Source organism: Protomyctophum parallelum (genome assembly GCF_964188405.1).
Source record: "Protomyctophum parallelum genome assembly, chromosome: 17".
NCBI lineage: Eukaryota > Metazoa > Chordata > Actinopteri > Myctophiformes > Myctophidae > Protomyctophum > Protomyctophum parallelum.
In genome coordinates this window covers 35,536,343-35,608,431 of record NC_139719.1, presented here as the reverse complement: position 1 = coordinate 35,608,431, position 72,089 = coordinate 35,536,343, and the positions used below count along the sequence as shown (strand labels likewise).

Sequence of the window (72,089 nt, the reverse complement as noted above, 5' to 3'; positions counted from 1 at the left end):
TGCAAGGACCATCTGCCAAGCCATGACAAAGCCTGTGTCAAATATTAAGGACGTTTTTAGTGTCCTCCTCATCTCACCTTCAGAATAGTTCTGTTTCTTAATTATTGTTTTATATTATATATTTTATATTTGTGTGGAAATTGACTAATTCAAGCAATGTTTTCCTTTGTGTTCAGCCAACCTTTTCCTACTTATCTCTTCCATCATGGGCTCCAAGATGGCTGGACCTCACACCCAGTTTGTACAGAGTTTTATGGAGGAGTGTGTTGAATGTCTGGAGCAAGGCAGCCGTGGAAATATCCTGCAGTTCATGCCCTTTACCATGGTGAGATTGTTTGATTAATTCTGTGTGTTTGTGTGCTGTGTCCAGACTGTCCACTGGGCCACCAATGGCCTAGTGGTTAAGGTGCATACCACATTACCACATACAGTGCCTTCGGAAAGTATTCACACCCCTTCACTTTTACCACATTTTGTTTTGTTACAGCCTCAATTCAAAATGGAGTGAAAAAGTGTGAAAGTGAAAAAAGTTCTCTCAAATATTTTGTTAATTTATAAGAAATAAGAAACTGGAAAAACGCATGTACATAAGTATTCACACTCTTGACTTAGTACCAAGTTGAGGCACCTTTGACAGCAATTAATACTTAATACTTTTTGGGAATGATCCTACAAGCTTGGCACACTTGATTTTGGGGTATTTTCCCCCTTTTTCTCTGCAGATCCTCTCAAGCTCTGTCAGGTTAGACGGGGAGCGTCGCTACACAGCTATTTTCAGGTCCTTCCAGAGATGCTCAATGGGGTTCAAGTCTTGGCTCTGGCTGTGCCACTCAAGGACTTCCACAGAGTTGTCCTAAAACCAATCCTTCGTTATCTTAGCTGTGTGCTTGGGGTCGTTGTCCTGTTGGAAGGTGAATCGTTGACCAAGTCGGACGTCCTGAGCGCTTTGGAGCAGGTTTTCATCCAGAATGTCTGTACACTGCTCCATTTATCTTTCCCTTTATCCTGACAAGTCTCCCAGTTCCTGCCGTTGAAAAACATCCCCACAGCATGATGCTGCCACCACCATGCTTCACCGTAGGGATGGTATTTGCCAGGTGATGAGCGGTGCCTGGTTTCCTCCAGACCGAAGCCTCTCCTCAATAAAAGGCACATGACAGCCGGGCGTCACAGCACGCTTGGAGTTTGCCAAAAGGCACCTAAACGACTCTCAGACCATTATTAACAAGATTCTCTTGTCTGATAAAACCAAAATAGAGCTTTTTGGCCTGAATGCCAAGCATTACGTCTGGAGGAAACCAGGCACCGCTCATCACCTGGCAAATACCATCCCTACGGTGAAGCATGGTGGTGGCAGCATCATGCTGTGGGGAGAACAAGTCTCCCAGGAACTGGGAGACTTGTGAGGATAGAGGGAAAGATGAACGGAGCAGTGTACAGAGACATCCTGGATGAAAACCTGCTCCAGAGCGCTCAGGACCTCCGACTTTGTCAACGATTCACCTTCCAACAGGACAACGACCCCAAGCACACAGCTAAAATAACGATGGATTGGTTTTAGGACAACTCTGTGAAAGTCCTTGAGTGGCCCAGCCAGAGCCCAGACTTGAACTCCATTGAGCATCTCTGGAAGGACCTGAAAATAGCTGTGTAGCGACGCTCCCCGTCTAACCTGACAGAGCTTGAGAGGATCTGCAGAGAAAAAGGGGGAAAATACCCCAAATTCAAGTGTGCCAAGCTTGTAGCATCATTCCCAAAAAGTCTTAAGGCTGTAATTGCTTCCAAAGGTGCCTCAACTTAGTAATAAGTCAAGAATGTGAATACTTATGTACATGTTATTTTTTATAAATTAACAAAATATTTGAGAAAACTTTTTTCACTTCATCATTATGGGGTATTGTGTGTAGATTGATGAGGAAAAAAACAAATTTAATCCATTTTGAAATGAGGCTGTAACAAAACAAAATGTGGTAAAAGTGAAGGGGTGTGAATACTTTCCGAAGGCACTGTATACTAATGCAGCCTGATGGATAGTCACAAGTTTGATTCCCGCCTTTGCTGCATGTCTCTCTCTCCACTATGCTATCAAAAAACACATCTTTTAAAAAACAACAAAAGGCATGTATGTGTGCTTTCAAATTATCGGATATGGAAGGGTGGTCCCTAAATCGGATCAAACTGGTTCATTAGCGCAAGACCCACGAGTTTGTTTGAGAGATGAAAACACTCCTTGGGCTAAAAATGGCCATAGCCGTAATCCATTTGCAATGGATTCAGAATCATGAAAACCCCCTAGTTTGACCCTTCACATGTTACTTGAAGCAGAATGAAAGCAGAATCCTACATCCAGAATACATCCTTGTATTGTGCTGCTGCTTGCACAAGGCTAATACAAGTTGTTGTCTTTGTGAACCAGGTCTCGGAGCTTGTGAAGCTGCCTACCCTGGCCAGACCCAAGGTGGTCCTAGCCATCACCGACCTAACCCTGCCTCTAGGAAGGAGAGTAGCTGCCAAAGCCATTTCCACCCTATAGATACGCAGAGTTACACAGTCCAGTCCAGCGTCTCATGATTATGGCACATGGGTTTTGGGTTTCACTACCCAAGTGGAGTTTTTTGCATATTAAAAGAAAAATGTACATACTGACTTTTATAATAAACTCAAGAGAAACTTGCGTTTTGTGTCACCCTGACATTTCTTCATGCTGAAGTGTTTTATTTAATTGAAACCCATTTAGGATTGAGGCCGATTCTAAATATGCCTTCTAAATCCTCACCTAAATTTTCTGAGAAATTTCAAATAGTTATTCAAAAATTACAAAAAAATATTGCTATATAGTATACTGTACATAGCAACAAGAACCCCAAAAGGGGTTCCTGTTGGGGCGCCCGCTGGCCTAGTGGTCCAGGCGCATGCCACATATAGGCTCTGGCCTGACAGCGTGTTGCATGTTCGAGTCCCTTGCTGCATGTCTCTCCCCTTCTCTCTCTCTCTCTCTCTCTCTCCCTCTTTCCTGTTAATCTCCACTTGAAACTATCAATAAAAAGGCAGAAAATCGTATGTCTTGAAAGGTAAAAAGTGATTCCTGTCCTAAATGGGTTCATGACTAAATCGACACTTGTGGTACATTCCTATTCAATTGTATACTTGTCATGAGCCATGTCACCTGCCTCTCAGTAATCACATGATACATTATGGTTCTATACTATTTTGGGCTATGGGTCACTGTGATGTAATCACTGGCAGGTCAAATATGCTGTTTTGTTTTGGCAAAATGACCCATTAACACTGAAAATAAGATCAGTGACTATAATGGCACACTATCATCTGACTGATCACATGTTTGTGACACACCACCACCTAATCCCTAGCTGGGACTTTGGAGAATCCTTCATCTGTGCAGTAAGTCCTTATGTGAATTGGAGTTGCAACACTTCAGGAAATCACTGTCTGGTGATGTGGTGTCTGGTGATGGTAAAATATGCGCCTGATTATGATGCAAAAGCCGATATTTTCCTTTTGTCTTCCATTGTCTGTGTATGTATTGTATTGCATGCATGTATTCTCAGGCCTTTTTTGTTTTACATTTAGACAAGTACGTTTGATGGAGAAACTGAGTGCAGAGACAGGAAGACTGATCTCCAACCACAATAGAAAATCACACATTTTGTATAAAAAAATATTAACCACTTAATTTTTGTGATAAAAATATATTTATTCAAACGTTAAAGATTTCACACAATTATAAAAAACAATGTAGTTCTTTCACTTTCAATTACTCTTGATTGATTCAATCATTACAATTTCTATACAGTAAATAAATAAATACAATGAAAATGTGACATTCATATTCATTATTAGTTTTTTTTTTCCATGAATCAGTCATGATGACTCGATGACTAAACAATTATACACTACTGTGATGGATTTAACCCAATTTGGGCGGGAACCCCTTTTGGTGTTTTAAACATGTTATACGGTAATTTTGCTATTGAAAAATAGCAGATCTACAAGCTCATGAACTTGTAGGTCTGCTATTTTTGAAAAATCGTTAAAATGTGCCTCAAATCTTTCAGAAAATTGTCATGATTTTTTTAAATTTCGACGTTGGGCCTGAATGGGTTAACCTGTTACACGGTTAAATTGGCAAGCAATCCTAATGCTAGCCTATACTATTAATGCTTCTAAAGGACATCACTTTGCCTGTAATTCCAGCTTTAGTATCGTTCTAATAAATAAGCATCTTGAAAATAAATACATTAGCTAAAATAATAAATAGGATTTCATGTTTTCAATGTTACATGTTTTCAATAAATAAATGCCATGCTAAAATATGGCGAAATGTGACACATTTTGGACATGAGCCAAAAGCACTTGTGGGCTTTATTGAGCCTTTCACTAACAGTCCATGTCCTCGTCAGCGGTGATATGGCGCAGGATGCGCAGCATATCGCACCCAAAGGACCGAAGCTGCACCAGGGTGAGGTGTGTGGCCACCTGAACCTCGTATCCTCCAGGGTCCGGGAGATTTAACTTCAGAGTGGGCTGAACATGGGGCTTCACCATCTGCCAGACACACACACACACAATAGCATATCACCAAAGTGCTCCCTCGAAACCAAGTTTGGCTTGGTTTTATATCATTCAGCAGTTTTTCTTTTAATAAAATAACATTATGAAAAACAATAAATATCTGTTACCGTGTGGATCTGAGTGAGAAGGTCTCTGATGTCAGACAATAGGCCATCCATTCGCTCTTTGCTGTTCAGCCGAGGAAAGACTTCATTCAGTAATGCTTGGTGCAGCTGAAGACCCTCAGACATCCTTTTCAGACTCGTCTCCTAAAAAGAGCCATTTGCATTCATTATTTTGTTATACATTTTCATGGGAGCCAGAATAAGACAAAATTAAACTGAAAACATGTTTTCTTACTTTGGAGTAAATAAAAAATGTCTTACCAAAGTAAAGTCCTGTGTTAGGGCTTTGAGTACAGGAGGGGGTGGGATTCCAATAGTTACTGCCATAACCTCCAAATTCCCATTTTCAGTTGAGTTGAGGTTAAAAGTCTGTATTAGATGGAATTGGAATTCAATATGTAAATGATAGGCCATATAGTTACAGTAATCTGTAGCCTACAACACGACCAGTAAAGTATCTCCATATATGATGGGTCTTCAATGTTTTTCAGGTCAAGGACCCTCTAGTCTAGGCTAGCTGAGAGAGATGAAGCAGGGACCCCACTACATATTGTATAAAATTGTGTTTCAGATTTCCCCTTTTCATATAGATTGAAAACACCTGTCCTTGGTTGAACCAAGGACCAAGTTGGTTCTGAGTCTTCTGACTGATATTGTCCTACCAAGGACGGGTGTTTTCAATATAATGTAACATGGTTAAAATGAAGTTTAAAGTTAGGGGTTTGTATAGGAAGGGGGCGTGCCCGATAAACTGAATATCAAATATTTAAATACTGAATCAATCAACTTAAAATTGTTAGGGGTGCTCACAAAAGCCTAGTAGACAATGGAATTATACAAGTTTTTTTAAAGTGAAATATCCCTTTAAACCATCAATACTTTTTATTTTTGATAATAAGCTAATTATAGCCTATAGGCTACACAGAGGATATAGGCTACCACTGCAGAGATAACAGTGATCACAGGGTGTGATAATATTATATTTATATTATTGTAGTCTAGGCTAATACAGAAGTGTATATTTGTACGTCTCTAAATGTTATGATGAATTGAAAATGGTGGACCCTCTAAACAAGTGTAATAGGCCTATACTTTATGGTGTCGTCCACTCACAGTTGACAGTTTATCTATTGAGTTGTACTTTAAATGTAGGCTACTGTAATTCTGCAAACTGTTAATAAATACTTCAATCAATCAAAAAAATCTATCAATATGTAGTTCCAAAACATATATTGCTGAAGAATGGGCTACAATATAGCCTAGGGCTAGGCTACAACATGAACGCTTGTGTGTTATACAGTTACATAATAAGCATCGCACGCAATTATCTGCGCGGAGATTTTAGATCACGGCCACGGGAGCTTCTCTCTTAGCTTCGGTACCCAGGCTTTTATTTTCGTTCGCATTCTACTCATCTCTTGATGCTGAGAATGGACAGGTCAGTCTAAAATCTCCAAATTACTCTAAAAAGATAAATAAAACATATAGGCTAGGCCTACATCTGAGACTGAGATAGATAGCCAGGCCTATACAACCAGGTTAACTTAAACAATACAAGAAGAGGAGGAAAAATGAATTTTGTTGCTTACATCCGGTTGAGTTATGCAGGACTTGTACGTCTCGGGAATCTCTTCCAAGATCTTGCGTATTAACTGCAGTGCTTGCTCCGCAGCACGTGTTGTATGATCGTCTTTCAGCTCCAGTACAGGTGCACTCTTGGCGAAGGTGGCCATGTTGCACGTAATAACAATAACTGCAAGAGAGACAAGAAATCTTTGTCAGTCACAGACTCAGTACCGACCATGCGTGCAGCGAGACACCCGTCTAGTCGCCAGGCACAGCGGTATGAATCGAAGACAGCGCTCATTGGCTGGCAGAAGATGAAAGTCTCCCTCGAAGGAACAATGCGAGCAGTCTCATCAGCAGTCACGACTCACAACGCTAGTGCTGCTGACCTCAGTAACCTAGGCTTGCCCCCCGTAGGCTAAAATAGATTCATGGGCGTCCTCCAAGTAGACTATATAGACCTAGTTGAGAATAGTTGCAGTAACATGAAACGTCCTGGTTAAACATAGCAAAATTACTAAAAAAGTTTGTCTCTACTTTAGGCCTACTCATAAATTAGACTCACAGTCACAATCTAAACTTAATACAAGTCAAGACTCAGCATCATTAGCCATGATAAATAGCTTGAATATATAAACTAGGCCTACTGATGTTCTCTAAGTTAAAATAACCTAAATAAATTCAGTAAATCACCTACCAAACGTTGATATGAACTGATCAGAGTAGGCTAGAATAAATGCACATGGTCCTACCTCCCCCTTCAGGCTCTCCTCCGGTAGTGTGTTACTATAGCTAGTGGTAGTGGGCCACTGAAGGGAGTTCTAGGCTTGCACAGGCAACAGTTTACTATTACTCCAACTCCACTTACCAATCAGGATGTTCATTGTAGTAAGCCACTCCTCAAGGAAAGTATTTCAAAAATGTACCTCAACTCAAGTGAACAGTGTCTATGAATTAAGGCTTACATTTTTAGGCATATATATAGGCCTAGTCCACGTCCATGAAGATATTTTGGGATTTCCGATCATTGTCATACAGTCAATAGAAGTGTGTCAATAACCTCATGTCCTTTACCCTAGCTCTCACGTTGAGTTTTACTCATCTTTAGCCTATGGCCAGTTGTGCTTGTGCATTTGCTTATGGCCCGATAGGTAGGCCAACGCAAAGATTCACAAAAGAAAATTTGTATTTTATGTAAATGTGAACTGTTGTTTTTATCTCTTATTTTGTCAATTCATTGGCAATGTAACTCTTAGGCGGTACCAAATTTGTGTTCTGTTTCATTTAATACCAAAAATGAAATTCCTGTATTGAATGCTGTGAATACAAGAACGCTCGTCCCAGGTCAAATCCGGCGACCTCGGAGCGGTCGCCACTTGCCACCAGGTATTCCTAAATGTAACGTCAGTAAAACTATGCCTAAGCTTAACTTTATTCCTTGACCTCAGTAAAACAATACAAGAACCACTGAGGCGAGTGTATTTTGAGCGAATCTTCCAGTTCCTTGTGAATTTTGCAACATATCATTTTTTTTATTTGAATCGCTAACGAAGAACCAATTACACAGAAATGATGTGCAGGGGCTTTATGCAAATTCTGGGGGATAGGCTATAAGGGAAACAGGATGCATGTACTGTATGTCATATTTAAGGAAGGAAGGACACGCAATATGCATGTAGGTCTTTCCCCAGAAAAAAGGGGGAGGTGACTCATGATAACAATGTCTGCTGACATATGCACGACATTTGACACCTCAACAATTCCTTGCATCATTCCTGAGTAGGCCGTTGGGTCTATATAAATCTCTAGATCTATTCTGTACCATAATACAGTATATGTTTTTATTAATATTATTATTATTTAAGAAATCACACCCGTGTGAACTGAGTGGTGCAACTCTGTGTGGGGGTCCCCGGAACTTCCAGACCCACAGGAACACGCCCAGGGTGCCGGCCCGGTACTGGAGAGCCGCCCCGCGTCCGAAACGGTCGAAGAATGACAGAGTTAAGGTCCCTGCACACAGAGCGCGTTTTTCAGATTTTTAGCAGTGTTTCTCCATCGGTTTTTCTGAAAAACGCGTCCAGTGTGCAACCACCTTTACTGTGTGGGGGAAATGGGGAATTAGCAGACAACTCTCTCTCTTTCTCTCTCTCCCCCCTCCTCCATCTCTCTCGCTTCACATTGTAATTAGCAGGCAAAAGTGCAACACTATCTCTATCTATCTATCTATCTTTCTAGCACAACAGCGCCACTTTTGCCCCTATTGATACCCTAAATATAGGGACATACGTCATACGGACATAGGGATGGATGGACATAGGGACATTGCTGTTCTTTGGAGTGGCTGCACCACTCAAAAAATCCACATACAGGGAGAGCGACAGAGGGTGACGGCTCGCTGCCAGGCTGCATTAGTATGAGCCTCGTCCATTCGGCGCCCCAGCTGTCTATGTACCTTTTATGCCCAAATATATACGTCAATATGACGACTGACCTTATAGACTGGTTCCAAAGGGCATCTGTCTAGTAGTTAGTATGTATAAAATGGCCTAAAAATTATTCTTGGATATGAAGTGTTAAATTAAGACCAACCCTCATTTTAAACTGGAACTGAAAGGAGTTGATATTTGTGCAGATGATTTCATCAGTGACGCATCCAGTTCAGTGATTGTGCACTGATGAATTTCAGCTATCTATATACAATTACATCACTGGCTTAAACCAAACTCTCATACAGTATGAATCTTTGGTGCAAATATTAGATATAACAGTATGGGTGTCAAGTCACAGGTTCATAGAAAAAATTAAAAGTCAGATTTTGTATCAGTGACTGAGGTAAACAAACGTATCACAGCGATCACGGGCAGACATAATGAAAAGACTATGTTATTGTGCAAAACATGCCCCTTCAAGTCCCAATTTAGTAAAGCCAATTCCCAATTCCCCAGCCTCTCTACAAGTAGCCATGCATCTTTATAGCCGCCACCTTATCACCAACATCTTTTTTGTCCTCTTCCGTCCTTGACCCCACGCTGATTCCACCCTGGCCACACCCTGTGACTATGAATGACTGGATCCATGCTTTGGAAAATGGTCAGCAGTGATGTCAAGTATTCTGTGAGTCATAGACAATGGGCTAATCATGACAGACCCCATGGTCATTTGAGATATAATCATGGCAATAGTCATGGCAAGTTGGCAACGCACTGATTTTGGTTGATATGCAGTGTTCTATCTGATTGTTCAATGTCTATGCAGGAATCATACTGCTACTGCTATGTTTCTGTTTAGAATTTCAAAAACTGAACAGTTGTCTTGCTAGTGAAGTAAAGAGACTATGCAGGGTTAGGGATAGCAGTAGCACTGACTTGCATAATAATGCCATCTTGTGGCCCCCTGAAATGGAACACAGGTCTTGCAAACTAAACAACACCTCTGCACTCAGGTAAAGAAAATCTTCTTTCTCTGTCACAATATATTTATGAACTTCTATATTTACTAAATAAATGTCCACCCAGCTCCTCAACCTCAAAGTTAAATGGATACATGGAATTATGTCAAAGGCTCAAAGGATGATTTTAGTTTGATCACTGGACTGGTGCTTCAATCAACTGGATTACTTTGATAGCACAAATTCTACAAACATGTTACAATAGCGAGCAAACCAGCGCCAATAGTCTCTGGTGTCTGTGTCTTTAAGGAAATTAGAGAACTATGAGCCTATTCCCCTTATTCCCCAAATGTCCTAGTCACTAGAGCGTCACTAGTCACTGGTCTCTTATCAGTCTTATGTGATCGAGTTTCTGAAAGGTAACAAAATATTTCCTACATATGCATATTCAGTATCCATCCACTCCATCTCAATGTGTCAGTTGAATCCTCACCTCAAATGTATATTTCTGAAAAAGAAATATTGCAGTGAGATTTAAAGGGAAAGATAAACCTCCAAAGCAGATGATTTAATACTCTTTAATGATTTAATACTCTTTAGACTAGCTAGTATTTTATTTAAAAAAAAATCAAGTACATACAAAATCATAACAATATAATTTGGCATCCATTCGTTTGTCTGACTCATTTAGTTTGTCTGAAATTGCCAAATTCCCCATAAACAATACTATTAATTTAAAGTGTACAGCATCAGGGAGCAAATCCTGCAACCTGCCTGACTATTGTAGCAGATCAGTTCCTCTCTATGCTCTGACACCAGGCCTCAGTCAGTCATTGTAAATTTGTCACATCTGGCTATGCTTGGTAGGCTGTGAAGTGAAGGCACCAAATGTGATCCCTGAAATCCACACTGGTCTAATCTCCAATCAAACAAGGACATGAAAGGAGGTCATTATGCACTGCTGAGGCCCCACTCTGTGGCCCTGCCGCTGACCCGCTTTGAAACACGGTTTGGCTGCACTGTGTTGTTAGCTCACTCAGAACAATGGCTCGGCATGAGGATGAGATTAAACATATGTTGTTGGCATTTGTTGTCTTTAAGATGAGTTGTGTAGACATGCAAGGAGATAAAAGTACTTATTACTAATGTAGCAGCCGCAGGGCCTGTCCGTTGTCAGGCATCAGACAGTAAACTGTCCCTGAAGGCCTGCAGGCCACCACAGATTGGTAGAACATTAGATCTGAGCCTCCGGGGGAAATGGAGCCATCTCTGTCCCTTCCTGTAGTTGTAGAGAGCATCAGTGTCCAGTGTCCAGTCCAGTCCAGATATAAACCCAGACACTAGTCATTCTGAACAATCTCGGCACCCCTTCAATTGAGGCCGGCAGCAGGGGAGGCCTGGACTAAGAAAAGTTCACCACATTCGGTCATGGAAATGCTCGGTTCTTGCATCAACCTTCGACCAGACCTCTGTACTACTTTTTCTGTCCACACATGATACAAACCCCTATAGAGGTAGTTAGAGGTAGTAGTCATGAATTGAACACCATTTTTGTCAAAGTCTTGGTCTAGTGCAGTGGGTCTCTGGGCCGTAGGGAAAACGTAACACATTGAAATGATAAACAGCAGTAGCAGCATATTTCCTGCATAGACATGAACAATCAGACAATCAGAACACTGTGAATCAACCACGGTCATTACGTTGCCATGACTATTGCATGAAATTTTCCAAAGCATAGATGCAGGCATAAATATTTGAGGGTGTGGTCAGGATGGCCGCACACACACACAACCACGCACTTGCACACAAACACACACACACACACACACACACACAGACACACACACACACACACACACACACACACACACACACACACACAGACACACACACACACACACACACACACACACACACACACACACACACACACACACAGACACACACACACACACACACACACACACACACACACACACACACACACACACACACACACACACACACACGTATTTATTTTTGTTATTATTCCTCCTCTGCTTCCTCGGTTGCTCTCGTAGCCATACTAATATCACTGCGTGGATATTAGTCTCGGCTTCTCTGCACTCTCAGTGTTCGATTTTGGTTTTTTGGTTATAGCCTGGTTCCAGACGAATCTGGTTGGCCGTCACCATTTCGGCCGTGAAGTCCTTCCAAAATTGAGAGGGGCCAGACTTAATCTGCCTGGGGCAATATGCATTGCAAAGGCAGATGAAGGCTGGCTACGCGAGGCTAGGTCCGCAACCCCCGCTTTAAAAACATGTGCTGTTGTATGGGATTCCCAAGCTGGGCAGGACCGGCCTTGAGCATTTTCGGGCACACCTTATCTGGGCTAGCAGCCTTGCTTGAGGCTCCAATACAGTCTGTATCTCAATAGAGAACTAGAAAAAGTGCTCCTCGGAACATAGGGCTCCATCAGGGTAGGTAGGTTATTGTTGGCCAGCAATGTTCAGAATTTGCCAATCAGGATGGAATATGAAAAATCTGACAGGTCTTGATTATTTGACTATAGAGATAATGTGTACCGAAAAAATTCGTTTAATAACTCAAGCGGAGCCTGCGGCACCACCAAGGGCAAGGTGGAGCCTGCGGAACCATTGCGGCTCGAGAATCCACCATTCCTAAATAAAGTGCCTGGTGCTGGGAGTCTGGTACAACGCACAGGGGCTGGACCTGTTGAGAGGAGGAGTGGACCTGGTGAGACGTAGGAGGGGCCCGGACAGGAGTCAACCCACAGAGCCTAGTCCTTCCTCTCCTTCCACGCGCCAGAATGGTACCTCCCATTCCCGGCAGAGTAGTTCAGGAGGAACGGATTGTGTGGTCCTGGTTTTTCCCTAATGGGACTGATCGAGGGTAGCTACTGCCTACTGGGACGTAAGTCGAGACTTGATCACCCCGGCTGGGTCACCTGAGTGAGGGGTATGATGTTGGAGACCCAAAACCCCAATGACCTTGGGATACATCACTGAGGATACGTCCCAGGTGCATCCATGCGATGTATTTTTTTTAGAGATACTGTGTGCCTCAAATTCAGCAACTTATGAAATGTTTTAAGTTGAAATTGGATTTTTTTCTTTCTTTTCCTCCAAGGTCAAATGGCGACTTGTTGCTGCCACCTTTATGTCTGTGCTGGACTCTGGTGATGTTATAAATATAAACTGTACATGCATGCATCTTCACAAGGCCTACATGTGCTGAATAGGCTAGCTACTCTCTACCATGGAGCATTGAGACCAAATTGACCAACTTTACTTACCATACCTCTTTGTATGCTCGGGTGGATGGTCTGCCTTGTCTAGCCATAGACTTAACAATTAGCGTATTGTTATTATCTTTACCTATGAAGCTACATCCTTCAAAAACAAACAAACAAACAAACAAACACAAAGTATGGAAAGTTATTATCCTTGCTCCCAGGACATAATCCTACTATCTGTCCTGGCTTAAAGCATGTTCTAAATTGGTGTAACCGGGTGGAGTTTTAATGTGTTTTTTAAGCAACAAATGACCTCTTATTATGCATTTTAACAGTGAATACAATGCATTATAAGGGTGATTATAAGGCATTATAAAATGATTATATCTTACAACTTAGATAATTAACATGGGAATTGTCATTATTAAATTGGAGCAATTCCAACTGGGTGTTCTTCTGCTTAGAATCTGTTGCAAAGGTCTCACTGCATGGAAGTAATTTTAAATAACTACTTATATCCCTAATGTAATGAATGACGCATGTTATACTATAATACTTTCCTTTTAAATTATTATGTTGGTTTTATGTCCACAACTTTGTTAATTGTGCGCTTTTGAAAAATAGAGAGTCCTCCTGGTTAAATAATGGTTAGCTAAGAAAAAAAGAAAGAAAATGTCCTGTCTCTTGCAGTACCTCCCAGTCGGTAATTCTGTCTATTATGCTGAGCTTATCCAAAGAACCTCCCTTCTTGTGAAATCTGACTGCATGACAAGGAAATTTCTACATTTGTGGAATGTTATGTGGGAGGAGGTGTATAGCATTGTGCAGATACAGTGTGGAGGAGCTCAGATCTCTGACTCTAGGGGAGTAAGAGAATCCTGGAAATTACAGAGATGATGTTCAGAGCAGGAAAAGGATTGTAGCACTCTGAAATAGGAAGCAGGAAGCCAAAACAACGGAATTAATACATTTCATATATTGATTGGTGTTTAAAGAGAGGAAATAAAACCTCTTCCATAGCCTAATGGTCTGTCTCTTTGGTCAAATACCAGTAATATAATGTGACTGCCAGTGTCTGTATGTCTGTATGGATATTCTAATGGACGGTCCAAGTGCGGGCCAAGCAAGGGCCCTAAATCTGCGGTTGGTTTTCGACATCCTATTCTTAATCGCTGTACTTTACTTCCCATTTAACACATTCCAACCTCTCTGAAAGAGGTGGCCGCCAATAAGACCAATAATGTCCGTATGCCTGGCCCTGCGCCTACATGTCCTATCTATCGGAAGATTTCAGCAATGCATGGTGTTTCATCCCTGCAGCAATGTAAAGCAGCTATGTGACATAATTGATAACCGAAGCCTAAAATGTATAATATAATACTGTATATAATATTATATAGAATATAATTCTAAATAAAATGTGTTCAGTATATCAGATTGCTTGTATTGACTGCTGAAAATGTGCCCTGTTGTACAGTAATATAGAAGAAGCAAGATATTTAACAACCAATTATACTGTACTCAAAAGGTCAAGAGTTGTACTCGGAAACTCGGAATGTGTGAGTCTGGTGTATGAAGCTGCTCTTACCTGTCTAAAAGTAAACGCACTGGTGCTCAGTCATCTTTAATAAGGTTAAATAATGGCTCATCGCCACTAGAACAGAGCCTTTAAAGTAGTGACACATCCCTGAATCAATATTTTTCTTTCTTGCACACTTACAAAGTTGAAAAGACAGGGGGAGCCGTATCATCCATTATGAAGTGACTCAACCCAGTCCAATCATCAAGCATGTATCCAGTTCAGTTCACAAGAAATCATGAGGCAAACCAACAGAGGATGTTAACTCAGACCTTCATAACTCACTATAGAAATATGCCACACAGTACAATCTCAGTGTTAATTATCCATTTGTAATGTAACCAAATGAACCTTGTGGGTCCATATGGTCACTCTCTGAGTGACCCAGAGACCGAACATTCACTCTTTTTTAGAGCGTGCCGTGTATAGTCTTCCTCTGTGTCACTTTACCTTTGGGCCGGAAGAGGAAACCCACAGATGTACACGCTAAGAAACCCCAAGTGCTCTACAGAGGAGCCTGGAAACATGATTGTCACCTGCAACCTAATGCCGAGTGAGGCTGCATGCGCTCTGCGGGATTGGATCTGCCACCCTATCCCCCACTAATGTGTCCCATTACCCAGCAGTTGTAATGCTCACACCAGTGTAACGTGTCTGGGGTAGCAGGCGGGGCAAGCTGAGCTGGTCTGAAATTTAAATTAAGCCCAAGGAAGGACATCTATGTGTGCTGGAGAATGGACGTGTTACCTTACCAGACTACCACTGCCTACATGCACAACACATGCATGTGTCTGTGCACAACACACGTGCACTGCACACACACACACACTCTGTCACATACACTCACACCTGTCGTACATGTTGGTGTACAAAAGAAGTCACATACAATAGCTGAAACTGACAATGGCATAATAAAACACACATGCACTCTCCACACACGCACGCATGCGCACGCACACACACACACACACACACACACGCACACACACACACGGTACAAAACTGGTTTCGTGTTTATCAGTACTCTCTATTCAGTCTATTGCATTGATTGTCCTCATTGCACCCTCAGGGGAGTAGTTACTCCACTAGGACAAGACGGAGATGAGGGAACCAATGCGTGTGGCAGGAAATGTCAGAGAGAGAGCCTTAACATCTATTTTTCAGTGCCGCTGAACCTCCTGCTTGTCACAGGAGGCTGTACTTGGACTTCCTTCAGATTAACTCTGCCAAGATCAATAACAACTCAACTGCCTTGTAAAGAAAACTCATCCGAGACGCGGGGGAGTTGGGGAGAGAGAACCTATTGCCTCAAACTGTAGGCACTCAGGTTGGGCCATGAATAGCAGAAAAACCCTAAGAACAAAAGCTGTTCTCCGGTCTCCACAGAAAGCCCTGTCCTTGGGCTTCAGATCAGAGGAGGGTTATACAGTAGGAGGAGATAAATGCTGCAATAGTTCTAGCTGCAGTGTGGAAGAGGCAGAGGCGTTGCCTTGGGGACAGAGATGTGTCAGAAAGAGGTAGAAGAGGAGAGAGAAGGGTTGTGGCAAGTACATTTTGTCATTTTTGCTCCTGAGAGGGGTTCAGAAGGTGTTTTACCCAGCGCAGGGTTTATCCAGGCACTAGTGAAAGGGGGCAGGATGGGGGGCTTATGATTGATCCCTGTGACCCACCTCCCTCAATTTGAGCAGTTTTAGAATCAAATCAATTGAGTTGACATGTATGCCTTCCCAGACTTTATCCTCAAGTGTTTTTATGGCTGTCATGCATAGTTTATTGGCTTGTGCACCGGTCTGGAGGCATCTTGTGTGTTTGAAACAGGGATACCCTTGTTGACAGAACGTGAACATCAAATTTCATTATTCAACACTGCACTAGGTTAATCTTACATAGTCATGTGCAAAACAACAAGAAAAGCTCTTTCCATATTGTCATTGTGAAAACAGCTACAGCCCCTTACTTCCACTGTGAAAGATATATGGTTTGTTTGTCAATGGTCCAGGGTTGTTACATTCTTCAATCCATTTATTTTGTTTGCTGGCTGAAGAGTCTGATATGAAGTAAATTATCACCCGTCTCATCTGCATCTACTCTGCATATAAATAATCCACTGCAGATAAATGTAGGTGCCTTTCCCTGGTGAATTATACACTTATTCAAAGTGGGGGCTGCCGGTGGAGCAATTGGAAATGAGCAAAGGGCAACGCGTGGTTGTTTCACTATTTTCAGTTGTATTTAAAGCCATTTCACAATAGAAGATATGGCTATTTGGGGGTCCATGGCATGGAAACATTTGGCAATTAGTAGATCCATATCCCAGACAGCTCTGCTTAATGAACTGGCAGGTCATGCCCCCAACAATGCTGCTAGGGAGACCCATGGGAATGAACTCATCAGACTGTGAGGCTCCCAGCACTGCCCTGGACACCTCTCGGGAAACAGAGCACACGGGCAAATGTTCTAAGACAAATGGCCACAGAATCGAGGACATTTCTCTGTATTTGGCTCTGGTCACTGTGTGGTGAAGAGGTGAGAATGACCACATATGACTCATTTGCCGAAGCGCAGCAAAGAACGTGAACTTTACTACATCCCACTGTTTTGTCCTCTCTTTTTCATTTGGCCATGACAGGCAGGGTTCAATGTGCTGGGGGGGTATAAGGGATCCAGTCTTCTCTATATTACCCCTTCTGGTCATTCATTTTTATGGCCGGTGGGGATATGTTTTATTCTTGCTTCTGGTCAGACTGAATTATATACATTAATTTCCTTTCGGGAAATGTCTTAATATTAATTTTAAATATATATGTTAACCACATTAACACTGGTGTGCCAAATTTGTTACATCATGCTGCATTGTGAGCTTGTAGGTCAGCTACTTTTGTTATTGCTCGTAAGAAGAATTATATAGGGCTTAAGTAGTTACGAATGTTTTTTTTAAACAAATTGAACCTGATGACCTGAGTAACACATCCAGAATTAATCCACCTCTAAAATCCAATTCATACCTAAAATACTGCATCAACTTTCAGCTGGAATATTGTTGTTATATTGTTGTTATATATTAGGCTGACTTTAAACAACATAGTATTAATTGGCCATAATGCTCTGCTTATCATATCAAGAAGATATTGCATGTTAGACTGTTGGGCCATGGCCAAAGATAAGAATAGCAACATTAGCATATTATGCTGAGGGGTAATTCCAGAGGCACGGCTGTGTTTCTGGTTTCAGGTAGACAGCAAATGTCAAGCCTAGTGTGTGAAGTTTGCTGCTATCAGGTGGACCTACAGTTTGTTGCCAGTGTGTCCTTCACTCTTGGGTGACTCATTACCCTCTTTGTTGGGCAGTGTTTGATAAATTGACCAAAGCTCCCCATGGACTGACCTCAGTATGCGCTTACTGCCGCAGGAAATAGGCAACGAACACATTTCCGTTCTCATGGGCTCATGTATGTACAGTATGTATAGTGTGTTCTCTGGTGTACAAAAAGAGCATGAATCTCTCTGTCAATTACATGCAGTGGTGAAGAAAAACAACTGTGACTATAGCAGAAACTGGGAGGAGTTTCCTGTCAAATGCTTACTGTAAAAGTGTAAATGTGTAGCTCATCAGTATGAAGCTTTCACCATCGCTACAACTCATCAAAGTTATATTGAGTCCTTCACCCTACAGTGATCTGATGCATCAGCACAATGAGCTGAATAATCATGAATTTAAGCGTTATTGAAATTATAACCCTGTACAGGCATTGGCAATGGTCAGCTGGGGTGTAGCCGGTATACCTACCATGTGTTTTACACGGCATCTTCAATCAACTATTATGAAATGACACCCATGCATCTTTAAAGCTACAATCCAGTACTTATTTTAATGACTACAATGTTATTTGAACCAATCTGTGTGGCAGAGTAGTTAAAGGACAACCTTTTCAACCAAGGTTCATGTTTTAGGTTGTTATTAGAGAAAGTAAAAGATTCTTATTCTAGGCCTAGGGCCCAGGGCCCAGGGCCCTTTGTGCAACGCATTTTGATAGCATAGGTTGGCTCCGGGTAGAGGACAGAGTCAAGCAATTGAAAATGACATTCAAAATTGTAAATGCAGTGCTGCCCTCCATGCCCTCAGTGCCCACTTACTTCAAACCTTACCTCAAAAAAGTGAGTGACACCTACAGCCACAACACTAGAGGGAGCGTGAATAATAATATAATAATATTAATTAATAATAATATGGGTAAATCCACCTTCTACAGCACTGCCATAGACTGCATCCAGAAATGGAGCTCCACCCACGCTGCAACTTTCAGCGTCGGCAAAACGTTTCCGGTTTTCTGGCTGACACTGCAAGTTGCAGTGTGGGTGGAGCTTCATTTCCATCCACCAGCTGTCTAAAAACCAGGACGAGACTCCTGACGCGAGTGGCATTTGGCATCTTTGTGAATCTACTGTCTGGATGCGCCCATACAGGTGTGGAATGCCCTGTCCCCTTCCCTCAGAACAAGCAAACCACTGGCATCCTTTAAAACAGGCTTGAAAATTCACCTGTCACTATCAGCAGGTCAAAAGGAGAGAAGGTGATCTGATGATCAGGTCCCATGATCTGATTTATTTCTATTCCAACCTGTACATTACATTTCATGATTTTGAGATGTCTTAATTATTGTTCTTCTTTTGGACCAAGTGCTGTTTGCATTTTTATTGTCTAATAAAGTAATCAATCAATCAAAGGCTAAATATGTTGGGTTTTTTTTATCCCACGATTTTTGCAACCCATTTTTCTTCACAGGATCTACTGAATGTGAAGGGGGATACTAGGCGGATGCCATACTCTGTGTCAGTTTGTCACCTCCCTCTTCACATTCAGTAGATCCTGTGATCTTTTCCCGGGGTCTTGTAGGACTATAGTAAATAATAATAAAGAAATCGCCATTAAACAATAAATGCATATTTAGCCAAAAAAAGTAGCTAATTTAAAAGAATGAACACCCATCTTTTACTTTCTCTAATAACAACCTAAAACATGAACCTTGGTTGAAAAAAACAACCAAAATTGCCCTTAATACAATATAGCTCATGCAGTGTTTGGTGGTGGTCTCCCTATTATTCCAATGAAAAATATCAACCTTAGCGTCAGGTAGGACCCCTTCTGGTTGTTGTTGGCAATGTCAATAAAGTTATTTGATTTTCTGCCATCTTTATTTTAGTTTGGACGTTGTTCCAATTACTCCTGTCCGTAGAGGAAAGGGGGACAATGGAGCTAATATTTACGGATTGTAGCTTTAATGGAAAATAATATAATTTTACTGTTAATATACTAGTGAACACTTTATGGATGATGATTTTTTGTTTTTATTGGAAAACAGTTGTACATGTAGCGGTCTGGAGTAACAGAGTGAGTAATAGTTGAGCATAACCTGCATGTCGCCCCTCCCTGTTTATATTGCTGTTTGACGTAGTCTCCTGAATGGTCTGCGTAAAGAATAGAGAGGTGCGTCTAGGGTGCATGCACCACTGGATAAATTCCATTTAAATCCCATTTTCAGAGTTTACCGAAAACATGCCTCTCTTGCTTTTACTCCGTAAGTGTAGACCGTAGGCCTATACTCAGCCAATGCAAACTCCTAATGGGCCACTGATAGCTGAATTATTCATCTGGGCCAGATTGCTCTGGCCTGGTTTTCCTGCACGCATGTCTTGTTGGCCACCTTGCCTCACAACAGCCATGCAGAACTGTCTGAGACCAATGATTGATGACCCCATTAGGTCCAGGCTGGAGCTTCCTCTTGGAATGTGTGGGAACAGTCCTGTGGATTCGATCACCCCTATACCACAGTGCTAATGGTGGAAGACTCTTCCGACCTCGGCCTGCCAGGCAGAGATTTAAGGTACTCCAGATGTCTGCGGGCATCTTCCGTGTTGGATCTGACATAGCACACAAGGTAGGAGATGACCATGGTAAACCAGCCAAACATGACAACAAGCATGGCCACATCCGTGGTCTTCTTCATCCCTACGCACAAGTCAACGTCTGGTGCCAACAGGAAGGCCACCCCGTTAACACCGATGTCCTTGGGATCTGAGGTCTGGCACACGATGCCCGCCAGCGACGCAGGCTCTAGGTCTACATGAAGCATGGCCATCTGCAGGTCGCAGTCACAGTGCCATGGGTTGTTAGTCAGGTTGGCACGTGCGTGCAGGCCTTCGAATGCCTCAAGGTTAAAGTTCACAAGCTTGTTGGAAGACACATCCAACGACTGCAGCGAGGGGCCCAGCCCTCTGAAGGCCCCCGGCTCCAGCTGGATCAGCTCATTGTGGGATAGGTCCACCTCGACCAGGAGTGGCAGGCCGGCGAAGGCATTGGCCGGGACCGTGGTGAGTTCATTGTAGTCCAGGTAGATTCGCCTCGTGTCATTTGGGAGGTCCTGCGGGATCTCCTTGAGCTGCAGTTTGCTACAGCGGACTGACTTCCCCCCGCCCTCGATATCGGAGCAGTAGCAGCTCTTACAGCCACTGGTGGCAGCGTGATGGAAGCAGAAGGTCATCAGCACCAGGCTGTGCAGCAGTAAACACATGACCACCGAGTGGCGCAGTAGCCAGCCCACCAGCAGGGGCATGTCGGATGTATGGGCATGCTCCAGGGACGACAGTCCGGGTCAAGGGGAGGCGGTGGTGAGTTGGGGGGACATCAACCACCCCAGTATCTGTCAAGCCTATAACAGAGAATAGGAAATCAGTTTGGTAGAGGGCAGAATGCAACCTACAGTATCAGAGCAGTGCAAATTACACTGTGAAATTAGCAGTGCTTCTCCCCCATGCAAAACACAGGTGATTGACAGGAGATGTTCTTGAGACGCTGCAGTGTTACTTAATACACAGATGGAGGCTGACTTGTCTAATTGCAGTGAGGAGGCAGTGGGGATGTTTTGGCGCTCTTGTTTCAGCATGGCTGGAGGACATAAACTACTGGCTTTCTCTTATAGCTTGAGAAAGTTCTAAGGACCGAAAAGCCCCTTTATACCAGCAGGAGGTTAAAAAAAAAAGAAGCAGCACAATGAGGCCACTGTTTCTTTTTTAATTGCCTGCAGTGATCACTGCACGTCTGTAGCATTAACATTATCCTGCAACAAGAATAAAATGAATGTTTTGCACAGAATCTATCGTACTTAAACACCCTGCTATATTATTCATGCAGTAATGTACAGTGTTGCTTGCCTCATTCTCTCAACGACTGGGAGATGACAGCTTAAGAGCACAGGAGGAGACATTTTTATGTTATACTGGCCTTTTTTAACTATTCTGTGACAGACAGTGCATGCATGTCTTGCGGGTGTGAAATACAAAACGACCATAATTATCAGGAATCAGAATAATCAGGAATTGCTTCACCAGAGAGACTTGAGGTAAGTAACACTTGTTTGTGTGTTCTGTAATTTATACTTTTTATTTTATTTTCTATGTAATCCTTAAAATAGTACATCTTCCCACCCTAACAGAATTCATTAATAGCTAATCAGGGCTACCTGCTATCTCATTACTAATCCTCTAAAAAAAGCTCCTCAGGTCAGTATAGCGTTGAGCCACCTAATCCTTTTGTAGGGGTAAATGCTAATGCTCTGACCAGAACCTAGGTCCACCAAAACAGATGTGATGATTCTTCTTTTCTGCAGGGAACCATGGGGCCCAAATGGACTTCTGTGTTTCTTCAAAATAGCCGGAGACTAGGCAAGATCCACTTACCACGATTAAAAATGAAATCGATCTCTAAGTACCTCTTAGTATCACATGACGTTGTGGGGTGGTGGAGGACAGAGGGTGGTGGTGATGCTAGTGGTGTGTGTTGTTGGTGTGTCTGTGGTTAAGGGAGGGCATGGTGGAGGGCGGGTGAGGGTTTGTCTGAGCCGGGACAGAGCTAATTGTACTACGCCAGCTCAAGAAATGCCTGCCAAACTGTCCCCATAATGAGCCATGAGGAGATGGACGCAGATCCAGCTCAAGCCTGGGTCACGACTCACAAGGCCCTGTCTGCCTGCATGCACTCTGCCTTCCCAAGATGCATTAATGAGATGTTTATATACCATCATCATCACAACAAAACAAGATAACCTGCTGGTGCTTATATTGTTGGGAGCAGAATAGATATGTGGACGGGGTCAAACACCCTGGGGAAATAACAATAGCCTGCTAAATCTTATCTGCAATGTTTTGTTCGTTAAAAAAATATAATAAACAAAGGGCAGTTCTTCTCCCCAATCACACAGTGTTCTAGCCTGACATTTAACAGAGAGATAACAAGTCAGAAGCAGCAGGAGGCGATGGTGGTGATGGTGGAGGAGTTGATGCATGTAGGCAAGGATGGGAAATTGGACACACAGTCGTGAGAGAAAGAGCCATGTCCGAAGGAACTGGGGCGAGAGAGGTAACATTAGAATGACAACACAGACACTATGCCAGGCAGACTGAGGAGGGACACACTAATGAGATATTGAGGAAAGGGGAAATATTAGCAAGTCATGGGGCACTAAGGACAGCTGTGAAAGAAGTATCAGTGAAAGGGCAGAGAGGTGTGGCTTTTGGCTGAGGTGGGCGCTGATTAAAAGGAGTAGAGGGGGAAGGAAGGACGGATGCAACATCGAGAGGCTGGGAGGGTCTGCTTGGAGACACCCTTGTGTTATTCAAATTGAGAGGATTGACTGCCTGTATTACTTTGACAGATATATTATTCAAAGATGCTGATATACGGTGATCAGTTTTGGTAGCCATTCAACACGATTGATGGCATCCTCTAGTCTACACTTTAAATCAGTTGGCCTCTAAATAAGTTGAGGACCATTATGTCAGTGAGACAGTGTTGGTAAAACCACAGCCTTCTTCTGTTGATATTCCCCGCTGGTGTTCAATTTACAACACAAATATTGCACCTAAATGTCAGTTTCTGGCTTCATAAATTCACTGCAGACCATGCTGTAGCAATCAGTCAGTCTCTGGCAGCACAACTGCACAACGAGCAATACTTTTAGATGCTCATGCAAACACACTGACCCAGCCCCTGATGGACATCTCTTGAAAATAAATTCTTAGTGCAAAATTGCTTGTGCATCAGTCTCACCTCTTTCATCTCTATAACTATTTTCCTCATGCCAGTTCATACTTCATCAGGCCCAAATGTAAGATACACAGCAGAGGAGGATTTGATCCTTGGCAGGGAAATATGTGCAACTCTGGAGGAAAGCATTTAACTACTTCACCATAGGCCTAATGGACTTAGCTTACAGCTATCGGCCTACTGTTTAAATGGGATGAGAGTCAGTGAGCAAAGATATCTTAACATATTTAGTTTGAAAGACAGGCTTTTAGTGCCAGTGTAACAATGTTTAAGGTCTCTCCCTACATCCGCCATCCCTGGCTGCATGTCTACTCTATACTGACTCTGTTCATCTAAATTAAAGTCCTCATCTAATTATTGTCCTCAATGACCCACATATTTATTAAATAATGAATAATCTAAGCTGGTGTTCTGTTCAACCTGCAAAACATTAAAGCAATAGGGAGGAACAAACGTTTTCATTGAGGCTATCAGATTGATTGGTTTCTGTGTATCATGCCTACTGTGTTGCAAAATACAAATGATAAACTGCTAGGTCTAAATCACTCGTTGATTCGTTTATTTAATTATAAACTTTTAAACTTTTTTTGTCATATTAGGCTATTTATAATAACACGGATTCTGGTCTGGATAATGTTTGTGCATGGGTATTGGGTAAAATAAATAGGCACCATTTCTTGCCGCTGAGTAGAGTATAGCATAACACTGTCTCATACAAATTACGCATATGTATACGTAATTTGTTGTTGCATATGCAACAAGCTTCTGGCGGAAAATAAACTCACTGGACAAGAGGTGTAGATGGATGGATATGGTGCCTCGTGTTGATACCCTTGTTAAGTTTGTCTTTCATCTTGTTTTGTTTTAGTCATGGGTATGATCAACATCCAAAAGCTTCAGCATACAATAGGCTACCTAATACTGAAATTACATTAAATTACACCAAAAAATCTAATGAGCAGATGTAGCCGATACGCTATATGTTGTAATCTATGTCATTTCAAAGACAAGCGCATGCATTTTGTAAAGCAACACGTAGCTTACATCTTTATCGCTTTTCCTCTCCTTCTCATGACGGGTGTCACGGCAAGATCAGTGTCCTTTTACAGTATAAATAATCGGCCAAAACTGTTCAGAGCGCACTCCAAAAGACGGGTTGGTAAATATTTCGGTAAGCCTCCATCAGTCTTCGCTGCTTGCTCAACTTGTGCAGGAGAGAGCCACACAGCCGGTGTTACCGCGACGCACCAGTGGAAATGCACCTTTAGATGAGGCTGCTTGCTCGCTCAATGCAATGCAGCCTTTTAGTTTCCACGCAACCACTAAACTAGGCAACGTTGCTGGAGCCGTCGCAAATTGGCAGTAAGCAGCACGACGACGCGAGGTTAGCCTGCTAATTCCTGGTGGGTTTACCCTTTATCGCACTGCTATTATCCTAATTATTAAATAATACTGTATAGCGCGCACCGCACACGTTTAATGCATTATACGCGCATGCACAGAGAAGATATGGACGGAGTTATGTCGACGTCGCCGGAGAGATTTAAAAGCTAGCTGGAAGTAGCCTACATTCATGAAAATGCATAAATGGAATGCGTTTTATACGTCTGCGGACTGCTGGAGGCAGTGTGTGTGTATGAGTGTGACATTGATACGACGCATACATCAAGTCTAGTGAAATCAATCAAGGAGTGACGCCCACGCGCGTCGTAACACGCACGCACGCGCGCCTCACATAGATAGGAACAGTGTGGGGCCGGGCCCCTAAGAACACTCACTGGACAGCCTATATATTAGCCATACATACATACATAAATATATATATATATATATATATATATATATATATATATATATATATATATATATATATATACATACACACACACACACACACACACACACACACACACACACACACACACACACAACATTTGTTTTACAAATGAAATGAGAGGCCGCAGATAGCCTACATTTTGCATTATTAGCTTACATTTAAGCCCCAATATTTGTACAAAATGGCATCATTGGCATGCTATATTTCTACAAAACCTGTGATATCCTGTTGGTGATAAACAAGAATTTGAAGGGTAAATTTAAGTCTGACAATGATAGCATCAGCATGCATTTATACTTTATTTTTATTTTTACCCACAAGGTACCTTAAAGGAGAATTCCATGCTAGAAGGCTTTCTTACCTTTCTTTGTAGTCTTTACGTCCCCACCAAAGAGGTCCAGGTGTATTTTTGTGCAAAAGCTCCTTATTGGTTATTTCCCCTACCATAAGCGCTCAATGAATTGCATTGAATTGAATGGGAATTGAATGGGGCTATGGGGTGTTGTGCTAATTCGCTTATTTCCATCAAAATAAGTAGTAAAGTGTGCCGCTTGGGATATTATTTACATTATGAAGAGAGGATATATACAAAAAATATATCAATTTGAGCGATGTAAATAAGAAAATTAGCACAACACCCCATAGCCCCATTCAATTCCCATTCAATTCAATGCAATTCATTGAGGGCTTGTGGTAAGGGAAATAGCCAATAAGGAGCTTTTGCACAAAATAACACCTGGACCTCTTTGGTGGGGACATAACAACTTCAACTAAAGGTAAGAAAGCCTTCTAGCATGGAATTCTCCTTTAACCTTGTGCCCACTGCCACTGGACCTGTATCCAGTTACTTGTGAGGACCGATCACATATTGAAAGAAAATAAAATGATCTAAAAGCTAGCCTATACAATCAGGTTTTCAGTAGTTATATATATTGGTGACTTGGTCTAGAGCAGGGGTTCCAAAACTGTGGTGCGTGCACCCCTTGTGGTGCGCGACCCCCTTCTAGGGGGTGCGTGACATGAAAAGGGTATAATGGCGGTTTTATCGTGTTATTTAGCAGCACAAACGGCAAAATCTGGTAAACCACTGTTGTAAGGAGATGTATAGAGCAGCTGCGGGAGTATACATCAGCTGCATGTCTAGCTCAGTGCAGTGACATTCTGTTATTATTTGCCAATATACAATTTAGGCATTTAGCAGACGCTCTTAATCCAGAGCGACTTACATTAAGCAAGAACAAAAAAAGCATGGCAATACATCACATACATAAAAAGTGGTTATCATGAAACATGCGTAAGCTAAGAACGTAACAGTGGAATATCTACATAATGAAACTATATTATAAACTATGCATCCTATACTATAACTATTGCATACTATACTATATACTATACTATGTGCTATATGACTAGAGTTTGGGACGTGTAGAGCGTTGTCCCGTTGTTTTTAGTGACGGTACTTCCAGCTTTCCTGCGTTGGCTGACCTGAGTGCGCGGGAGGGTTTGTAGGGTTCAATCATACTTGCAAGATATGGGGGTGCCATACCTTTGGTTGCTTTGAATGCCAGAATCAGAGTTTTGTATTCTGTGCGAGCAGCGACCGGGAGCCAATGGAGGGAGCGGAGAAGGGGGGAGTAGTGTGAGAATTTTGGCTGGTTGAAGACCAAGCGAGCTGCAGTATTTTTGGATCAGTTGGAGAGGCTTAAGTGAACATGCCGGTAGGCCAGTAAGGAGGGAGTTACAATAGTCAAGTTTGCCATAATCATATTAAAATATGTATCATTTTTGGCCAAATACAACGAGACTTAGTGCTGGGGGTGCGTCAGCTATAGGTCAGGTGTTAACGGGGTGCACGGCCAATAAAGTTTGAGACCGCTGGTCTAGCCCATTCTGAACGGGCACCCATTTTGGTGTCGGCATCATGTTATGCTTTAGCTATTTAAAAATAGCAGATCTACAAGCTCAGATACGAGCTCGTAGGTCTGCTATTTTTGAAAAATCAAAGAGCGACTGACATTTTTAGAATCTGATCTCAGGTCAGAATGGGTTCATCAGACCAGTGTGTGTCCGGCGGAAACCTCGTATGAATCTGATCTCAGGTCAGAATGGTCTAGAGTAGACACTGACTTATACTCAGACTCAGATCAGGTCATTCCAAAGCCCAGAGGCCCTGCTGGCAAAGACACAGATCAGGCCTTTAGGAACATCCAGACCCATTTATTTGTCTGAGGCTTAGCACTGACTCATATGCACTGACTCATATGGAGACAGTAAAAGGGCCACTTCACCCCTTTTGCAACCAGAGTTTATTTTAATGATGTTTAGGACACAATAAACACTTTCCTGGTGTTTTTATGATGTGTGTAATATGTTTTTCTAGATGTTCATGACCAAAAACCTGTCATGAAAATGTGGTCTCACTTCCTTCCTGGACTACAAAGTCACACCTCCATGCAGCCTCCCCACCTCCACAAGGAGGGGAAGTGCACTACTAAAGCATTATGGGCATTGTAGGAATTTAGCAATCCAGTCAAACACACAGACTTCATTATATTTCTGGTCACAGGGTACACATTTTTCAAATTGTGCTACTGTTAAATACTATTACATTGAGTGACTGTAGTTTCTTCCAGCGGTAAAATGTCCCTTTTAAAAGTCAATAATGTAGCAACAAGGGTTTGCAGAGCTGTTAGACACAACCATGATTTAAAAGTAGGCTGACTACAAAAAATAAAATAAAAAATAAATAAAGTGACCAGTGATGGGATGTTAAATGAACACTGCCGATTTGACTCTGTAGTCTGTATAACCCTACTATAGCCCATACTGTAACCTAACTCTATCCCTGTCACACTTTAACTTTAACCCATAATGCTAAAATCCCCCTAAATAGAAGATTGTAAAGGTCTTTATCTCTCTGGGTTTTTTTGTAGGCCTATGTCAATGTCCTCGTAAATAGTAGTACACATAGGAACGTGGCACAAGTTTTTGATTGATTGATTGAAATATGTATTAACAGTTTGTAGAATTACAGTACATTTTAAGCACAAACTCAATACAAAGACTGTTAACTGTGAGTGGACGACCCAATTAAGCATTACACTTGTTTACAACAGGGTCCACATTGTTCAATTCATCAAAACATTTAGAGACATACAAATAGACACTTCTATGTAGTTAAAGAACAGAACAGGAATTCATCATATAGTGCAACCAAGAATGCAATGCACTTAAACCATATAATACTTTGTTGACTGGGGTCCCCCAGGACAGGACTTTGGTCCGCTCCTCCTCCCTATACCAAATCTCTTTGCTGAAAATAACTGATCTACAAGCTCATGCACTTCTTGTTATGAGCTTGTAGATCTGCTCTTTTTGCCCAATCTTTGCCCCAGTATAGGGGTGCTAGGATTAAAGTGGTTGAGCTGAGGAGTTGGTGCAGTAATCACGTTCTTAATCTGGAGTTTGTTGTTTCAGTACAGTCCTGGCTGCCAGTGCTGAGGATCTTTGCAGTGGTGGAGAAAGTACTCACATTTTCACTTAAGTAAAAGTATCAAAAAGAAGGCTGAGCCAGAAGGCAAGGCTCTCTGTTTACCCAGCAATCTTCGTTCCTACTCTCACCTATATATAATTTATGGTCATGAAGTGTGGGTCATGACCGAAAGAAAAGGTCACAAATACATTTTGACGAAGTGTGTTTATTCAGACGTGTGGCTGGCATCTCCCTTAGAGATAGGGTGAGAAGTTCAGTCACACGAGAGAGACGCAGAGTAGAGTCGCTGCTTCTTCGCCTGGAAAGGAGCCAGCTTAGGTGCTTCGGGCATCTGGTTAGGATGCCTCTCGAGCATCTCCCTAGGGAGTTCCTCGATGCAAGTCCCACTGGGATGAGATCCCGGGGCAGACCAAGGATGCAGAGGGATTACATCGACTCACTGGCCTTGCAACACCTCGGGATCCCCCAGGAGGAAGTTACTAATGTTGCTCTATAGAGAGGGAAGTCTGGAGCTCTCTGGTGGAGCTGTTGCCCCCGCAACAGCTCCACAAGTAAAAGTACACAAGTAAAAGTCCGGTAGTCGGAAGTTTACTTGAGTAAAAGTACAAAAGTATTGGCATCAAAATGTACTTATAAGTACTAAAAGTAAAAGTAGGCTACTCATAAGGCTGAGCGTCGTGTTTCACAATAACATTTACAAAAATGAGTTTGAAAATAGCTTATCTACTATCGGCTATTTTCAAATAGCCAAAATTTAAATAGAGCTGGATGTTTTTTTAATAATAATCAAAATGTAGTAACTATGGTAGTAACTCAAGTTTTCAAATTGTTGTATAGTGGAGTAAAAGTACAATACCACCCTTTATTAGTTACTTTCCACTACTGGCCTCCTTTCCGGCCTGCCACCAGCCGATAAGGAGGCCCATAATCAGGCGAACTGTGATAACTGACATGGGCAAAGGCCTGGGAGTGCCTGCCAAGCAGCCGGTCATAAGGTATTAATGGAATTAAAATCAATAAAGTACTCCACCCTAACTTCCTCCCTCATACCATGAAACCATCACATCAACGACAGCCTGTCTGACTCTGTATTATGACTAAATGTAGATAAATTCTCATTTTTATTTCACCCAAATACAACTCACCCTGATATCAGATTGCCGTAATTTAATTTGTATTTCCAGACTTCTGTGCTGCCCTAATAACGACCGCTCAGGGCAGAGGAGGGTTTCCATGTCAATTAGGAGGAGATGAGATGTGAGGAAGAGCATATGAAGATTAAACAGCAGAGAATGGAATTATAGTTTCCCTGGCCGCAACGGAGGGGAGTGCACCAGAAGTCGCTCTTCTTTCCCAGTGGTTATCAAATTAGCCCTGCATAGACTGCTCAGTACAGGGTGTGTGGGAGGGTGGAAGGATTCGCTACACATTATCCGTCATGCATCATCGGCCCTAATGGGCCATTCCATGCCCCACTGTCAACGTGGATGACACTGTTGTGTTTGTTCCGAACTGTCAAGTGCCACCTAGAGTATTATGATCTTTTCATTGTCCCTCTTAATGATGTAGGTGGAATGATTGAAAGCAAAAATGCGGGAATAGTCAGCCCACTTCAGTCAATATGAGCAAACATCTACAAACTCACAACACGTCACAATGTTAAGTAGTTTACATGAATGAAAATTGCATAAATGGAATGCGTTTTATACATCTGCAGATTGCTGGAGGCAGTGTGGCATATATACAGTAAGCCTACTCATTTTGAAGAACCCTTTAGTAGGCTTCAAAAGAACATCCCTGTTTCCACAAATCATAAACAGCATTTCTGCTAAATGTCTATATCTATCAAATCAAATAGCCTATGTCAAATGTGGTAGAGCAGAGTGTGGCTGCTATATTGCCATGTTTTCTACATGTTACATCAACATCGTGTTTTATTTGTGATGAACCCTATTCATTAGTTCATAATAATGTTCAGACATGTGTTGCAATGCTCTGTTCCAAGACTTAGCATATTCAATTCAGAGGGCTCCCAGAATCTCTTTAGGTATATTGTCATAATGATTATAATTAATTTTGTTTCATATGGTGCTAGGACTCCTACTGTGTTGTTTCTTTCCTGGGTCACACCTAGGATGTTTGCATCTTTAGATGAAAGCAGGGAAAGACAGTGGATCAACAGGGTGCTGGGGGTGAGCTCATGGCCCCACCCTACCCATTATTCAATGCATGTACTACTACTGTAACAGTATATACAGCCTAAAAATGTTCATTAGCTGGCTTGTCACTATGGACGGTGGTCAAGTCGTGTGTGCTCCTGCGGGCTGCGGGCTATAGCGGGAGGCTATGCTCTTGTACTCTGTCTCTCTGCTTGTATGCAAACTCAGAGAACAACATCACCTCTCTGCCTGCGTCTCTTGGTCTGCATCAGCTTTCTCCATTTCTCTTTTAGCTTAAGAAAATCTCTCTCGCTTCAGATACCACAGACTACTATTAATAAGATCTATTAGCTTTTGTTATGAAATATGACCTCAGCTGGAAAGGAAAGAAAAGGTACTATGTTTACCCAGGGTAACTGGACTAAGCTCAATAACTTGTTTACAACCAGGCCCTGCTCATAGAACATTTCATGGTAGGGGTTCAATGCCTTGTCCAAGGTCACTTCAGCGGTGGTAATTTTAACGTGCCGGTCCCGGGATACGAACTAGCGACCTTCCGATATCAAGACCGCTCTGCAAACCGTTCGGCCACCGCTGCCTTATTCTGTGACAAAACATTTATCTACATAAGCATATTGATAACCATGACATGATGACTGTCCACTACAGTATCAGATATCAATATATGATATGAGATGCATGTTTGTTCCAGCTCCATTCTGTTCTTATCTTTGTTTCCATAATCTGCTAGGGATGTCATAGATCCACTGTTCTTACTGTATTTCTGTGTGTGTGTAATAAACCTTAGAATGTATGTGAATACCTCGTTGTGTTAGCATATGTTCTCCGCGCCTGCGACTCGACGGATCCTCACCCACCACCCCAAGGTTTAGAGACTTCTAGAGACCTTATAGAATATAGATGGTCACCCAAATCAAAACAATTGATGTGTGTGAAGTGCAGGATGTTGTGTGAATTGATTATCCTTTTTTCCTTTTTTTTGTTTATTCAACTTTTCAGAAGGCTCACAGTTTTAAAAAGACAGAGGTGCCATTAAAAACACTGAATTAATTTGCCGATCACAAATATAAAACTACAAATCTAAAATCCACTATCATTTAAAGGTCTGCACATATATGGGATTGGTGATATTCTATATCTCTCATGATGGAGTGTCCAGGTCGTCTCCATTTCTAGTTTGACGTCCAGAGATCTCTTTCCTGAGGGGGGGTAGCCAGTTCCTGAAGTTAGATTTGAATAGCTTCCTGGCGAAGTCAAGGCATAGGGTGCACAATGTGAGGGTGCGGAGAGCTCCTTTGTATCCAGAGTACACTTGACACATACCATTCCATTTGTGGGTGACCTTGGCAAGCAGAGCTGTGCAGAGACTTTGTTATTTCTAAATAACATTCTGTTAGCCTATATAAACAAGATAAGAGCTCACTTTCCCTTTTTTTCATTCATACAGTGCACAGATACAAAAACAGTGGGTTAATTGTGTTAGTATTAGTAATGGTTATTAACATACAATTTCAGACCATGAATCATGCCACTCCACACGCATACACACAGTTGAGTATTCCCCCCAAAATCCAAAAGGAATACATTTCACTGCATCACATCCTGTGGGGAAGAAAATAAATAATATATTTTATGCCCAAATTTGCTCCCTTAAGTCATTCAGTCGATCCTGATTAATGAATAGTTCCCTTCTCCTGTGATTTGGGTGGCCATCTATAAGTTCTCTAAGTCTCCATCTAAACCTTGGGGTGGTGGGTGAGGATCCGTCGAGTCGCAGAAAACATATGCCAACACAACAAGGTATTCACATACATTCTAAGGTGTATTACACACACACACACACACACACACACACACACACACACACACACACACACACACACACACACACACACACACACACACACACACACACACACACACACACACACACACACACACACACACACAGAAATACTGTATATACAGTAAGAACAGTGGATCTATGACGTCTCTAGCAGATTATGGAAACAGAATGAGCTGGAACAAATTTGCATCTCATATCATATTGCACATGAAGTCAGTCCCTCCAATACAGTAGTGGACAATCATCATGTCATGGTTATCAATATGCTTATGCAGATACATGTTTTGTCATTGAGCCAGGCAGCCGAGGTCATATTTCCATAACATACATGTTTTGTCACTGAGTCAGGCAGCTGAGGTCATATTCCATAACAGCTTTAATCATTCTCTCTCTCTCTCTCGGTTTCTATCTCTCTGTCTTTCTCTGTCTCTCTCTTTGTCTAATTTTCCTTTGCTTCATTTGCTTTCATTATTGCACACGCGCACGCACGCACGCACTCACGCACGCACACACTCACAGATGCGCACACGACACGTGCACTGTCTCTGTTTAACTCCCAGCCAACTCCTCGCTGCTGAGCCAGATCAAAGGTACCTCATCTTTGTGAATGAAGTCTGTTGATTTATTTATATGCCTGTCTGTCTTTAAACCTTTCAATCAGCTACTACAAAAAGGGACATATTTCCCCACCACCTCTGGTAACAGAGTGGGTCATATCATATTATTCTCTGCAACGAGTGCACTCTTTGAAGTCCAGTAACACAGACTTCAATGAGACAATTCCTCCCAGTGAGAAAGTGTGGGGGCTCCTCGTAGATCTCTAATGCAGAATGAATTCCCATTGGATGTAGTTGTGATCTGCCTGAGCTGTGTCACAAATCTTCGTGTTTGGGTCTAAATTAGTTCGAAAGAGGATAATGAATAGGTTTACATTTTACCGGCCTGTGTTCCCTGTGGGGTTCATTCTTTTTTTGTACAATCTTTGATTGTAAACTCCGGAAGGTTTAATGAATTGATTATAATATGTCAGAGGAGAGATAGGCTATATGAGAAACCCAAGTCGATGCAAGAGAGGCTGTGGTTGGTGCATGCAGCAGGCTACTTTGGAAGTGTAAAGCCTAACTGGAGTTGGTACAATGTATGTTCAGGAGGAAGACTACTACACCTTCAAAGAATAAGATTGTTGACCATACCATACTATTCCCCACATGCTAATTCCCATTCCTAGTTCTGTCCTCAGGTAACAAGCTTGATCAACATTGCCATGGTAACCGAGTAAACTCCTCCCTCAATTTAAAATGCCATGGTGACTGATCGCACCACCATCGCTACTCACCGTGGCCCTGCTGCCATGGTAACTGACAAGCTCTCCACCCCTGCTCCAATAAGGGAAGAGTAGATATTTCATGTACTCACAGTTGTTTCTAGTTTCAGGTTCCAGATGGGGGTCTTGATTGAAGGTGTGTCCACAGATGACTGCCAAGAAGGATGCCTCTCTCCTCAGACCCCAGGCGGCCAAATACATAGGGGCTCCTACCCCCCCCCCCCCCCCCCACCTATACCTTGCGCCACTTACTGTAATTCATCCCCTCACTCATCCATTCTTGCCCCTCGCTATATCTCTCACTCATCCTCACACCCCCATCCTCACTTCCCTGTTACCTTCATCCTCTCCCCTCATCCTCAACCTCCCTTCTTCATCCTTTCCTCGCCATTCCCTGGCCTCATCCTCCCTTCATTCCATTCATGCATAATTTCCTATCATGACTTTTCATCTTCTTCTTGTCTAAATAAAATATTAAACAATGTTTGATTGAATAGGTCTGTACTACTGAATTTATACTTAACCCTATGATAGTTAGTAACGTATTTACTTTACTGAACCCATGTTGCTTGTGCCGCTGCTGGAAATCACAAAAAAGATGGGTTATTGGCCATATCAGAAATATAAGAAGGTTTTTACTTTGTGTTGCTAGCGTGTAAACTGTTCATTGTGTTGTTTGAAGCTAGGCGGCCATATGGTTAAAGAAATGTTCGATTATTGTTCCCTGCTGTTGCAACACAGGTTAGAGAGATGCCAGACCCTTTTGCCCTTTTAACAGTAATTAATTATGCTTGGTCCCTCATTGTGTCTCTTGACATGTTCACAAAGAAATACAGGGAGTGGTATATACCTCAAAGGTCATTATATGTCTTCAAGTAGACGGATGGAAATATGTTCCACAGAGGACGGGGACACCAATGGTGGGGATCAGGTAGCCCATAATAGAATGTTGTCATGGAGGAGCAGTAAGAGTAAAGTAAGTAAAACATGATGTTGCAGGGAGTATTAATGAAGCGAATAAGGTGTAGCTTTTTGCATTCAGGGCACCAGTGTGTGTGTGTGTGTGTGTGTGTGTGTGTGTGTGTGTGCGTGTGTGTGTAAAAAACATTTTAATTCTGAAGACAGCCACAAAGATTGCTTTAGATTACAAATTGAATTCAAATGTCCATACATTAATTAGAAAATACTACAAACTAAATCTAAAAAATAAAGCTTTTGTTTTTTACAGAACAATTGTTTTGTGTTTATTTGATGTACAATACTGTGGCCTTCAGAGGCCAGCACTACAAATAGAGATAGCTATTGATGCCATTATGGTCCATTAAACTCTGTGGTTTGAGTTCGAAACAGCATCTGAAAATAGGTACCCATTTGAAGTTGCTGAGAAACATAGCATTGCAGCGGCATGGACACACACTACCCCCTGCTTTCCTCTTTATTTATTGATGGACCTGTGTTTTCACAGGCCTTGATGCAGTTGGACATCTGTGGCAACAGTGGGAGATGTAAGCTGGATGTGTCACAGATCTGTGAATAGCTGTCGAAAAAGGGAGGGGGGCTCTCTGGAGGAGTTTGGTATAGATCCTATTCCTACCTCAATATCCACTTTATCCAGGGATGCTGCCATTTTAAACTGACCTAAGACAATTACCACACAGACTAACAGGGTGAAAACAATACCAGCCGTGCTGTCACGGCTGGTAATAACCTGACACCTGATTTAATCTTGTTTCTCTAATCTCATTACAATAAGAATCTAGTCAACCCTATAATCCGATTGGAATTCTGGAATCCTTTCTCCATAGACCATAGTAGAAGACTTTAAAACACCTGACTATAAGGATTTGGATTTTCATTGGGAGAATGTAATGAAATGGTCCACACCCCTCTGAAGAGGTGCCCTAACATGTATTTGGGTCAATTCAGGGCAATGATTGGTGGAACACCTTTGTCATCTGTTTTTAAGTTTTTAGGAGTATTTTGGTCTTCTGATTCATGTATTTTGATGTTGTTGTATATAGTGATTAGTGAATGACTCTGCCTGTTGAGTGTTGTGTTCTGTTGTTGTCTCGGCTACAATGAAATTGCCCCTCAACTGTATTTGAAGAGCATAAATTAAAATTCTAGTTCAACAAACAAACTCTCATGGCCTCCAGGCACCGACAGCGTGTCGGGCTGGGGGTTCGAATCCCGATCCCAACGACCTTTGCTGCATGTCACTCCCCATCTCTCTCCCCATTCCCTATCATACTACTATCCAAAAAAGGGGGGTCCTCTCTTTTTCTGTCTTTCTTGCTTTGGCTGGCTTTCTTTTCCTTTCCTTTTAGTCGCTGTATTTGGCCCTGGTAGGCCACTAGAACAGGGGGTGTGGTGAAAGGCACCTTATCCATGAGGACAAACCACACATGCAGTCAGTTTGCAGCAGTGGGTCCCACTTTATGCCCTCTCCACGCCCTGGACAGGCAGATGAGATCATGGATGGTGGCAATTAGCCATAACAGCTCAGGAGAAAAAGTGTGTCCATTAACATGTTACATGTATGATTAAAACAAATATAATTTCAACACATGTACATACTTTATTTTTGTATTGGATCATTTCTTTAATACGCATATGTTGACACAGGGATGTAAACTTGGAAAGATAACAAGGACAGACACAGAGTCCCCCATAAATAATTGAATTTACTTGGATGGAATGGATGGATGCCCTATTTTGGGTTACAAAAAAGAAAAAGAATAGAAAGGGTTATTGCCCCATCTACTGGTTGTCTTATTATGTCATATTATTTTGGTCAAAACAAAAAAGGTCTTTGTTAAAAAGTTTAAGCTCTGTATCCTGTTACTGTATCTCAGTCACACAAACACGCACACGCACACCCGTGTGTGCGTGTGTGTGTGACTGTACATTGTACAATATATGACTTACAATAGTACCTTTGCATTCAAGATGGTCAAACCCCATGGCTCCTGATTTGTAGTTGACCAGAAACGACCCGTTCCATTGGCCAGTCGAAATGAACTAAGCAACAAGAGGTTTCCTATGATTCTGATTGGTCTAACCGGCTGTCAGTCAGCGGTCCTAAAGCGGTTGGCGCGAGAACTCGAGGTCCGAGGAGCGCAACTCCGCAAAGAAGAACTTATAGGTTTAGCAGAGTCCGAGATAACAAAATATAGGTTGTCGTTTTTCTCTCGTCTCCGCTGCTGGACTATAAACACAAAAGGAACAATGGCAGCTGTACCGCTGAAGGTAGGCAGGCACACGGTGCTACTAGCAAACTTAGCATTCTGAAGGAGGGAAAACAGTAGCCAATAGCCATGTTTTAATTTGTAACACCATACAAAACATTTTAGACCTACATTGTTTATCCGACAGTATTTTTAAATTATGCGCTAGTCTCTTCATGCAACGTACGATACTGCCATTTTGCATTTTATGAGGTCCCATTTTACTCAAAGAAAGCTCTGATCAAAAAGATATCGTGATCTCGTGTGCCACCCACTACATTCTAGTGTCTAGTCTAGCCAGTTAAAGCTCTGTATCCTGTAGTGTATATCATAGTACGCACACACAGTGTACATTGTACAATATATGACTTACAATAGTACATTTGCATTGAAGATGGTCAAATGTTTTTCATGCATGTCATAATGCATATAACTGTCTGTTGGTTTCTCCATAGAGTTTAATATTATTATTATGGGTCAACAAATAAAAAAACGTCAAAACAGAAAAGGGGCATTGATTGGACCAGAATGTACTTGACGTAGACTGGACTTGTCATGTATCGGATAATCTGATTGGAAGACAGCCGGGCGGGCTAAACCCCTTGACTCCTGATTTGTAGTTGACCAGAAACGATCCGTTCCATTGGCCAGTCGAACTAAGCCAACAAGTGGTTTCCTATGATTGGTCTAAGCGGCTGTCAGTCAGAGCCTCAGCGGTTGGCGCGAGAACTCGAGGAAGAACTTTTCAAATGACCAGCAGCTGTAGGCTAAACTGACGCTGCCAGATCCAAGAAGCTTGCTACACTAGCTGTAGGCGTCTCGGTTCTTACTTCGTAGTAGTTTAGTTGTCGCCGTCAACCCTACATAAAGTACACATTTCGTAGGTTTAGGAAAGATAACAATATATAGGTTGTCGTTTTTCTCTCGTCTCCGCTGCTGGACTATAAACACAAAAGGAACAATGGCAGCTGTACCGCTGAAGGTAGGCAGGCACACGGTGCTACTAGCAAACTTAGCTTTCTGAAGGAGGGAAAACACTCAACAGTAGCCAATAGCTGGTGTTTCATTTGTAACACCATACAAAACATTTAGACCTAAATGGTTTATCAGACAGTATTTTTAAATTATGCGCCTAGTCTCTCATGCAACTATAGCTCTGTTCCATAGCCTTCCTGCTTCGAGAAATTCGCAGAATCGAAGCAGGAAGGCTATGGAACAGAGCTATCATGCAACGTACGATACTGCCATTTTGCATTTTTATTCAAAGAAAGATCTCGTGTGACACCCACTACAGTCTAGCAATGTGTACAATCACTACAATTAATGTATTTTGGTGCAGAATACGATATATTTTTTAAATCTGCCGTTGTTTTCCAAACATGATGTGTTTTTCGCTTGCCTCACTTGCAAAAAAAGGCCTGGTCTTTCTGTTAGCCCTGGTCCAGTCAGTGCTTACAGCGAAAGCACTGGACTAGGGCTAGTCTTGACTCTTTCTGTTAGCAGAACTTAGCACTTGGTGGCGGCGGCGCTACTACGGTAGTTAACTATACTAGTAGTTAACGAGCTGAGAGAAGACGATTCCTATGTGTTTGTAGTTGCTTGAACAATAGCCTCGGAAACCCAGACGTTTTTATTTCCAGGGAGGAGAAAAAAAGTCTGGGTCCGAGTCCACTTCAATTCGGCATAGAGTTGCGCAAACGTCGATCACTCTCTGCTGATTTCTGATCGTCTGCAACTTTGTTAAATTGACGCACACATGTACACACCATAGACCCACACACACACTCCTCTCTCTCTATCGCTAATCAGTTTCATGTCGCGCAGCTGTGTCTAGTTAAGAATCCCCTCATACACACATCAAGCGCATGTTCGGTGTTGTGTGTTTGCTGGCCACCTCAATGCTTTTCCAATGGGAGTCTGTGGTTTGACTGTGACCAAAGTACCAAACATTTATCTGATGGGGCAACAATCAAACACAAATTAGGGTATGTAGTTATGTAGCAGAATCTGGTTTAGTGAACATTTCGTGAAGATTCTTGTAAAGCATGTTTTTTGAGTGGTGCAACCAGCTATGTGTGGCTGTGTCCCTGGCTGTGTCCGACTCTGAGCACTAAAATAAAGTTAGTGTTTGTTCACCACCAAGTGTCACTGTTGCACAGCCTAACACAGACACACACAGGCCAGGGAGAAGGGCTTGTACAGTACAGTACAGTACAGTACAGTACAGTACAGTACAGTACAGTACAGTGCCACTCACTTCAGACGGGTCATTTTAATGTAGAAAATAATTCAAACTACTTGTCTTGCCACTGTGCGACCCAGTACCTATGATGATGATCTAAGTGGATAGTGCACAAGGTCAGTGCGCCGAGTTGACAAGAAAAGTCATTGCCTGTTGAGATCTGACACCACACTCTTTCCAACAGAACATGTTCGAGAACAAGCAGGTGGAGAAGACAAAAAAAGACAAAGATCCCAAGCGTTTGTCTGTGGAGAGAATCTACCAAAAGAAGACCCAGCTTGAGCACATTCTGCTCAGACCAGACTCCTACATTGGTTCGGTGGAGCCGGTCACACAGGTAACTTGAAACGACCTGTAATGCAACTACTTCTGAAAATGCATGAAAATAGAACATATTTCATACAAATGTATCCTTAAAAATAACTAACTGACTTTGCGAAGTGAGAATTGACTGTTATTGGACTACTAGTAATACTGATGGTTTTCTACAATAAGGGGGAAAAAAAAATCTTAAATGTTTCTGGACCAATTATACGCGGATGTTGTGTAATGACATGAGTAACCTCTTCATATAGCAAATGTGGGTGTATGATGAAGAGGAGGGAATGAACTGCCGTGATGTAAAATTTGTGCCAGGGCTCTACAAGATCTTTGATGAGATCCTAGGTGAGTAAAAGCCCTAGGATAATACCACAGTGTCCAATATTTTGTCTTCCTCAAACTTAATTATTGTCCCCAAGTTTAAAAAGCCATTGATAACAGCTGTATTCAACTGTACATTTTGGTATCTTCTCAGTGAATGCTGCTGACAATAAGCAGAGGGACTCGACCATGTCCTGCATCAAGATCACCATTGACCCGTGAGTACAGCACTGTTGTGCGGCCGGTGATTAAAAGTCAAAATGGTGACCAACTGTAAATGCTAGGGCACCGCCACAGTCGTGTGGTGATAAGTACAGTTACTATTTCTTCTACCCTGTTTCCCAGTGAGAACAACATTATCAGTGTGTGGAACAACGGGAAGGGTATTCCTGTGGTGGAGCACAAGGTGGAGAAGGTCTTTGTGCCAGCACTCATTTTTGGACAGCTGCTCACGTCAAGCAACTACGATGATGATCAGAAGAAAGTTACAGGTATGATTTTGGACATAAATATGGTTGTCTGACGACTAAAAATGGCTTTTCAAGAAACGTGAATAGCATCTTCATCCGGTTACTTGCTCTTGTAGGTGGTCGTAATGGATACGGTGCTAAGCTATGCAACATATTCAGCACCAAGTTCACTGTAGAGACTTCCTGCAAGGAATCTAAGAGGACTTTCAAGCAGGTAAGGATGGAAATTCAGCCACCCTTGATTCTGACTCATATTTATTATTTATCTTGAATTGTTCATCTCGATCGTCTCCCTGCTCATGTCTCCCTTCACAGACCTGGTACGACAACATGGGTCGTGCTGGGGAGCATACAATCAAACCCTTCGGCGGAGAGGAGTACACCATCATCACCTTCATGCCTGATCTGGCCAAGTTCAAAATGTCTGTCCTAGACAGGGACACGGTGGCCCTCATGACCAGGCGCGCCTATGACATCGCTGGCACCTCCAAGGGGGTCCGTGTGTTCTTCAATGGCAAGCGACTGCCTGTAAGTTAACATCCTTAATTTGCTTATACCTTGTCGCTAAGCATTCTTAACTGCTGAACACAAATTAAACTAGAAATGTACTCTGTCGAGGTGCCAACTGCATACAAGCAGAGCGTGCAAGTACTGCTACTAAGGTCTATTACAACTGCTGTTCTAAATCCTTTAGACTCGTTATTGACCTTATACCTACCCTGAAACGTACCTTAGTTAAGTCTCCATCAACAGCCAATAAGGGACCACCATTCTTACCCACGTACCTTAGTTACGTCATCAAGAATGGTGGTCCCCCATTGGCCGACGGACAACAACGACATACGCAGCCGATTACAGTACTTGCGTGCTCTGCTTGTGCAAGTAATTACGTCGCCATTAACAGCCAATTAGGGACCACCGAGGACAGGCCTACATACCATACATACGCAGCCGACCACAGTACTCTGTCTATGATATACATGGGCAATTGGCGTCCTTGGTGCCACACATTCACTTAATGCGTCCCGCAGGTCAATATCGGAATACTGATATATTATTGCTTTCAACTGTTCCAATTCCAGAAATGCAAACTTAACCTGCTTTAATTAAGTCCAATGTATTCGCATTTAAGTTCATAAAGTTAACATGAGAGTAACCTAAATGCATTTGAAATTAAATAAACACAACATTACTTTTCAGGATTCCAATAAAAAAATAAATTTGATTCAGGAGTCAAAAATGGATCTACAAGCTCATGCGGCATGTTTTGAGTGTGTAGATTTTCTATTTTTTAAACGACAGTATATGCAATGTGGCCCTCCATCTTCAAAGTTTCCCACCCCTGGGGGAGGGGGAGAGAGAGATAGTTGCCTATCCTAGTGTATAGGAATAATATCTCCTGTATGTGGCTGGGGTCCACTCAAAAGGTGACGGATGTAACACAAGTTACACAACCAAATTGTGAACTAATATGTGACCATCAGTGAATACAGTAAATGTTATCATTAAACCTTTTTTTTCTTCTTAAAAACAGAAATGTACTTTGTTTAGCTATCTGCATTCTGCACTGCACTCGCAGACTTGCATAACACAACCATGCCCTCGTGTCTTCCAGGTGACAAGTTTCAGAAACTACGTAGATCTGTACTTGAAGGACAAGACTGATGAGCTGGGTGGGCCCCTCGCTGTGATCCATGAGCTGGTCAATCCCCGCTGGGAGGTGTGCTTAACCACGAGTGAGAAGGGATTCCAGCAAGTCAGCTTTGTCAACAGTATTGCCACCACAAAGGTAACAATCTGCTGTGTTGTACTTGTATATCCTCGGTGAAGAGCAGAAAGCATTCTGGGGGGTTTATTTGAATTAGCAGGACATGTTCTTTGGTAGCAAAGTGTGGAGCTTGACTGCCCTCTGAGGATTTCATCCTATTTGGAGGCACTCATTAAACTCTTGACATGTTTTTGTCCTCTGAACCCCAGGGAGGGAGGCACACAGACTACGTGGCTGACCAGGTGGTGATCAAGCTCATTGAGGTCGTGAAGAAGAAGAACAAAGCCGGAGTAGCTGTCAAGCCTTTCCAGGTACACTCCCACAGCGTACCTGTACCACAGCTGCTCTAGTACTGGCTGATATGACTTGTAATCAATATCATGGTTAACTTTAGCTTCTAATGATTATTAAAATTTCAAATGGTGAAAATGGCAGATCTACAAGCTCCCAATGCGTCACAGAGGCCATCTTTCACTTAATCTTGGACCCATTCACGTTTTCCACCATGGTTAGCTGGACTTGGATTTTTTCTGCCTTTTTTATTGATGGATTGAAAGTAATCTGACAGGAAATGGGGAGAGAGATGGGAAGAAGACACGCGGCTTAGGCCGTCAGGATCTGGGGTCGAACCCGCGACACGCCGTCAGGCTGTCTCAGCAGCCTAGGTGCCCAGACAGTTGAGCTAAGGGTCTGGGCCAAGTTTCACCCTAATTCTAACCTAAGTGACGTGCTCTTCTCTATCCAGGTGAAAAACCACATGTGGCTGTTTGTCAACTGCCTGGTTGAGAACCCCACCTTTGACTCTCAGACCAAAGAGAACATGACTCTTCAGCAGAAGAGCTTCGGATCGACCTGTTCTCTCGGTGCCCAGTTCATCAAACAGGTATGAACAAACAACACCTCTTTATTCTGTATCCAGCACTACATTTTAGGCTCTGTCTGTACCATTATCTCTAAAAAGACCGTCACAGTCTTTTGTGGGTGTGTATGTAGTGTCCCCGTCCGTTGTTCCAGTTTGACAGCCCTAATAACACCATCCTACCACACTCGATTTGTTATAAGAAATGTCTCCGTGGAATAGTAGGGAGTCCGCGTCGCAGGCTATATTGTAGTAATGTACCATACAGATAGAAATTTGTATTCATTAGCAATAAGCATTTTCTGACCGCCTGTTTTGTTAAGCCACCTGTTCTTCCTGAAAGCATTCCCAACGCTGATGTGTTTCTTTACGACTTCAGGCTACAACCTGTGGTATCGTGGAGAGCATCATGAACTGGGTGAAGTTTAAGGCTCAGGCACAACTCAATAAGAAGTGCTCAGCTACCAAAACTTCCAAAATCAAGGGCGTGCCCAAGTTGGATGATGCCAATGATGCAGGTAAACATCTGGCCATGGCCAACACAAATTATATTGAGTAGCATTACAAAATGGGATTGTTATATAAGTTTCTTGAAATATTCACCCGTTCATTCCTGAATGTGGGTTTCAAGCGAGTCACAAAAAAATTTATTGTACCCCATCCTCCCCCAGGTACGAAGAACTCCTCTAGCTGCACTCTGATCCTCACCGAGGGAGACTCGGCCAAGACTCTGGCTGTGTCTGGTCTGGGTGTGGTCGGCAGGGACCGCTACGGGGTCTTCCCCCTCAGGGGTAAAATGCTGAACGTTCGGGAAGCTACTCACAAACAGGTTTGCAGCTTTTTAGGTTACAGAGTATATATGCTCAGTCCTGTTCTGCTACTGTATAAATTTGTTATTCATGCACCTCCATTTAAGAAATGGCTTGGTAGTCCTATGACGGTGTTAAACAAACAGCTGAATACTTGATACAACATTTTCAGATCATGGAGAATGCAGAGATCAATAACGTCATCAAGATCATGGGCCTCCAGTACAAGAAAAACTACAGTGACGTGGAGTCTCTGAAGTCTCTGCGCTACGGCAAGCTCATGATCATGACCGATCAGGTGTGTGAGCACATTTAATTTCACATTCACCACTGACAATAAATCCATGGCAGTTAACTTCAAACACCCTGTTTTCAATTCATCATGTAGATCTGTTGCATGGTTGCCTGCATTTATCTGCCACACTTACCTTTCCTGTCTAAAGCAACCATAAAAATGGCCATAAAATCTTTTGAAATGGATAAAAGTTGGGAAGTGCATTTATCTGAAGGATCGTAATTATTGTAATTGTTAACCCTTTTTTTGGGTAAATGGCCGATATACAAACTCGCAATGCGTCGTGAGCTTGTAGGTTAGCTATTTTTGGAAGGAAAAAACTGTTATGTATGTAACCAGTTGCTGTCTGCTTCTCTTCTACTAACAGGATCTGGATGGATCCCACATCAAAGGTCTGCTGATTAACTTCATCCATCACAACTGGCCTTCCCTGTTGCGCCACAACTTCTTGGAAGAGTTCATCACTCCCATCATTAAGGTACAGGCTTAGTAAAATATAATATTCTTTTGTCCATAGCCTCTTCACCAGGGGTATTGGTGAGCAGGTGAATTGCAATTTTCTCAAGTGTCGGGCTGTACAAGTGTGCTCACGGCCAGTGATAATTATAGTCTATTTCTGTTGGCCTATGTGTTCCTGACATCTACTGTATGTCTGCTCTCAATAAGTATATCTCTGCTGTCGAAGAAACCACCCAACTCTAGACTGTTAATTTCTCAGGAAATTAAAATTTACATTTCACAGGAAATTAAGAAAACCTTATATTTTGGAAAACGAATCAATACTGCTTCATCAAAGTTGGTGTTGTGACTATATTGTCAATGACTTTCATGAGAGGTGGTGGAGTTAGTTTGAGGGTCCCAATGGAGTTGAGAGGTTTTGTCCAAAGCGTTTTTTACTACTTTCCATTGGTTCAATATTTTCGAAACAACACAGACATAAAGGCAAAAAAATAAATCAAGTGGTTCTCGGCCTGATTAAACCATACAGTTTGCCCTGCACGGTTAAATATGCCTTTATGAATCGACAGATTTTCCGTTTTGCAATTTAATTTAGCATTGCGCATTCATTTGTGGGCAGATGCAACAGATGCAAAGCTACACTAGTACACCTAGTCACAGACAGTGTCATTGTTAAGCAGCAGTAAGGTCCCACTGGCAGCACCTGTCCGTTTATCTCTAGCACAACCACAAACGTCCAACACATATACAATGAATTACTCACCTAATGCTGCCTGTAGGTTCCATGTTTAATTCCAGTGTGTGTAACCTACATTGTTTAAGTGACAGTTTTCATATTGTAAATATGGTCTCTAACATGGTTTAGCGACTAGCACTTTGACAGCTCATCCATCGTAGCTTTTTTACAAGTGAAACGGACTTCCTGTGTAGAAACTGCCTCATCAAAATAAGAGCCACTTGTAATGATTAGTCAACACTAGTTTTATTTCTAATTCTACTTACAGGACGTTAACATCTCATTTCAGTTCCTTTTGAATGCCTGTCAGCATTCTCTAAATCCCTGTCTCTCAGCTGGTGCGCAAATGCGCCTCCATGCCTTTGATCTACCGCGCACCAAACGTTTTGACGACGCATGCGCATGTGTGCACCCCTGTGTATATGCAACATGGCTGCCATCTTCTGACGAGATGAATAGAAAACTATTATGGCACAACAAAACTATGAAATGGGTTTTAAGTGATCTTATTGTAACTCTTCCTTCAGGCCACTAACAAGAAGACGGAGTTGTCGTTCTACAGTATCCCGGAATTCGACGAGTGGAAGGAGAAGCAGACTAACCTAAAATCTTGGAGAATCAAGTACTACAAAGGTTTGTCTCAAACCCCTGTGTGGTAGTAAAATCCAGAACAAGTAAGCACTCTTATTTAACATGCACATCTCTTCATTGCTGGAGTGTTGGCATGTCTAACATGGTGTGTCTATTTAGGTTTGGGTACCAGCACAGCCAAGGAGGCCAAAGAGTACTTCACTGACATGCAGAGACATCGGATTCCATTCAAGTACTCTGGGGTCGCAGACGACGAGGCAATCACCCTGGTATGATGTCTCCATCTCTCTGTCACTAGTGTCCTCCTGGCTCCATGTCATTGAGGCACCTATAAAAAGTGTTTGTTTGGCAGAACCAAATATGCCTGAAATCTTAATTAATTCTGGTCAACAACTGAAGGTATTTTCATGACCTGTTTTTCCATACAATATGGTGTAGTGCCAATAGGTCATGGTGTCATTTCACCTACCATTTGATTTATCTGTTTTTGAACTGTGGCTAATACACTTTGTGTAATCCAGCCCTAAAATATTGCTATCATTGAGACAGTGAATGAGTTGAAGGGTGCAAGCCCTGATAATTGGTCAGGATTGACTCGACACACCATTTCATTCATCCCATTCTTGCATTTCACTCAGGCCTTCAGTAAGAAGATGATTGAGGAGCGTAAAGAGTGGCTAACCGCCTTCATGAACAAAAGGCGCCAGCAAAGGGAAAACAACCTACCAGAGGTACCTACAAAGTCTTAAAAAAACTGTATTCACATGGCATGTTCTGAGGGGACAGTACATTGTTCTTTTATAGGAAATGTATGCCAATATTATATTACAGAATTCTGTAAAAATGTGACACGTTATGGCAAGAGGTCAACTATGTTGTCATCTTCCATTGTCTCTACACTATTCCCCTCAGGACTACCTGTACGGTCAAGCCACCAAGTCTCTCTCCTATAATGACTTTGTCAACAAGGAGCTGGTGCTCTTTTCCAACTCTGACAACGAGAGGTCGATCCCCTGTCTAGTTGATGGTAAGCGATATAGATTATATAATGCCTGATGCGTGCCCGACTTCGCCTGATAATGGTCGTTGAATGGCTTAATTGGATTCTGACCGGTACCAGATTCTTGGGTCCGCTAATCAGAGATTACTGATGTTTTGACTCATTATAACGTTTATCTTGAAATCAATTGAACCCCCCTGATTTGATAAAATGTTCATTAGAGAACAATTAACTTGATAAACAAGAAATAAAAGGAACAAATATCTCGACACATTGGCTGCAAAAAGTAAAAAGATGACTATATGAGCCAAACTGATATATCTGCTGGGCTCTACGTAGTAAAGTAAAATGCAAAGTAAAAATTTGCAAAGTAAAATGGCTGTGCACAACACGGCATTACACGTTTGTTATTGACAACATGTACACACTCCCTCTACTTCACCTCTGTAGCAGTACCTATCGTGGTGATGCATGTATTGTTTCCTGTTGCGTTTTAGGCTTTAAGCCAGGTCAGAGAAAGGTGCTGTTCTGCTGCATGAAGAGGAACGATAAGCGGGAGGTGAAGGTGGCCCAGCTGGCTGGTTCTATAGCCGAGATGTCGGCCTACCACCACGGCGAGGTGAGCTTTCTCACCAATGTTGAGACCACATCATCTTTACAGTGGTTTTTAATGATTTTCAAATCAAGGCCCATTCTTTATTCTACATTTGAACCACGCACGGACCACCATTTGATGAGATTTAGCCTCTCAGACCCAAAACGATATGATTCTATGATGTATTGATGTGGTACCATTAGAGAGATGTACAATTGTTACTTTGATTTTTTTTGCCTGTTATCTCTCCTAATTGTATAACCGTGTCAAGGACCACTGGTTGAGAACCACTGAAGTTATTCAACATTTTACATTTTCGATATTTTTCGAAAATCTTTAAAAATAATAGATGTACAAGCTCGCGACACGAACCACTGTTCCAAGAGTTGTGAAATTCTAGCTACAAAGCCAAATCCAAGAGTTGTGAAAGTTCTAGCTACAAAGCCAATTAACTGTTGTTGCCACAGTGTGATGACATGCATGTAAAAAATGCCTACTTGTATAAACGGCCACATCACAAAATCCTGTAAAAATATTTTGGGATGATCATAATGGTCATAATTGTTCAGTTCTAATATTTCATGATCCGTTTCAGTTATGTGCTTAATCGTTTTCTCCAGGTCTCTCTGATGCAGACCATTATTGGCTTGGCTCAGGACTTTGTGGGAAGCAACAATTTGAACCTGTTGCAGCCCCAGGGTCAGTTTGGAACCAGGCTCCATGGTGGCAAGGACTCTGCCAGCCCTCGATACATCTTTACCATGCTCAGGTCAGAAGCCCTCATTTCTAGAGTTCCATTTGCTGGGGAGTACTAACCTGACTCTGCCAGCAGTATTGAGTTCACAAGTTCCCTCCTGCCTGCATCTGGGCTCTCAAGCAGATAGGATGAACCGGAAGCAGCGGGACAAACATTTTATATCCATAATAATTTCGTGTTGTTACTGTAGACTTGTTAGGTTGTGTTTACATTTGCGCTGTGGCACAGCTTCAATATGTCATAAGTCTCGCGTTGATCCCACCTCTAGCAGCTGCATACAGCCGCATATAGCTCCGACCAGAATTGGTTCGGGGTGCATCATCTCTGCCCGAGAGAGCCCAGACTTTCCCTTCTGGCAGAATGCAATTGTTGTCCAGTAGGGGGAGTGGTTTCACCATTTCATTCAAATTCAAGGTGATAGATTTGATTCTTGCTTCTGGTAGACTGTTGGTGTGATGTTATCAAATGGACACAATTTTATTTAAAAACATGTTGACCACCACCATTAACCCTGTTTTGGGTATATTTGTCAGACACTTTTTGTAATGTAATTTTTATTTTATTCAAAACTAGTAAATGGAAGATGTACAACTTGGCTCGCAACACATATGTGAGCTGGTAGATCTGCTATTTTCTCTTACATGACTATTGTGCTAGTGCTATTGGCTACATGACTGATCTGATCATCTAACGTAACTTGAGCTACATTCTATGTATCACTGATGCTGTACTAATAAAGTTTGTCTCTCCTACAGCACTCTAACCCGTCTCCTCTTCCCCCCTGTGGACGACAACTTGCTCAAGTACATCTTTGACGACAATCAGCGCGTGGAGCCAGAATGGTACATTCCCATTATCCCCCTCGTGTTGGTGAACGGAGCCGACGGCATTGGCACCGGCTGGGCCTCAAGGGTCCCCAACTACGATATCAGGGAAATCGTCAGCAACGTTCACCTCATGCTCAACGGAGAAGAGCCGCTGCCCATGGTGAGAAGTTGGTATGGTATAATGCCAGGTCGCAAGGAGGGTCTTTTTAGAAAGAAAATTATAGAATTTCATTTTGTCACAAAGGTATTCCTATGCCGCTCTAAAGCAAAGCTTTTCTTTAAGGAATCCATTGCACTTGCACAATTTGAGTCCCTATCCAATATATATTTGTTATATTTAAGGTCCAGCAATCCAATGAGAAAGACCTAGACACTAAGTATTTACTTTGCTCTCCTGCCTGCAGCTTCCCAGCTACAAGGGTTTCAAGGGGACCCTTGAACATTTGAATGATAACTCGTACATGAACAGTGGAGAAGTGGCCATCATCGACTCGACCACCATTGAAATCTCTGAATTGCCGGTCAAAATATGGACTCAGGTTAGTCTGCCCTTGGCCCCTCACTATTTTCTGTATATTAATACATGCCCTTGATTTGGCTGCGTTCATCAGTACAACCAAATGCTTATATCTGTCTCATTCCGCTGCCATTCTGGTCCTTTGTTTTCTAGAATTACAAGGAGAACGTGTTGGAGCCCATGCTGAACGGCACAGAGAAGATTCCCGCTCTGATCACGGACTACAAGGAGTACCACACCGACGTAACGGTGCGTTTCGTGGTCAAGATGACGGAAGAGAAGCTGATAGAAGCAGAGGCTGCTGGACTCCATAAGGTCTTCAAACTGCAGACCACGCTCACCTGCAACTCCATGGTAACTACTAGTGGTGGGGAAAAAAATCGATTAGTCAATTAATCGCGATGCCATCATGGGCGATAATTCATCGATGCACAAATGTCAAACATCGATTATATAATGTATTTTTTTTTACCGGAGCAAAAGGTCGGAACTAATCTGCGACTGCGCTGCGTCGTCGTACCGGACCGTTTAGAGTGACGCACACAGCGCTCGCACACGCTTTAGCTTTCTACAACCAAAACAGAACGATCGAGTTACCAACGCGGAGGGGAAGAGAAAAAAGATGACAGAAAGGGAACATTTTGGATTGTATGAGGTTGAGGGGACACGAGAACTCAATAAAACTCACACCATCGACCGCCTGTGAAATGTGGCCGAGATGGGACGATGTAGTGTGGCTCCAAAGTGCTAACATGGCCCGGAATCCATCGCTCCCCACGACCGAATGTGAACGTAAATCCTTTGCAATAAAAGTGCTGATGGACTTCGTAATTCTAGTCGCCTTTTCTGAGTGCATGGGCAGCTGTCCGTGTGTTCAGAATCGGGATGGTTGTCTTGACTGCATCTCTGGATGTCAGTGTGCAATATGGTCTTGTACACGTTGTGAGTTGTATCGAGTTCCCGTGTCCCCTCAACATCATAGGATCCAAAATGTTGCCATATAATTGTAAAATACTTTAAAATCAAATGCGTTTGTGTGCAAACAAACAGAAAGCTGCAACATAATAGTCTCAATAACTACCCCAAAGCTTCCTTAATGACACTTCAGTAACTGAAAATTTAATCCCTGAATAAGGAAACAAAGAAAAGCACCTTTTTTGTCCTAACAAAGAATAAAGGCAATAAAGTGCTGCTGACCTCAACCGAAATCATGCCCATGTATTTCTATGACATGACATCTTATGTCATTATTAATATATATTTATTGTATGCTTGTACAAACTCATTCTTTTTTTTTAAAGAAAGCTGCTTATTGCTGTTCTGTATTTGGCCACGGACACCCATCTGAAAATATTTTCTTCTATGGACCCCCCCAGAAGCAAAGATTTGAGTTAAAAACGTGCACTGTGAAATAATATATATATTCATAATCATTAGAAAGCACTTTGTTTATTAGTCACACAGTGACTGAGTGATTATCAGTGAGTGATTAATCATGATTAATCGGGATTAATCGAATCGTAACATAGCTCAATTAATCAGGATTAATCGGGATTAATCGAATCGTGACCCTCGGAAACGATGTGTAATCGCATCGCCAGGTACCTGGCGATAACCGCCTCTAGTAACTACTATCTGAAACACACTTGCATAAACTCATTTTATGCTTTGTCGCATGCCAAATATAGTAGACCTACAACGAGTCGCACGCACAACGCATTGCAAAGCAAGTTCCTTGCATGCTCTCATTACTTTTTCTTCTTGAGAACATTGTTGGAATTTTGTTCAATTTGTTCCTTTTCCAACAAGCACCTCCTACTGTCTCCTTCAGGTGCTGTTCGATCATGTTGGCAGCCTGAACAAGTTCGACTCGGTTCTTGAGATCTTGAAGTCCTTCTATGAAATTAGGCTTAAGTACTATGGGCTGAGGAAGGAATGGCTGTTGGGCATGTTGGGGGCAGAGAGTGCGAAACTCACCAACCAGGCACGCTTCATCCTGGAGAAGATTCAAGGCACCCTGGTAATCGGTGAGTAGCAGCATGCCACCCGAACATTTGTTTCTGAAGGCTCCAGCAATATCGGGTTACATTTTCAGACTGAAAAAATGCAGACTTTTTTCTTTTTTTTAATGTTGTTTATAATTTTTTTTGTTTTTTACAATTATAGAAGTAAATTGAGAAATACAAACGGAGTAACAAATATAAAAAAACTAAAACACACAACAAAACACAAATTCCAAATCAAGACAACCAAACATAAAAAAAAAAAAATATATATATATATATATATATATAAACACTAATATAGTCAATATACAAAGCAGTTCATGGTCACAAACTAGTCAGGCGACAGCTATTCAGGTTCAATCGGGGGCATGAGTGTAAGGCGGTCAACATGAGATAGAAAAGGCTGCCATGCTTTACTGAATTTGGAGATTGAGCCACGCAATGTGTATTACATTTTTTCCAATTAAAAAAAGATATAGTACCGTATGTCGGAATGTGAAGGGGGGTGTGTTTTTTTCTCCAATGCATAAGAATAAGACGTCTTGCCAGAAGCGTCACAAAAGCGACACGGTCAGATTGATATTTAGGCAGGGGGATAGTTTCAGGAAGGACGCCAAATACAGAAATAATAGGGGATGGCTCTATGGGCAACTGTAACACATCTTAAATGGTATCAAATATAGCTGACCAAAAAGACTAAGGCTGGACAGGTCCAAAACATATGAAGAAGATTAGCTGGAGCCTGGTGGCATCTATCGCACGTTGGATCGACACGATCATAAATCCTGGCTAACCGAACCTTGGTCCAGTACACCCGGTGGAGAAATTTACTTTACACACCCCCCAGACCCCCACCCCTGTGGTCATTGTATGATATTTACATTGTGAACATGCTTTCCCTCTTTGCTGAGGTTGTGCTGCCAAGAACAAATTTCCCCATTGACAAAGTAATCAAAAATCAAATAGCAGTCTGTTAGATTTTTCACACCCCTGCATGAGCATTTATGAATGCATAGCGTTTGGTTTGTTTTCATGATTGCAAATTCTGCAATCATGCAATGCAATGAAATTAAATCCCCTTTGCATCTCCAGAGAACAAGCCAAAAAAGGAGCTGATCCGCATGCTACAAGAGATGGGCTATGACTCGGACCCGGTCAAGGCTTGGAAAGACAGCCAAGAAAAGGTGTGTTGCTCTCTGCAGTATTCATAAATAATGTGCCATGTTAACCACATGAACCATGGCATTACTATTCTGGACATGTTATAATGGGCAGACATTTTGTGAAAATAGCAGATCTACAAGCTTGTGACGTGTTTGATCAAAGATTTAGTGTAGAGGGGAAAAGTCCCCAACTACAAAGTACATAACCCCAGGGGATACAACATCAAAGTAATGGGGTTTAAGTGGTTGAATACTTGCTTCCAGAAACACAAATACGTCAGAACTCAGAATCTTAATAAAATGTTATTTTATTTTCCCGCTCAAAATATGCAGGAGCAAGTGGAGGATGGTCAGGAGGAAGACGAGACTCAGGAACCAGAAGACAAGAATGCCCCGGACTACAACTATCTGCTGAGCATGCCCATGTGGTACCTCACCAAGGAAAAGAAAGAGGAGCTGTGCAAGCAGAGGGACGCCAAGGTGATTAAACAGTGACCTTCGTTGTAATTAATGTTCTGGGCAGCTCATATCATAATAGGTAAACATCCTGTGAAAATGGCAGGTCTACATGCTCACAATGCGTTCGATGGTCACTATAGGGTTCATTTGGCTAATGTCAGTTGACAAAAGTTCACTTGTCATTTTGCTTGTCAACAGCTGACTATAAAAGGGTGGTTCGTTGACGTTTCATTGTGTAATGGCTTCTTCTCCTTGTCCTGTAGACTACCGAGCTGAATGTCCTGAAGACGAAGAGTCCTAAAGACCTGTGGAAGGCAGACCTGGCTGCTTTCACAGAGGAACTGGAGGTAACAAAATGATTACAGGCCAGGCAATCTAAGATTTCACCCAAAAGAAATTGCAATAATAATCGTTCAAGGTTTTTTATGATCCTTAAGGTCATCCAAATAACATATGAAAAATGTATTATATAAATTTTGGATTATGGTAAATTCAGGGGTTGAACATTAAGGTGCCATTGAAAACCCATATAAGGCAATAATCTCAAATTTGAATTACTTTAATTACTTAAAATATGGGTTTCAAAATCATGGGATAAACAATCTAGGAGAAACCAACTGGATATCAAAATCTTGAAATTAAATACTAATTAAATACCTTTGTTGCATACAACTGTCATAGCAAAAATGGCAATCTAAAAGTATAAATGTGACTTTCAAATGACCACTGTGCACTAAAACAAAAAACATTTAGTTTTTTGAGTAATGCTGTGCTCGTGTTGCCACTCACAAATCATCCTGTTGCATCTGACATTAACATGGTTCCTGTTCCTCGGGTATCTGGTTCCGATCATTAGTGTGGTTGCCTATGGGCAACCATACTATTGCTTTTGTGCCCTTTTATTTATTGTCTCCACCAGGCCGAAGGCATGGGGAGAGAGTATGTTTTGCACTCCGTCCGTCCGTCCGTGTGTGTGTGTGTGTGTGTCCGTCCGTGACCAGCTAATCTCGGCCACCGTTAACCCGGTCGATGCCAAATTTTGCACACACACTCCCTGGATGCCAACGACGAACCTCTGCCCCAAACTTTCCAGAACGGCCTGTTATAGCGCCACCAGGAGGCCGCTTTGTGCAAAACAGGTTTTTGCACAGCACACCTACAGATTTTGTCCAAACATCACGCAAATTGGTACACAGTCTCTCTAGAGCCATTCAACCAAACCGGTCTTTCAGATTTCTCACACTCCATCCTGATTGGTTAAGATTGGCTTCCAAAGTTCACAGGAGTGCTCAGTTTCAAACAAAATGCTGCAAATCATGAACACATCGCGTGATTTCCGTGAAATTGTGCACCCACATTCCCACTAGGCCGAAGACGAAATGCCACATGAACAATTTCAACTCAGCCTCAAGGTGGCGCTATAACTGGCCGAAAAGTGTTTTTACCTCTAACTGCACGGATCTGTGGATAACCTGGTGGAGACCTGTGCCCAGAAGGGCACTTTTTCTAGTTATTATTATTTTTATACTAGATAAACTTTATTTTGTCATGTTATACCTCCCACAGTTTGTCGCACGCACTCGAGCCATATGTCAAAACGACGGGCTACATCGGGAATCGTGTGCGTGTATTTTGCTAAGACATTTGTTGGATACCGTAATTTCCGGACTATAAGCCGCACCTGAATATAAGCCGCACCAGCCAAATTTAGGGAAAATCCCATATACAAGCCGCACCGGACTATAAGCCGCACCGGACTATAAGCCGCAGCTACGTTAGCTCAGAGCCTGAGATGGCTCTGCGTTAGCTGTAAAAATCCATAGATTAGCCGCACCGTTGTATAAGCCGCAGGGTTCAAATCATGGGTAAAAAGCCGCGGCTTATAGTACGGAAATTACGGTAGTTTAATTGATATGAATTAATTAGTGCATTACATTTCCCCATAGACATGAATGGGAAAATGCAAAAACTCACTTTCAAGTATTTTTTCCTCTGAGACCGTAAGGGCTATACTTGCAAGACTTGGAGGAGAGATTCATAATAATTACTAAAATTAATTACCTTAGAAGTATACCGGTTGGCCTCATGGTGGCGCTATAACAGCCAATCAAAAGGTTTTTTCCCCTGGATTCCTTGGGTCATGACGCATCTCCCCATATAGGCCCTATCTAGATATATTTCCTGCCATTTTGAATTTTGTTCAAAACACACTTTTGGATCCTCCACCTACAGATTTTGTCCAAATCTCACAAAAATCGGTACACATGATCTCCGGACGTATCTGATTAAAACAGCACAGTCAGAATTTAGATCTTCTGTATCGTTCAGCCGTAATCGTCTTCCGAAGTTAGTGGGAGGGGCCTATTTTACAAAAAACGCCACAATTCACGCACTGAATGTCCGATCCATCCCAAATCTGAATCGCATGTCGAGGGTGGTTTCATCAACGCAGAGCCAAAAGCAATTCCATTTGACGGGTGCGATGTAGGCAACCACACTTTGCAATTTCCCAGAATTGCCTCTTTCTAGTTTACATTGTCCTGCTCTTGTCTTTGTAGCGTCTGGAGGCGCAGCAGAAGTTAGACGCTGTCATGCCCGTCGCTAAGAAGGGCGGCAAGGGGAGAGTGACCAAGATGAAGCCGGAGTACCAGCCCTCACCACAGGGTCGCCGTGTCGTCCCGCGCATTACCAACGCCATGAAGGATGAAGCCGTCAAGAAGGCCAAGTACAATCAAAAGACAAGGGTCAAGGTGGGTGTAACTGCTCCTAAACCATCGTCATCCGTGGCAGAAATAAGACACCGTTCCAACTGATATCACTGAGGGCTTTTTATTTCTCCCAAGTGGCAACCGTGAAAAACTGTAAAGAAATCACATAATATACTTTTAAATACAATGAAACAATGCAATATGAATGTCCTTATTATCTAAACAAACACAAAGAAATGTACACAAACAATAAACGATACAATGGCAATTAAACTTTTACAGACACAAACAAAACACTGGGAACATACCGTATGCGCCTTCTGCACAGATTATTAGGAGTTCAGTTAAGTTCTTGTTCTTTCATATTATTTTCTTTCTTGTCTTTGTTATGTCAGACTCTCTGACATGAGAGAGCTCCTCTCTGCAGCTCTGCTCTGTTTGTTCTGCTCTGACACGCCCAAGACCCAACAGGTGATTTAAATGAGGTGATTAGAGCAGGTGAGCCTAATTCAACCTGCCCATGAACCAGACCGACCACAAAAACAGAGCACAGTAGATGGCACTATATCACCATGCATTTACAATATGTACCCAAAATAAACATACCTCTAATGTTCACATATTGTATTTTCCCGAAGGTAAGCAATAAAATAGAATAGAAAATTACAAAAGCCCATTGCTGGGACAGTTACAGTGGGTAATTTGGTCAAGCTCACACAAACCAATGACCAATGTGTATGAGAGAGATCACGGTATTGGAAACCTTTTTACTTTACTGCACTGCATTATTTGTTTTATCTACTGGTGCTCGAAAAGGTATTTGCCTGCTTCTGCAAAGATGAGTGGCCCCAAGTTGCTCCACAGCGATGTGAAAGACTCATTGCCAGTTAACTGTTGTTGCCACAGGGCATGGCACAACCAGTTTTAGATTGGGGGACAATATCTTTTTCATATGGGGCCAGGCATTTTGGGATGGATTTTTCCCTTTTTAATAAAATGATTATATTTTCTTCAGAGCGAGACTGTAGCGACAAAGATTGAGTTTGGAGAAGATGGTGATGAGAACGAGCCGATGAGTCTGGCAGAACGACTGCAAAAGAAGAAGGTCGCAAGGCCGGCTAAGACCAAGGCTGAAAAAGGTGATATATTTAGATACCTGTCGATTTGATTATGAATCAATTTCTGATGCATCTCTATTCCAATTCCCACACCGACTAAAAGTGATTTCTAGTGATCCATAATAAAACAGATTTTAGTTTTACTTGGATTATCTCTTATTACAAACAAAACAAAAGCTGCTTAATGTTTTTAAGAATTAATTCTGCAACATACAAATCTATTTTAATTTCTACCCCTAATATAATTAGGAACAGCTGCAGTTGTATTATACAGTGCCAATCAACAATCATTCACAATTTTTGAATAGGGGGATGAAGCTATGTCAGCTTCATCCCCCCCCCACTGTGGTCTCCTAAAATGGGGACCACAGTGATTAAAATGATTGACAGATAAACCAGCATATACTGTAGGATGGGTAAATACTACGCAGTAATTAAATTGCGCCACATTATGGCCTAGTTGCATACCCTGACAACTGACAAGTTGGAGATTCTTTTTTTCCCCTCCTCCACCTAATTGAATTGATATCAAGTTCATAAGAATATAACATGGCTATACTCTAGATCTTTATTGTTACCACTACTTGTGTACCAGTTTCTCCAGGAGGATCAAACACGGGAAAGCAAACCACCCTGCAGTTCAGGCCTGTGGAGCAGAAGACCAAGAAAAACCCCTGGTCAGATGAGTCTGGGTCTGACATCGAGATGTTGACGGATGACGTGGTGCCACCCAGGGCCAAGGTCGAACGCAAAACCAAAGGTGAGACCACCAACACCAATTTTTGCTCGGTCACACCGAAAATAGCAGACCTGCAAGCTCACAACGTGGCGCATCCAAAACGGTCTATATGTGAGTGTGGGATGAGGTGGCTTTCTCTTTTTCTTTGCTTCTATGCTGCGGTACTGTCTCATTCTTAATTGATCACCTAGCTTAACTAAACTACTTACACCCGATATACTTCTGATCTGGGTCAACCTGGTCCCCTACTTTTCGCCCCTCTACATAAAATCTCTTCTGCAAGAATAGGCAATCTACAAGCTCGCAACGCATCGCAAACGCATTATGAACTTGTAGATATCTTTATTTCGTGGAATCTTTGCCTGCTTATTGTGAGGAGATGCCAAGGTTCATGAGAGTAGCTAGAATGGGGACAGGCCTAGGGTTCATGTGGTTAATGCATATCAAGTGTTTCAATATCATCTCTGGGGCAAAACAAAATGTAATAAATCTTCACCATTCTGGGCGGGAACCCTTTTGGTGTTATAACCCTACTGGATGAAAACCCCTCTTGGGGTTCTGTACAGTATTAAAAAATTCAAAATATTTGATGCTGGTATATAAATATTTGAAGTTTTTCAGAAAACTTGGGTCAGGTTTTCACAGCATTTTTAGAATCGGCCTCAGTCCAAAATGGGTTAATTTGCTGCATTGCATGGCTGGTGAATCACATCAAGCATGTCAGGACATTGAAACTCAAACACTGAGTCCCTTTTCCTGAGGCTAATTGCCTTCAACTTTAACTTCCGTTTGTGCTTGACACTACCTAATATTGTGATTACAGACAAATCATGGAGATGATTGCATATCCTACGTCAGTAAATTGATCATGCTCTTGAATAGACTTTCTGTAATGGGTGCCAACTGCCAACACACTGATCCAAACATGGTGTCGTAACTACAAACTAGTACACGGTAAAAAATGTAGTACTAGTATAATGTACATCAATGTTATTCAAAATATGAGAATCGGTTAAATTGTTTATATTGTTGGGTGTGTTTTAACAAAGCAAGGGGAAATTGATTGCCAAAAGTAGCTCCATTACTGAATTGTGAAATTATTTGATGTCTGATTAGGATTACTTTTCTCTAAAGTTGAGCAATGAACCTCTGAGGCCCCTTTTCCACCGGTTGGTTCCCAGTGGGAACCGGTTCAGTTATTTTTGGTTCTTAGTCCATGAGCCAGAGCTCCAAAATTGAAACGTTAATTATGAATTGAGTGGAGCAAAACCATACCTATATTAGATTGTTATCACCATTAAACTTCCCCAATTGAGTACTTACACGAAGACAATGATTTATTGTATTACAAATTTTACATTTTTAAATATGCAAATTAGGCATTATGTAGGAAAATATGCAAAATTATCAAAAATATGAAAAAGCTACTACTGTGGAAGGGTTATCATGTATTAATTTACTTGTATTGATCCTATAAACAATTTAATACAGGGTATAGTTTGCCCACCAATTTTGGAGCTCTGGCTCATGGACTAAAAACCAAAAAGAACTGAACCGGTTCCCATTGGGAACCATCCGGTGGAAAAGGGGTCTAAGAGAACTCATAATCAGAATGGCCCATGACAAGCACATTTAAAACATTAACACAACCATTGTCACCTGCTCCACAAAGGTACCATCAAGTACGTTGTGGACAGCGAGGATGAGGACGATGACTTTGTCGAGGCCAAAGCGCCAACAAAGAAAGCAGTCATCGGTGACGAGTCTGACGACTCTAACTTCATAGATGACGAGTCTGACGACTCTAACTTCATAGATTCCAACAACATGTCAGACAGTGAAGTGGCTGCCCCCTCGCCACCACCCAAAGACCCCAGGGCCACGTAAGTGTGAACGCGAGGCTGCGACATTATGATGTGGAGTACAGTTTGCACCAGAGACTGTTATGCAGCAGTCTCTTCCCTTGTTTATCGATGGCGTATTAATTGTATTTTGTCTGCTTCTGCAGTAGTGAAGCTAAAGGTTAACTTCCACATGTACAGTATTTGTCCATGATGTCGGCACTGTCCTACTCCTATAGTTTTATAGTCCTGGAGATTTTTTTTCTTCTCCAGTACTTTAACCCTTTTTGGGATGCAGGGCTTTAACCCTGCATCCCAGGGTTGAAATGTATACAATAATTTAGAGTTTTCTTGTAAATGGCTCAGTGGTTAAAAGTTAAGGCGTTAATCCTCAGTCTGACTCTTCTTTTGCACAGGAAGAAAGTGGTGACGAGCAAAACAGGAAATTCCAGCAGCTGTAAGTATTTTTTTCATATGGTGCCTTATAAAGCGGAGTATGAGCATTGTTGGGGCTTGAAACTTGACTGATGATGATTTTTTGTTTTCTCTCCTCCCCAGCTAAGTCTGATGAGGAACCTGACATGAAGCCACCAGCTAAGCCTAAGGCTGCACCAAAGGCCAAAGAGTCGGCACCCAAGAAACCAGCTCTTTCCAAAAAGTCTGCAGGTAGGACTGCAGTTAAATTCTAAATAATCATCAGTTTGTAGTCTTAAAATCTGTAATTAATTTCCCTGACCTTTAACTTATATTCTAGATCATTGTGCTTAAAGTGAAATATTCTAGAATATATGAAGTTTCACTTTTTACATTATATATTATATTACGGAATTACAAAACTAATTTAGCTAAAAGCTGAACCAGAATATGGATTCAACCAACTGTCTTTGCTTTAGTTTTGTGTTGTCATAGCTATGAGTCATAGTCCTAACTATGCAAGAATTAAGTTTATGTATGTGTACTTTTTCATTTACACATAAACATAACCGAGTGAAACATTGTTTCAGTTTTGGTGTCCAATCTGTAACTGCCCCATTTCTCCCCAGATGCCAAGCAACCGTCCATTCTCGATGCTCTGTCTAAACCGAAGCCTGTTGCCAAGAAAGCTACCAAGACGATCGCTGTGTTTGACTCCAGCGACTCGGAGGGTGATGCAAAAGCCCCTGCCAGAGCCCCAGCAGCCACGGAAAAACCTGACCTCAAAAGGAAGAAGGCTGTGGAAGACGATAGTGACAGCTCAGACGACCTCATGAGCCGTCTCAAGGGCAGAACAACCACGGCTGCCACCAAGGTCAGTGAAGTGACTTTTAGAAGTTACACTTGTGTGGTTTGTTGCCCAAGAGGTTGGCAGAGGAAAGGAATTTAGTTTTGGGTGTTTTACTTGGCCTGCCGGTTTTGGGTTTCCTCTCGCAGTGTGTATAATTGTATAAGCACAGCTTTCAGAGCTGTACAATAGTTTAAAAGAATACATATTCATTTACATGTGCTTCTCATTGTGACCTTTAAAGAAAACCAAGAAATGGGATGACGAGGACGACAGCTTCCACATTTCAGACGGTGAAGCTAAGGCTCCTGCAGCACAGAGGGAAAAGCCGTCCCGTGCCAAGAAACCTGTCACATACAAGTTGGAGTCTGACTCCGAGTCTGAGAGTGACTAATTTTAAGACCAAATGTGGTCAGTTTGTAAGTTCTGTTTTGAAACATTTAGTTAATGGCCTTAAAACATAAATAAAAAAATAATACTTGAAGCACACCCATTTTATTTTTGGTTTATACTGGTGTGTTAGTTAATCTTAACCTCAAAAGAAAATGGGCTATAAGACTGGTTAAAATATGTAAGGTTTTTAGAAATGTTTGTATTTCACCATTCTCTTTTATAAATGTTTCACCATTCTCTTTTATAAATGTTTGTATTTCACCATTCTCTTTTAGAAATGTTGCATTTCATCATTCTCTTTGAATTCCTGTCTGTTCCTGTCTTTTAATGTAAATATTTGAATGGCTGTTTGTTTGTTTTGCCAATAAAGTTTCATATACAAATGTCTTGTGCTGTGATCACTATTCTTTCTGAGCTTTTTTGTGGTGTGCTTATGTGCTGACATGATTGTGAAGAATAGACCTGTCCTGTGCACTGCTGCAATAGAAGCGGGTGTGTCCTTTTATTTAAATGAGATGACTTGGGAAGGAGCTTTATGCCAATGCTGAGTGTTTCAGATGTCATTTGGGTAGCACAATCTGAGTAAGTTTAAGACTAATTCAAGATGGTTTAGGTCAAATGGCTCATAAAGAACCCATATGGCATATAAATCTGACTTCTTTAGGCTATCTTGTTTTCTAAAAAAATATTTATTTTTGGATTTTGTCAACACAATAATAGATGGAAGACTAATGCCGGTAAATTAGATTTGAGCATGAGACGGAACCAAACATGACGGTAGGTTTGGCATGTTTTTCAATGCTGGCTAAACTTTACTGGCTGATCTGCTCGGGTAGGCTATATCAATTCTTGGATGGAAGGCAGTTAAACCATTTAGACATTTGCATATTACTAAAACTCATTGGCGTGCATTTACAAGAAAACATTTTCCCTCATTACTACAACTTTTTGCAAAGGAAAACACTGGTCTGCACAATGTTTGAGGTTTCTTTATTCATGTTGGGGTGTTCCTGTTTTGGACCTTGTGCTCTTGAAGATTGGTCTTATGATTGAGATCCTTCCTGTCATTAGGGAAGCTCTTTCAAGTGCTCATCAAGAGCTCGCTCGTCTAAAGTAAACTTGAATTCTGTTTGGGACCCTTGATAGCCGCCGATTAGGAACGCAACAGGAATTTCCTGACCCGCCTCTGCCCTATAAATCATTACTGAGCCATAAACCCTGTGGCCTTTTGTAGTGAACTATGAGGATAAGTCAAGCAAGCTGGCATAGATCTTTGTATCGAACTGTGAATTTATACAATGAGGTGGGTAGGCTACTTATTATTTTTTTGTCTTTTAATGTTTAGTTTTCATTGGATGAGTGGATGAAAGCTCACTAGGGAGAAGACATTGGCAACAAATTATTTGAATTCTGAAGTTTTGAATTTTGACACTAATGACTGCGTGTGTGGTGAGTGAGGGTGGATAGTGGTTCAACCAGACTGCTGAACTACTTTCAAACTACTAATATAATACGCTTGCAAGTATCAACTTGTTGAGTTGTAGAGTATGGATGAGACTTGCAATCATGTTTTTTACAGTGTTGATCAAATATGTGAGTAAGTTACATTTTGTATTTTGCATAACAAAATAACCTGACATTAAGCAATCTTTTCAGGTGTTACCATAGGCAATGGCATAGGCTATCTTCTCCATCAAATCCTTTGTGCTCTTTGTTTAAAATCACATACCCTCTCTAGAACATACCCTGTGAGCTAGAGATGTTTTAGAAGAGATTACCAATCAGCACTATGTAAAAAGAAAAGGTTAACTGTATGTAACCTGTATGTACTACTACTTTCTTTGTCTCAAAGATGGGCTTTGGATAGTTCAGAAACCTGCTTACAATGGCAGCATCTGTTGGGATTCCAAGCTAATAAAAGTTAACTGTCCATAATAATGATTAGACCTATTTCATCCCTCTGGGGAAATTTACCCAGCTGACAGTGTTGGAAAGTAACTTTACTTTCAGTAATACTTTTTTCCAGTAACTAGTAATGTAACATTATACTTTCACATTTTGAGTAATATTATGTTTACTATTTAGTAACTAGTTACTATTTTGAATTTTCACAAGCCTTGGTAGTACTTGAGTGTTTATTAATGGTACTGGGTTGGGATGGAGTTGCTAGAGCGGATACGGAAACAATACGCACTTGTCTGTACATGTGAATTCTCAGATGTTGAAGGGCAGTTATATAGAAATGTTTTTTCAGAGGAAAAGCTTTACATTATTGTGTCCTTTATTTCAGTCTGTGACAAACTTATCCTTATGTTCAATGTGCATTAGATTCCATTGAAATGCACTGGCACATGTTGGCCTCATATGGCCTTAGCCTTATTGGCTTAGCACTTTGTCAAAGATTGTGTTTCATTATCAGTTTGAGCCCAGGTGTGCTTTTAACTTTTCCAACACTGCCAGCTGAGTGCTTCTCAAATGAATATACTGTTACGGGTCAAGTATTTTGATCAGGGATAACTTGACACATTGCCGAGGCATCAAACCTGGGACCTTCTGCTTCCCAGGCAGGCTCCCTACACATTCATCTATGGCCACTACACAGCCCACCTCTTGCTTCTTTCAATTATCACTTTTTTCCCCTCTTACCTTCAAAGACACAATTTGTGATCATTACTTTGTCCATAGAAATAAATTGTTCAAGTTGAAAAAGAAAGGGAAACCATTTCAGATGTAAGTTATATGCTCTGAAGATGTAAGTTATTGCTCATTTATTATTGTGTTGCTTTAAGCAAGTGACTCCCTGTCGCATCATTTTCACTTTGATAATTTCTTCTTTCAGGATCTCCATTCGTCTTCTTCACATAAAACAATTAAAGACAAGCCGACCTGCAATTTCTGTTTCTTGGACTATAAACACTGTTCCTCTGTGATTCATAATTGAAAATTAATTGAGGTGCATGAGTCGATGACTTGACGCTGACAAAACACCTGGTGGATTAACACCACAGAGTTCCAGGAGAACAGCCCAGGGAGCCAGGTGATATCATCATGGGTGAGTGGGGCTTTCTCAGCAGTCTCTTTGATAACCTCCAGGCCCATTCACCACTGCTGGGGCGCTTCTGGCTCTTCCTCATGCTGGTTTTCAGGATGCTCATCCTGGGCACCGTTGCCAGTGACCTGTTTGAGGACGAGCAGGCAGAGTTTGCATGCAACACCCTCCAGCCGGGCTGCAAGCAGGTGTGCTACGACATGGCCTTCCCCATTTCCCAGTACCGCTTCTGGGTGTTTCACATTGTCCTCATCGCCACACCCTCCCTGCTTTTCCTCATGTATGCCATGCACCACCACAACAAGCAGAAGATCGGCCCCAGCTTCATCCAGGTGAACAACCAGGGTTACAGAGATCTGAGGAGGCTCTACCTGGTGAATGTGGCCTTCCGCCTGTTGGCTGAAGTGGGAGTCCTGGTGGGACAGTGGTGGCTCTATGGCTTCAAGGTGGAGGCCCAGTTCCCTTGCAGTCGCTTCCCCTGCCCCTACACCGTGGACTGCTTCACCTCCCGCCCTGCAGAGAAAACCGTCTTCCTCTGCTTCTATTTTGGCGTAGGAGTGCTGTCAGCCGTGTCCAGCTTTGCAGAGCTTATCTATGCTTCCATAAAGTGGTTCTGTCCGAGCCAGAGGCATTCGCCTTCGGAGGAACAAAATTGTGACTGCCAGAACCTTCATAACTTAAAGGAGGAGGAGGGGGAGGACACGGAGAAGGGAAAGAAGTCACCAAGGCCAGCCGCTTCAGAGAGTGTATCTGGCAGTGTGCGGCAAAAGGGTTGTTCTGTGAGGAGCTGTCCCAGCAGGAAGTCGTCCAGCATCGGCCGCAAGAGCTGCAAATACCCTAGCAGCCGCATGCTCATGGTGTGAAAGAGGTTTGTTTCAGACCTGCTGCCTTCAAAATAACACCGGACTAGGTTTACAGATGAGGTTCTTGCTCTGGTATGAAAACGTAGACTGTGGAATAGAAATTGTGATTTTATTTGTATTATTATTTGTATTATTTGTGTATTTGTGCATTTTTTATATTGAACGATATAAACTAAAAAGTATTAGCCAAACTAGAGATATGGGATTTTGAAATGACACTTTGCACTAAGTTTGTTTTAAATTACATCTATTGCAATAGAGATAAATGTAATTTACTGTAGGCCTTGCATATAATGTTGGTTCTCCTCTGTTAGTTCTCTTCTAAGGTGGTTTTAATTAGCTTTTAAAGCAAGTTTCTTACTTAAATTTAGTTTTTGTTTGTGAAAAGGCTTAGTTTGTTTTAAGTCAAGTGATCTGCTATTTTCATTTTTTTTTTTCTTTTTTTTCCCCCAGTATTTTCAGTAAGAAAGATATTGGATATTAACAAAGACTAAAACTAAGGAAATCTCAGTGATTTTAGTTTTGTAAACAATACAGTTTCAGGGAGTTCAAATGTTTATTCTAACCGTGGTGTATGTGAAGAGTATGTAAAACATGAAAAAGCATGAAATTACTGTTCCACTATGAAGACACGAAATTATTACATTTATAATATGTTGATATATCTCATATCACACAACACATACACACACATCGTGAGCTTGTAGTTTGGGTCTTCGTGACAATGGAACTTCATGATCACCCTAATAACAAACCCTAGTATAATATCCCTATAACAATGTGCTTGTAGATCAGCTGTTTTTGGCGAAGAGAAAAACAGGCCATCTACATGCTCACAACAGCATTGTGAGCATGTAGATCTTCTATTTTCACTATTGCAGAGGAAACTACTTATCAAGCTCTTGAAGTCAGGAACCAATTACTGCAAGTCATAACATGGCATTGCACTGATTGCTCTCACAAGACCTGATAGTTATCAAGCAGCAAAAAGTTTATAAACCTCATTGAACCTTACTTGTTTGCCGAACTATATAATTTTAGTACATTTTTAGGACAATTGAAAGTGAGTCCACTCTCATGTGTTTTATTAGACCATGTAAAATTATAGTGAGGAGACACTAAAGTGAGTGCAGAGAGCATTAAACACAGCACACCAAGATCTAGTATTAGAAGTGGAACACAGTATAGCAGAACGGGGCAGAAATAATGGACATGGCTCTTTAACTATATCTATAACTAAATATAAATAGAATAGATTCATAGAACTGCCTACATACTTTCCCATCATATTTCTAGTACCGTGCAAACATCTGTACGATCATCCTGATTTCCTGTTAAATTTCATACTGTGTACATTACAAACAAAATGTAGCTACATTCTAATTCTAATTCTAACTAATTTGACAGGGCGACATATTGAGGTAGGGGACTCAAGAGCGCACGCAGATCTATCCTGGTATCGATCGAATGACTGATTATGTGGATTCATTCACCTGTTGAGTGAATCTACCTCATCATGCAGTCAGGCAATGCCAGGCTAATGCATTCTCTCGAGTGGTGTCTGTCTTTACATGGGCTAGTAGTGTTTGATAGATGGCTTTAGATAGATTTCACACATTTGTAGCAGGGTGTACAAAATGGCAAATTTAAAGTAAACACGCTTTTGATCGAATTATATGAGCTTTAGTAAATGTCATGGCAAACAGAAACCAACCATTGACAGGAACCATTAGGCCTATACCACACCTATTTAATTAAAGAGCTTCATTTCATCAACATTGCCCCTTTTCCACCAGGGTTGAATAGTCCATGAGTCAGAGCTCTAAAATTGCAACATAATTATGAATTGAGTGGGCAAAACCATGCCTATATTAAATTATTTGCAGGGTCAATATAAGTTAATTATTATATACGATAACCCATGCATGCATGCATGTGTCATGGATCTATTTGTACTTTGAAATTGCCTACATTATGTTTTAGTGATATTCTGTTAGCCTTAATCTGTCATTCTGAAAGTAGATTGACCGTTTATGTGAACAGGCTCAGCAGCTCAACACTTGACAACTGATTCAAATCTGCCTACAAAAATAATGTCTCATGTGACACAGTGACACATTTCATTTCATGTAGCCTACATGAACCATTAATTTCCATAATGAAATCTACTTGACTGATTAAAATGTAGAGCACAAACACGATTTATCAATAAACGATTTTCTAATCCAAATTGAAAGGTTTTAAATTACTCTTTTTCCCCCCTCCCTGTCTTTTCTGGGATGTAGACTTGTATCAAAAGCTACAACTAATTAATGTCATCAGATTTCCTTCTTTGAAAGGATTAAGGCTATATGAGCATTAACATTGTGTAGGCTGTAAATGTACTTTTTGAGCATATAGGCTATAACTTAGTAGGCAATTTAATAAATAAATTATCTGGAGGGGGTGGCATTTGGCAAACACAAATGTTATAAATGAGCAAGGCTAAAAAGATTAGAAAGGCCTGTGGGGAATGACTGAACACCTGTGACTAATTTGGGTTGATTGACTGACAGCTTTTCAGTATAAGCACGTGCCGCACACACACACACACACACACACTCGAAACTCCATTTCAACCCAACCTAATGTCAATGCAAGAACCTACATGCATACTAGGCTAATTATGGATTCGGCATCGATTCCAAAACGAATAAACAAAAATATTATTGCGTGCGGCGGGGCGGGGTGTTAACGGCACAGCAGCTGCCTTAAGACATTTGCAGCAAAACAAACAAGCCGTCCATCCTCCGCCTGATGAATGCCGGCCCGCACGTCAGAGAGGGTAAGGACTGGGTGGATGCGTGTGTGAGTGTGTGAGTCAAAGTAAAGCTTTATCTGATCTGACTGAATTTAATCGCATTGTAAAGAATTGAGGTGTGTCACTCACAACCCGAAAAGTCAAATGAAACACTCATATTTCAGCACTCCTTCACATTCACACCACAATAACATTGGAAATCTATTAAAGCCTATTTTTATTTTCAGAACAACACTGGGCACAGTGGGCAGAGTAGCCTTACTAGCCTATATGTATGTGTGGCCAATTTGTTTATAGCAGGCCAGGCCACATTGCCACAATAACATAATTATTGCCTAACTACTTATTTTATTTATAATAGGCCTATACTCTTTCCTTTCCTTTCCTCTGGTTGCCCATTGCCTCATAGACAGTAGGTTCCGTAGGCTAATCTCTCAAGACAGTCAGCACCACATCCCTAAACATGTAGGCCTATACGGTGGGGAGGGGGGTGTTATAGGTTATAAGGTTGTAAATCTTTATGAATAACCTACTGTCACATACAGTGTAAGACTGTAAGTGTAATGTATGTAAACTGACTGACTGTTAGTGATTCTAACTGTTGCTGCATCTTCCCAACACCACTAGGGGGCAGCATCCCCACGGGAAACTGTTCTCATGTGATTGTGAAGTCGTGATCTTGGCAACATCCTTCATTTACAGCTACATAATTCCACTGACAATATCCATGCTTTCCAGGCTCATGGGTGGCTTTATTTTTGATTGCTCCCAGCCCGTTACATAACATGAAGCTGCTAATTCATGTAAATTGCCTCATAGCATGGCTGCTGGGCTGCGTGCGCAGATGAGAAGCAAGTCAGATTAAACCATTACAGTGTCTTATTGAACCCATTCCACGCTGAATTGGGCCATGGTACCATGTAAATTGAATTGAATGGTACTTGGGTCTTAATGACTACTGCAATACCTTGCAATGAGAGCAGTCTGTGATGGGAAAATCCTAATAGTCTTTTGAGAGCTTTTGCAGTTCAGACATCCAAGTGGCTCATGTAAATACAAAGCCTGTAAACTTTCCAGAGGAACTATTTCTGACTCCAACCGTCCTTTGCCTGACGCACACACACGCACACACACGCACACACCTCCCACTGGTCCCTGGACGCAGCATGCAGATTTGCATAGCTCTTTGATGTACATGCAATGGAATTCTAAATGTATTTTATATAATCACTCTGGTGCTTGCTGGAAAGCAACGGATAGGTGAACTTTTCCCCTCTCCTGTCTGTCTTTTGTATCTACCTTCTCTTGTGTAGTTCATTAGACACAAAGTGTAACCTGTGTTTCTTTGAGTCCCTCTTTCTGTTTCTTTCCCATCGTATACCCCCTGGGCCCCTTCCTCCCCCTGTGTGTGTGTGTGTGTGTGTGTGTGTGTGTGTGTGTGTCACTCCTGGGAGGCCTCTGTTTCTTGCCGTCTGTCTCAAAGTGAATGTAGGTCATCTTGTTTCTTAGCGACTCCCTTCACACTAACACACGAGGAGAGAGAGAGTGTGTGTGTATTTCCCCTCTTCATATGCTCAATCCCAAGGACGAGCCACTTCAGGGGCTCCCCGTGGCCCATGCCACACCTATGTGCACGCTTTTTTTCCCTTCCAGGACAGACTTAGCTCTGTAACTGACAGCTCCAAATGACTGGAAATAATGTTCTTGCAGACCATCTCAGCCTTTTGCCATGTCATGTATATGTACAAGTACCCTACTAGGGACCCTAATAGGGAAGAATGTCTATGTAAGCCAATAATGCTCTCTCATTGTTAATATTGTTAAACCCCATTCATTCTTTGTCGCATGATGGTGGATGGTGGCGCGTGACGAAAATAGCAGACCTAGAAGTACACAAGGCATCAGACGTGATGCCTTGCGAGCTTGTACATGCTATTTTCTGCATGTGATGGCGTCGTGTGACGGAGGATAAATTTAGCCACCATGTTTGTGAACCGTGTGTCACAATACTGCTCTTTTAACATGAGTTGCCTCTAGTCAAAATGCTTTCCTGTAGAAATTGTTCTCGTCACTGGAGCAACTAGACATCCATGTACTGTACTTATGTCGTGGTGTGGGATTTTGACCTGTGTGACCGACCAAATGTGACTGTTGGCAGGGAGGGTCATGGAACCTTTCCTGTCCACTATGGCTCACTGGCACTCACAGGCCATGTGACTGGACGCACATGTGCAATTTGTATATGACTGTATATTCAAGAATATACTGCATGAGCATTCATGTCTGGTTATATAACAGTATCCTCTGCAAACTATTCCAGTGCCTACGGTGCCCTCTTACTTATAGTGTGACCTGTGTCCTCCTGACATGCTGCTAGCTGGAGCATCCTCTCTTGCCACATTAGTTTTAAATTCAAAATGAATTCATTAGCACCCTGCGCTTGCAGATCTATGCTTTTTGGCTTAAAATGTCTATCGCTCAAGTCTGTCGTCCCACACCCCGTATTCCGGTCCTCTGTCAGCCGCCCTCTTTATCCATCCATCCATTCCTGCCTCTCTTTCCTCCCCATCTTTTCTCTGTCTGAATGTCCCTTCATTCTGTGAATGTGTTGACTATTCTTGCTCGGTCTGCTCTTCTTTTTTATCCTTTCATTTCTCTCTGCCTTTCTTTATCCCTTCGTCCCCACTGTACACCCAGCCAGAGGGGTCCCATGCACTGTGTAACTGCTGCATCATCAACACTGCTCTCTCCTCTCCTGGCTCTTCTCTCCTCTGTCTTGTCGAACCTTTGTGTGGCTCGCACTCGACCAGGCTTATTTCTCCTTCCTCTCGGACACAAAAGCTGCCCGTCCAGGTCTTTGATGCCCCGGACAGTCCCAATGAGGACTGTAGTCTCTCTTGACTGCTCTTTGTCCAGCAGAATTAATTAATTCAATTGACATTTTGAGTCAGTGGTTAGATTGCACCAATTATTTATAATCTCATGCAGTTAGTAAATGCGGAAGTATATACTATTTGATCATTTCCCAAAATGACATTTTGTCGTTTTTACATTCAAATTATGCTTATATGTTTACTGTCTTCTACCTTTTTTAAATTATTTTTACAATTTGTAGCTGGTGGAGAGAGAGGAAAATGCAGAGAGAGAGAGAGAGTAAGTATTCAGTAAATGGTCCAGCCGAGCCGGACGTAAATCGAACCGGGGACTCTCTGATCAGAGCATTGCGCCAAAGTGGTATGTGCCCCACCCACTTGGTTATATAGGGTCACTCCAAGTTTAAATTTTTGAGAATTAAAGCCGGTATGACTATTTTCGTATCCTCTGTTGTGCTTGAAACTCATTGCCCACATCATGGGAACGTTATGAAAGAAAAGGAAAGGAGACAATTATGGATGGATTGTACAGTATGGATGGAAATGATTGTGAAGTGGGGAGGTTGGACCAGTATAGAGTGCTCTGAGCTGCTCTCTCCTGGTTTATGTCCTTGTCGGTCACTCAGTGTGTGCGTGCGTGTGTGTGTGTCTGTGCACCGCCACCCACCCACATTCCTAGTGCAGGTATTGCATGTGTTCTTGTGTCATGTGTGTGTTCATGCACACGCATTCATGTGTGTGAGCGTGCATGTGCGTGTGTGTGCAGCTCGCCCCA

At 41.9% G+C, this 72,089-nt stretch overlaps 5 protein-coding genes across 6 annotated transcripts in view; 3 read left to right on the top strand and 2 right to left on the bottom strand.

Annotated features, from left to right (window-relative positions):
- Positions 1–2,668, top strand: part of med24 (mediator complex subunit 24) — a 21,765-nt gene extending 19,097 nt beyond the window's left edge. For both annotated transcript variants that reach the window (XM_083786793.1, XM_083786792.1), the window contains exons 25-26: positions 177–325; positions 2,417–2,668. In XM_083786793.1, coding sequence (XP_083642919.1) covers positions 177–325; positions 2,417–2,533 — 266 coding nt within the window. In that variant the 3' untranslated portion in view covers positions 2,534–2,668. The remainder of the gene's footprint in view (positions 1–176; positions 326–2,416) is intronic.
- A 1,104-nt stretch (positions 2,669–3,772) lies between these two features.
- Positions 3,773–6,577, bottom strand: LOC310874439 (uncharacterized protein). Its single transcript, XM_083787248.1, has 4 exons — positions 6,287–6,577; positions 4,959–5,066; positions 4,701–4,841; positions 3,773–4,566 (listed from the first exon to the last, which is right to left on the bottom strand). The coding sequence occupies exons 1-4, from the start codon at positions 6,428–6,430 to the stop codon at positions 4,399–4,401; spliced, it is 561 nt and encodes a 186-aa protein (XP_083643374.1). The 5' UTR covers positions 6,431–6,577; the 3' UTR covers positions 3,773–4,398.
- Positions 6,578–20,286: 13,709 nt separating this feature from the next.
- lrrc3ca (leucine rich repeat containing 3Ca) lies at positions 20,287–21,078 on the bottom strand (the record flags this gene model as incomplete). Its single annotated transcript, XM_083787112.1, has 1 exon — positions 20,287–21,078. One exon carries the CDS (start codon positions 21,076–21,078, stop codon positions 20,287–20,289), a length of 792 nt encoding a protein of 263 aa, XP_083643238.1.
- A 17,208-nt stretch (positions 21,079–38,286) lies between these two features.
- top2a (DNA topoisomerase II alpha) lies at positions 38,287–62,115 on the top strand. Its single transcript, XM_083787588.1, has 35 exons — positions 38,287–38,456; positions 39,901–40,053; positions 40,292–40,382; positions 40,513–40,576; positions 40,704–40,849; positions 40,945–41,042; positions 41,144–41,356; positions 42,444–42,617; positions 42,806–42,907; positions 43,342–43,479; positions 43,835–43,973; positions 44,127–44,284; positions 44,437–44,562; positions 44,927–45,037; positions 46,282–46,387; positions 46,505–46,614; positions 46,984–47,076; positions 47,258–47,372; positions 47,843–47,964; positions 48,561–48,709; positions 49,453–49,684; positions 49,929–50,063; positions 50,195–50,395; positions 51,873–52,068; positions 53,140–53,231; positions 53,544–53,690; positions 53,933–54,016; positions 56,228–56,419; positions 57,393–57,506; positions 58,060–58,255; positions 59,907–60,117; positions 60,492–60,532; positions 60,634–60,741; positions 61,119–61,363; positions 61,581–62,115. Exons 1-35 carry the CDS (start codon positions 38,436–38,438, stop codon positions 61,728–61,730), a joined length of 4,773 nt encoding a protein of 1,590 aa, XP_083643714.1. The 5' UTR covers positions 38,287–38,435; the 3' UTR covers positions 61,731–62,115.
- Positions 62,116–64,597: 2,482 nt separating this feature from the next.
- On the top strand, positions 64,598–65,930 carry LOC310874006 (gap junction delta-3 protein-like). The gene has a single exon (XM_083786664.1). It carries the CDS (start codon positions 64,778–64,780, stop codon positions 65,639–65,641), a length of 864 nt encoding a protein of 287 aa, XP_083642790.1. The 5' UTR covers positions 64,598–64,777; the 3' UTR covers positions 65,642–65,930.
- Positions 65,931–72,089: the final 6,159 nt, after the last annotated feature.

What these genes read in the sequence shown, in the direction of transcription:
- LOC310874439 (XM_083787248.1), bottom strand. Translation starts at nt 6,430, where the DNA reads ATGGCCACCTTCGCCAAGAGTGCACCTGTACTGGAGCTGAAAGACGAT. An exon ending in TAACACAGGACTTTACTTTG is followed by an intron (nt 4,842 to 4,958) that starts GTAAGACATTTT and finishes GGCTCTTTTTAG; the next exon opens with GAGACGAGTCTGAAAAGGAT. An exon ending in TTCTCACTCAGATCCACACG is followed by an intron (nt 4,567 to 4,700) that starts GTAACAGATATT and finishes TGTGTCTGGCAG; the next exon opens with ATGGTGAAGCCCCATGTTCA.
- LOC310874006 (XM_083786664.1), top strand. Translation starts at nt 64,778, where the DNA reads ATGGGTGAGTGGGGCTTTCTCAGCAGTCTCTTTGATAACCTCCAGGCC.
- top2a (XM_083787588.1), top strand. Translation starts at nt 38,436, where the DNA reads ATGGCAGCTGTACCGCTGAAG. An exon ending in CTAAGAGGACTTTCAAGCAG is followed by an intron (nt 41,043 to 41,143) that starts GTAAGGATGGAA and finishes CTCCCTTCACAG; the next exon opens with ACCTGGTACGACAACATGGG. An exon ending in ATCAAAAGACAAGGGTCAAG is followed by an intron (nt 56,420 to 57,392) that starts GTGGGTGTAACT and finishes TATTTTCTTCAG; the next exon opens with AGCGAGACTGTAGCGACAAA.